Raw genomic sequence first — 72,089 nt, forward strand, 5'->3', positions numbered from 1 at the left:
TTTCATTATGCTATTACACCTCTATTCCATTCAACCAAACACAAGATTACTATTACGCCTCTATTCCATTACATTCAACCAAACAGTTGATTTGCTATTACACCTCTATTCCATTACGCCTCTATTCCAATACAGCGAACCAAACGTGCTGTTAGTAAAATTTAATGCTCAATTAAAATCTATAACCATTGCTACAATTAATACGTATATAGTCGTGGAGCAAATTTATTACCCTATAAGTATTTAATTTTTCATTCCCTTCCAATAAATTATATTTTATCATATATATACTAATGCACAGTTTAATAGTAAAATTGGCAACAAGCTTTGTTGGCATAATTTTACAAAATCCTGACAATCTCCGTCTTTCTTTTTTATTGTGCCTCCCTTCCAAGGTAAAATGTATCCTCTTTGTTTCTTTTTTGTTTTTATTGATGTTGTTGAAACCTAGCCACCTAAGGGATGTACGATTATTGTCGCTGCCTTCTCTAGCACAAAGAATGGCATCGAAATGTAGCTCTCTCATTCCTCTTTCACGTTATCGAGTCAAGGTTCGCTAAAAGAATCCTAAAATATAGAGATCTTCAAACGAGATGCAAAGAAATGTTGTTCCAATCAACTGTCTTTGCCATCCAATGGAATTGGTTTCGAACTATCTTTATTTTCTTTTTTTATTGATTTTTAAATCTCATTTTTCTTCTTATAGATTCAATTTTGTTTGGGGGTTAAGGTACGGGTCTTGAATGATTTTATTTTCGGGTACTATTTTAGATTAGATGGGGGTTGCTATTGGCTATGGGTGAAGGGTTCAGTTGGGTTTGGTGATTGGCATTTAAGGGTAGGTTTATTGCTAAATAGTTAGAAGTTAAAATGGTGGGATTGATTCAGCGATGCAAATTTTACTAAAGAAGTTATTTGGTTGACGTTATAGTGAAGAAAAGATGTTGCAAACGGGAGATGGGTAATAAAGGTGGATGTATTGACTAGGTAGTGTGTAATACCTTATACCTAATCTGGTTTACCGAACCCGGATGTAGGATGCCACAATACTTAACAAAAATTTTACAATTGACGAAAACATACTGAACATACTTATTATTTATTTATTTTCTTATCTAAGTCAAAAGATTTTGAAAGAGACGTTATTAATTACAACGAGTTCTCAAAAGCAATATAAGACATTACAGCTTAAATATTTGTTAAAGCACACTTAATCATGGTGTAGAATACTACTTGCCATATATCCAAAAATGCCCTTCTGTATGCATAATATCACTCTTCAAACAACCACCCTGACGCATTCCTAGTTTGGTCCCTTCTGGTGTACTGGTTCAATTCCAATAACCTGCATTACAAATAGACGCATGTAAGTTCAACCGAACTTAGTGAGTCTCAACCAATATTACCTTTAAACATTGTTGTTTAATTCCTCGACTTGAAGATTTTGAACTTCTTTTTAGACTTTGGCGAATACTTTTTTGGTTCCTGGTGGATAACTTTACGCCAGTCTCTACACTTGACCCACTTATGCACATTCTGCTTGATTAGCAGATCCCAGACTTCACACCTTATTGAGGATCCTAATTCACAATCTCCTTGAAGATAGAAGTTGGATACATTCCTCATAATGATATACATATGAATACTACTCTTGGCAGATTCTTATACTAGTTTTGGTGGGCTGTCAGTTCTCTAATCACACCGCATCTTTAAATCGGTCCAGATAACGAACTTGGTTTGATGAATGCACTATTTTAGATCATCCAACAGGAACTTAGATGACTTTGATACGTAATGTGAAAACTTCCAGGTTTGGTGAGCACTTACACCACCCATAATTATAGATATGCCAACTCTCTGTCCTAACGAGTTACTATGGCAGATTCATCAGTCAAGTACCATTGCCGAGAACTCTTTCAAATAATTCCTCAAAAACATACCCAGATCTCGCCACAAAGGCAGACTAACAACTCGCCACTTAGGCATTACAGAATTCGCCATACAGGTTTTTTAGATGACTTGCCGCAAAGGCTTTCCAGAAAACTTCACCACTAAGGCTTCCCAAATAATATGTCACCATAGGCCTTTCAAATAACTCGCCACAAAGCCTTTCCAGATAATATGCCACATATGCCTTTCAGATAACTCACCACAAAGGCTTTCTAGATAATATGCCACATAGGCCTCTTAGATAACTCACTACAAAGGCTTTCCAAATAATATGTCACATAGGTCTCTCAAATAACTTGCCCACAAATGCTTTCTAAATAATATGCCACATAGGCCTATTTGAAAACTCGCCATAAAGGCTTTGTTTGGTTTGCCACCAAGGCATCACATAAATTATTGTGTTTGACGATATGGATTTTCCTAAACTCAACATCGTATTGATTTGCCTAAACTCAACATTATTTGAGGTTTGCCCATCATTGCCCCCGGGATATGTAGAAATCCTAGTACATAAATGCGGCTCATCCGCGATTTCTAGAATGTGCCATAGCCATGGTTTTTCCACTTATCAAGCAAATTGGCATTTTTTTGTGTTTATTGTCCCGTCGGACGTCATCAAAGCACCACCGTGGGGTCTATTTGTTAGAGTATGCCCAAAGACCAATCATGAGATTATTGTAATTACATACTCGTTTTACCTTGTTTGTTAATATAAGACATTACCATTATTATTTTAGTTTCTTTTTCTGTGTGTATAAATAAATTAATTAATAACACAGTTTTGAGAATGATATGATTATTCTTAAAAGGTCCATAGTCAAGTATTATTGTGGGTTTGGACAACAATAATGCATTAAGACTAATGTGTAGTTGATTGATGAAAAAGTGTTTTCATTGACATAAGGATGTCAAAATCAATACATGAGTATGTGTTAGATAACAACATATTGTATTGATCTGCCATGAGTATGTTTCTTAAATTATTATGCAATAGTCACAAACATTACTCATAGTGATAACTATGTATATGATCCTCAGACTTGAGACCATCATTGTCTAAACATCGTGAGTTGTATATTTTGATATAGTCAAACGTTTACCATAACAGGTTGTACTATAAAGACTAATGTTATGTATGCCACAATCTATGTAGTGGGATATGATTGATCAAGATAGGATTTATTCCTCCTACATAATGGGAGTAATATATTGCGCCACTTGATGGAGTGAGACTAGAAATGCATAGTCATGCTCAAATAAGTTAATATGAGATATCAAACTTATTTGTTTATTGTAGTATACTCAGAATATCAAGAAATATGAGATTGGACTATACAAGTGTGACTATACCATCACTTGTGTATAAAAGGATATAATACATGAAAAATTTATCATAGAAAGGTTATATCGAATCATGACTTCTTCTAACTTGGGTAGCAATGATGCATGGCTAGATGCCACTAATTGCTTGTAACATTAGAAATGTTCTAACATTACTACTAACATTACAAGAACCTACATGGTCACACCCTATGGTTAAAGCGAACTAACTTTAGGCAAAAATGTTGGGCGTATACCCTTTTACATATATCTTTGGCAGACGGTATCGTCTGGAGGACAGTATCACCCGGCAGATAACATTACTTGGAGAACAATATTACCTGGCTGACACTATTGCCTGGTGGACACGGTTTGCAATTACTTTCCAGAGTTAATATTTATGGAAGTTAAGATTATTTTAGAAAGAATATAATCTTTAATATCTTCCATGATTTTCTCTAAAAATTAAAAAGGGAATTATTTCATTTTAACATATGATATTAATAAAATGAATAAAATCCCTGATTATGTAAAAAAAATGGGTAAGAAAATCAAACTAGGTTTAGCAGCCAAAAGTTTTGTATTCTCTCTGAAAAAGTTCAAAGAGTTTTGTTGTTCATGCTTAACTGGGTGACTACGTAGAGGCCGAGATAGTTTTTTTGCAGCTAGGATTGAGATCGCCCAAAGGAATCCAACCAACATCTTTATTCATCATTCTCTAGTGTTTGAAAAGGTATACCTTCAACCTTATTTCAACATGACTTGTTCCTCATACATGGATCCATGGTTGATGATCGCCGAAGTAATTTTTCCATTGCGCCACAAGGCGTACCGACGATCCAACACCATTATCATGTCACATATTTTTCCCAACACTCCACTCGATCCCCCATTTCTCTAACCATACTTTGTCATACATCATTCATTTAACATAATGGACATATTTACATAGATTTCACTAATATCCATAACAGAGTCATACTTTCCAACACATAATTTATTATGCATGCTTACCACACATCGTCATATTTATGCAACACATTGTACACTTCATTTACATACTTGCAGATGCTTCACAAAAATAAACACACACATACATACAACTCCTCAAGCACAACTACAGGAACATCAACCATACAAAGAACCATCATAAAATAACACACAAGAGTCAGGTCTAGAGACTCACCAGAGACCCACTTTTACCTCGGCCCGAAGCTTCTGCTTCGATCGTCCCTCTCGATCCAGCAGCAACAACTGCTTTCAAGATCATGGAATTTCTATTAAAATCCCTATTTACAGATTTTTACTAACATTTCAACTACATGCGACCCCCATTCAGGGCCTTCCTCTCACACCTTACTGTTCTTACATCTTTTAACATCCTTACTCTTCAACAATTGTAACATACAGAGCCACAAGACTTACCAGAAGGTTGACCCATCCATTGATTAAACGAAATCTTAGCTCTAGCTTAACGAAAAAGAAGAGAAGATTTAGGTTAGAAAGAATGACCATAACGTCGAGTAGAAAGAAAAACCATCTCGAATGTCTCCCTCCCCCTCACCCGGTCTGATCGTCGAACCTGTGTTTCAGGATGCTACTACAGTTATCAAAACATTAACATACAAATCATAACATTTAACTCAATTTAAAGATCAAGTTGTTCTAAATACATGCATAGTAGGAGTTATCAACCAAACAGAGACTAAATTGAGCTTACAAACATAATTTAAAAAATTCAAGCATGATTAAAGACCAATTTGAAAATTTTCAAAACTTGAAACTAGGTATCGATACAAAAGAAACAAGTATTGATAGCTTTATCAAAAGTATCGATACCAAAAAGCAGTATCGATAAAGTTTTAGGATTCTGCCATTTTCGAAACATTGTTCATTTGGTCAAGTATCGATACTTGGGTCCTAGGTATCGATACTTTTACCTAGATGGACAAAATCACAAGTTTGAAAACATTTTCATAGCTGTAAGTACACATTATACACCTAGATGTAATTTCCATAGCTTATTCATAGCATTTCTCTCCCAGTGAAAGGCATTGTTCAAATGTCTGTAAGTACACATTATACACCCAGAGGTAAGTTGGTTGGGTAATGTTACTAAATAAGATGTAATTGTTGAAAGTTGTATGTTTTGGTTAAGTATAAGTCTATGATAGAGTGGTAACACCCAAGATTTGAATCTGACAAATCAGGTCGGGTTAAGAGCTTTAAATTTTAGACATATCTTTTCTCAAATTTCTTGTAGGGTGAAGAATTAACATTTGAAATCTCTCGTCTGCTTAGACAAAGAGTCAGAAAATGTCTGGCCACGCTTTGTTTTTTAGTGTCTCAATTGTTTGACTTGCCTCAATCTTTTTCATTTCATTTCATATCATAACCATTTCTGAGCTCACCCAGTCAATACAAAAAAATCTTTTAGCTCTAATGTCCCCACAAGCATTCTGATGCCCTTGTTCAAGTCTCATTCAACATGGATGCATATCCCGGTTTCTTAGTGTCACTAATGTTAGGGTTACCCACCACTGATACTTTTCTTCCTTCCATAACAATACTACACATTTCAACTCGGAGTTCTTCTATTCTTGAATTAAATTTTTTTCCAGTCAAGGTCAGTTAATGTTTATCAAATTTGGGTTTTGAGGACAACGGGTGCTATAGTAGGTACAATCGAGGGTAGAGGTTGTTTTAGCGGTTGTGGAGCTAAAAGGGTAGCTCTCAGGTATTAACTGAATCACTAGTTTAACAACTAGGAGTAGACATATCTCACCTCATTCCTTAACAATTTCGAAACAAGCACTCTATAAAAATTCCTTGATCGGAATTAGGAACATCACTATTTACTTACCAGATACAACATGATTTAATTCCACCATCATAATATATAAAAATAGAGTCAATCCGGATCTGAAGGCATAACACTATCATATTTCTAGACTCAACACACGCTACGTTCAGTCCTAAAACCGACTAAACCTATAGCTTTGATACCACTAAATGTAACACCCCTCACCTGGTCTGATCACCGGACCTAAATTTCAGGATGCTACTACAGTTATCAAAACATTCACATGCAAATCATAACATTTAATTCAATTTAAAGCATCAAGTTGTTCTAAATACATACATAATAGGAGTTATGAACCAAACAGAAACTAAATCGAGCATACAAACATAATTTAATAGATTTGAGCATGATTAAGGACCAATCTAAAATTTTTCAAAACTTGAAACTAGGTATCGATACAAAAGGAACAAGTACCGATAGCTTTATCAAAAGTATCAGTACCAAAAATCAATAACGATATTGTTTTGGGATTCTGCCATTTTCGAAACATTGTTCATTTGGTCAAGTATCGATACTTTTACCTAGATGGTCAAAATCACAAGTTTGAAAATATTTTCATGTTCAAAATCAAGACACCATTCATTAAAGAAAACAAATATCAATAGATCTGCATAATACCATTCAAATTCATTTCTAACAATCCCAATCCAAGCATACTCAATAAACAACTAACAACCTCATATTATACTACCTTTCACATACAAGTCATATTCCAATCATTTTAACTTTAAGTGTGCCACATTTGGTACTCAAATAACATTATCATCAACGAGACTATAATTCACCTTGCACTTATCAATACTTATCCTTCGCATAATGACCTATAATGCATTCAATAACTAATCTAAATACATCCTAAAACTTAACCTATTCATGAAAATTCATAACATAAACTCATTTCTAAGCATACAACTTATATGCCCTCATAGGCACCATCATAAATATTAGACACAAGCAATTATAATTCGTACTTAACCCATGATTCAATTCATAATATAAATAGACCATATGCATGTCACATTCCAAACTTTACCATAGACCAAACATCATTTTATTAAGTTAACATATAGAGATACACGTTAATAAACAATATCAACCTAAACCAAAACATATATATATATGTCATTACTTAAGTTTGTCATTCTCATTTGCAAATATCATTCAACCTTTACCTAAGTGACCATATGCACATGTTTACATTTATCCAAGCTCAACAATGCCAAAACCCAAACACATTCATTACATTACAATTATTTGACCATTCTATATGCAAAACATATATTCATTCAAAATTCAAACCACAATCAAGAACCAAAGTACCAATATTCAATATTAAATAAAAATGAATCACCTATATACATGCCACAAAACCAAGTTTTAAGTGATAGAAAGACTACTAAATCAATATCAGGATAGTGTGGGCTTCTCAACGATCCATCTGACACGTTTCGCAAGTTGACACTACAGGGAAAAAAACGAGTAAGCATTACATTTACTTAGTAAGTTCACATGTATTAAAACCAAATAACTTACCTCAGGTTATAATCATACACTACATGCCACTTAGCTTACTAAAGTTTGCCTATCATGGTAAATCACATATAAAAAAGGTGAGTTCAGCATTTATCATACTATATAATAACTCAATCATTTAACATTTCAATTCACTTAATTCAACATTTTATTATCATTCATAAAACAAGCAATCATTTAATCAATTCACTATCTTAATCATATCATACAATTTATTTACCCGTAATACATCCCATTTCAAATTAATGCCAAACAATATTTTTTATTTCATAGTTTGAATTCTTAATCAAATTCATATTCAATCATATAAACTTTATTTCATAATACGAATTACAAATCACATTCCATCTCAACTTCCAAATTCATGGATTCATTGAACATATTCAATCAATGTTCCCAACTCATTCCACAATTTCATATTCCATTTCACATTTCACTTCCATTTCACACCATTTATGATTTCAAATATCAGATATTTTATTTTATTTCCATTTATTTCCCTATTAACACGACTCTAACTCAGACAGATACATAGATCCAACCAACACACCAGTTTGACACCTAGTGTCTCATTGGATAAATTCAAAGCAAATAGTTGCACCCAGCGATATCAATAAGTTTGACACCCGGTGTCTCATCGGTATAACCGAAGCAAATTGGCACCCTGTGCCTAATGAATAAATCCATAATAATGAATTGCACCCTACGCTGGTCGATAAAATCGACAAATAAATGTGCCCAGCACTAGCCGGTACAATCAAAAAAGAGGGTGCCAGCACTCTCCGAGGCGTAGTCGTATAGCCTTGAACTCTTCCTATCCTATGGCATACCGATTATATTTGACTCTACCCGAACAGTTAATAAGGTAGCAATTTCTCAGTTTCATTACATAATTTCATCAGCTAAACAACTAATTTTTTTTAAATATAGTAGCACATCACATAATCATATTGATTCAATTTCACATTTATAACATTATATCATATTTTCACATATATTCAATTTAGTCCTTATCACTATCAATCGGTCTAAATCAAATCAAATCAACTCATTTCATCAAATTAACACTTCATCACACATAACATATCCTATTCTCGTTCATTTAAGGTCAATTCCATAATTATTTCAATTTCATATTCATTGTATTCAATTTAATCCTCTATCTCACATTTTTGTACCGAATTGTAAACCATTAAAATTTCAATTAAACATAGTTACAATTATAATTCTAAATGCATAAAAATTTAATAAGAACATACCATACGAACTTACCTGGTCAAGACAGCAAACAAACAACTCTCTAAGGACTAATAAGTAATTTTTATCATTTCTTTCAATTTGGTCAAATTTTCGATCTATTCACTAATTCAATTCAATTTATTAATTCCAAACATCTTAGATAATTCTATTATAAGTATATATCAGTTTAATTTTTTATTTGAATTTCCCTAAACTTTTTCATTTTATTCAATTTAGTCATTAAAACATAAACTATTATAACTTTCACAATTGGATTTCGTTTTTATTCCAGTTTCAATTATGTCCTTCAACAACCCTCTAAAACTTGAATTTACAAAAATCTCATGGAAATTTCATCAAAATTTTATTTTAGTCCCTATATGCAAATTTAACAAAATTTAGTTAACAAATTAATCCTTGTTCATTTCTAAGATTCAAAATCTATCATTTTCTATCAAAAAAATCTCAAATTCATCAATGGAAAGTTTTGAAATCTTTAACACTTTTGAAAATAGAGATACGATTTAGCTGGACCTAATTGCAACGATCTCAAAAACATAAAAATTACAAAAAGCGGACCTGAATTGCACTTACATGCAAATGAAATAATTCGACCGAATGCTCCCAAGCTATCTTCAATAGTGTTTCGATTTCAAGAAGAAGAAATGAGGGTGGTGATGGTTTATTTCATATTTTAAGTTTTATTAATTTTTAGGTTTTATTTATTTACCAAATTAACATTGATTGGTTTTATAATGATAATAATAATAATAATAATAATATGCCTATAATTCATCCAGTAGTATTAAAATGGCCAATTTGCTTAATTAATACTTAAAATTTTAATATCCAGACCTTTAACCTATTAAAATTTATTACCGATTAACTTTTACGATTTTTATGATTTAGTCCTTATACCTTAATTAGTCATCTCTTCACTAAATTTTTTGGATCAAACTTTAATTCACTTATATAAAAGCTCCCTAAATATTTAATAAAAATATTCACGAGCTTGGTTTATAGAAATGAGGTCTTGATACCTCATTTTTCAAAACCACTTGACTTTCGGTACGCACCACTTGTACCTTGACTAGTCGACCAATTAATAAAATCTTTTAAATCACGACTCACTATTATACTATATTTAACTCATAAATATTAATTTAATATATCTATGAACTCTCTCATCGGAATTGTGGTCTTGAAACCACAATTTCTGTCACCACTGAAAAACGGGTTGTTACATTATATATACTCTTGGTCCCCCTAATTTCCCTACCAAATTCGTGGGTATGTAAAAGAAAATCTTATAAAGATTTACGTTACTATTTGACCAGTCATGGGGAGGGTCAAATCAATCCAATTGACTCCTAACTAATCCCGTTACAAGAACCAACTTAAACAATGCTCATGCAAACCAAGCGTACTATACCTTGGCGGTGACTCGTGTATGGCATTGTCTTAAAGATAGTTAAGTCTCCTACAACTTTCTCATACACTTGGTAGGCTCTTTGTGCTCAACCAAAACTCCAGGGAATATTCTTCCTTAGGCGTACTTTTTCTTAAGTGTACTCTTTCTTTCTTCACTTGAAGATGCCCTGTAATTAAATCTTTAGATACCAGCAAAGGGCAGATACTTTAAACCAACATGGGCCAATACTCTATTTGACAGCAAGCCAGTAGGGTGGCGGATTATGCTACCATAGTGTGCCAAAACAATTAACATTCATACCTCACTAGCCTTTTTGAATTCACCATTTTTGAGGTGTGACATAGTGAGTGGATCAAAGGGTAGATGGTAGCTCAGTGTAATGGATGAAATCATGGTGATTGGACTATTGAAAGGGGTTTGATGGTGCGCAATGGTGATCGTGTAGAAAGATATGATAATAGATTAGTTAAGAACAATCTACTGATTTTTTTTTCAAAAATTTCAATTACTAACCCTCCATTCTTTTTTGCAAGTTTTGTTTTATCCTTGAATTTGAAAGTAGCTAGCATGAGATGTGACATTCTTGTAATCATTGTGTAGCTGGCCAAAGAGTATGTACACACAAATTTTGAGTCAAATTTTAATTATGAACTTTAAAAAGAGATACAATCTTTGGATATTTCTTGATTACAAAAAAAAAATCCTTTGATTTTTCTCTTCAATTGGGATTCAATCTAAGGGAAGTCTAAACGTGATGTTGGAAAGACGCGGTTTGCTTCAAAGGTATTTGAGACTTAATCTTAAAGTTGAGTTTACCGAGGTTTTTGCTTGAGAATTTGATTTGATTTGGATTCAAGGGTCATCGAGACTTGATCTTGAATCATTTGCTTCAAGGTCACCAAGACATGATCTTGAAAATGGGTTTAAACCTCTTTTCTTCTGTTGAATTGGGTCAAAAAGGGGATTTCTCCATTAGTAGCTTTTGACTTCCTCTCCATGGTTAAATTGGATTGGAAGACAACTTTTTTCAGAACAGATATGGTGGTTGTCAAAATTTCTTCAAGCTCTTCAGTTTCTTCAAAACTTTCTACAGAGAATTCTTGAACTTCTGAACTTCTGAACTTCTGAATATTTGTTGAATAGCTTGGAGGTGACCCCTTTTTATAGTGTCAATTACTTGAATAAAACAGAGTTCTTGTAGAATTTTACTTTTCATTTGAGTTCTTGTAGAATTTTACTTTTTCATTTGAGTTTTCTCCAAGAAATAAATTCTTTTATTTAGTTTTTATCTCTTATTAAGTTAATGAATTAGAAAATGGGTTTAGACCTCCTTTCTTCAATTGAATTGGATCGAAAGGATGCTTTCTCCAGAAACGACTTTTGGCTTCCTCTCCATGGTTGAATTGGATTGAAAGATGACTTTTCTTCAGAATGAATATAGTGTTCGTCAAAATTTCTTCAAGTCCTTCAGTTTCTTTGTAACACCCGTTTTTCAGTGGTGTCAGAAATAATGGTTTCAGAACCACAAATTCGACGAATGAGTTCATAAATATTATCAATTAATATTTATGGTCAAGAATATTGTTATTGAAGTTTTGGTTTAATAAATTTTGCTAATTAATCATATGGTCAAGTTCAAGTGGTTCATTTCTGAAGTCAAGTGGTTTTAGAAAATAAGGTATCGGGACCTCATTTCTATAAAATGAGACCGTAAATATTTTATTAAATATTTACGAAGTTTTATTAGGGTCATATTAAAGTTTGGTTAAGAAATTTTAATGATTAGCTAGTTAATTAATTAAAAATGACTAATTTGAAAAAGGTGCAAAAGTTGATTTCTTTTGTTAAAGGGGTTAAATGGATGTGCAATCTTAAATGAAAAGGCTTAGATGGTAATAATACCATATATTAAGTTAGTGGATGTTGGTGGTTTGGTATTTGTGTAAAATTTGATGTTTTTAAAGGTTAAAATAGTAAATATGTAATTAGTAATTAAAGTAAAAGATGACAAAATGTATCATCTTCCTTTATGTTTCTTTTCCACCAAATTTGAAGACTAAAGAACACCATTTTTTCTTGGCTTTAAGGTTCGGCCAACATAGAGACTTTACATGTAAGCATTTTTTTTTTGTTTTTAATGACTTTTATGTTTTTGTTACTGTATTAGCTTAATCTAGGTAGCCCGAGGGTCAATTTGTAAAGTTATTAAAAGTTTAGGCACTTAAAGTGATAGATTTAGCATGTGTTTTGAATTTAGATGGTGGATTATTAAATTTAGTTGCTGAATAAACAAGTTTTGTTAAGTGATTTTTGATAATTCTAATGCTTAGGAATTAAATTGTGGAAATAGTAAAATTCAAGGTAAATATGTGAAATGATGATAAAAATGGGCTAATTATGAACCCTATGAAAATCATCTAGCATGATTTTTAATTAAAAATGGTTAAATTGTAAATTTTGGGATGTAGGACTAAATTGCATACAAGGTAAAATATTAGGGGTAATTTTGAAAATTTCCTATTAATAAGGGTTATACGTTAAATTAATTATTCTAAGTTATTTGAATGGTTTAACTGAGTGAAAAATTATTATTTGGATCACAAAACGAATCAAACAGATCTAAACTGAGGAAAAGCTATATGTTGGATTAGTTGTCGGCTTCGTTTTTACAACGGTATTTTTTGAGGTAAGTTCGTATAAGGATTGGAATCATTATTTTTTTTTGGACGAATGTAAATAGATATTTATGCTATGTTTAAATTAAATTGATACAAGTGTGATAAATTATTATTATGGATCAATTAGAGAAATTAATCAAATTAAAATATATGTGAACAATTATTAATGTGATTGATGAAATTGTATTTGGTGATCAGGAATTATAGAATTTCTTTTTAAATGTTTACTTTGATTAAGGTAAACTCATAGTGTTTTGATATGTAAATGTAGATATATTGTTATTATATCATTGCTTGTTTGTTAGTTGAATATATGTTTGAGAAATTTCATTTATTATTATTGGAAATCGATTATTACAAATGAGTAAATATGAGAATGAATAATTGATAATAGCATTTTTGTGATTTCACACTATTGATATGAATGTATTGGAGTTATTGTAAATTTACGAAAATGATGAAGTGCTTCTGAATGATGAATGAGTATAAAAGTAACGAATTTATGCTTAATGCCCAGTTAAACATAGTAAACACTTAGGATACGATTGGCATGCCAATAGGGTTAGTATGCTTGCTTGTACGGGATTGCACTTCAGTGCCTCTATTACACTCCGGTGCCTCTATTACACTTCGGTGCCTCTAATTGCACAAATCATGCCTCTGTCTGCACTTTGGTGCCTTTGTTACGCATCTACGATGCTTCTAATGTGGTGTAGTTACCCGAGTATCGGAGTCAAGTTACTAGTTCATCGGGATATGAAATGATTGAATTACAATCTATTATGTGATTTTATTTTATGGTATATTTATAGTTTTGGTAAGTGAAAGATATTATAATGAGTTTCTTAGTTACATGTATGGATTGTTACTTTGATAAATGTGATTTACAGTATGAAAAATTCCTTTGAACTGGAGGTTGTTATGATATATTTGGATTGAAAAGGTAACATTTGAATTATGTGGACGAATGACTTATATAGTGAAATTCTTTTCAGGATGTGAACGGGTAATTAAAGCTTTCAGAGTATGTGACTATATGAAATGATCTATGATTTAAAGTAAGGATATGGAATATATGATAAGTATAGTTAAAAGAAAATGAATTTTTATGGTAGCCATATGATAGATGAATGGTGAAATTGAAATACTTGATATGTTATATGCCTTGATTGGTTTGGATTTATAGTATAGCTGCTGTCTTTTTTGCAGCTTTTGTTGTTGCTGGAACTATGCGGTATGGTTCAAGCATCGGATTTCTAAATTCTCATAGGGACCACCCAGAATTCCTTCCAGGGCAATCTATCTATTTTATTTAGTTATTCAGTTAAACCAATAGAACAATCTTTATTATTTGAAGCGGTTCTTTCAGGCAGTTATCAAAAGAGGGCAATTGTATAGGAAAAGAAAATTTGGTCTATGACTAAATGGAATTACTCATGGTTGAATAATTTAATGCAATTGGTAATTTTAAGTTCCTTTAGACAAGCTTACTAAGCACTAGTTGCTTATATAGTTATTTTCTTTATTTTGTAGATCATTAGAAAACTCGAATGGTTGGAATCTTCATTGGAGCATGATCACACTATCCATTGATCCACTTTGGTAGGTTTTAAATATATTGAAATGGTTATAAATGGCATGTATAGGGTTATATGTCTATTTGATATGTATTAGATTGTGCCAGGCCGTGCTGTGTCTTAATGCTTATGTTAATGGTTGTGCATGGCCTTTCGAAATTAGAAAGGAAATGGTTGATTGATATGTTTTTTGATGTGGATATTAGGTATATTTGAAGTATGTTAAATGAGTGAACTTATGATGATAAATCGATTTAGGTTAGGTGTTTGAAATGTGGTGCCTTTGAATGGCATATTGATTAGAACATATAACATGGTTGACTTGGCATGTTTTGTATGTGTTTAAGGTGTATTTTGGTCATATGAATGTGTATGTGAAAAGTGTGTTTTAGTATGCAATTATAGGTGTCGAAACCATTTTTTTGAAAAAACAAAAAAATTTAGTTGTCGACTTAAAAATGAAAATTGGGGAGTCGCCACCGATCTTTTATTAAGGTGTGACCGGTTCACCATTAAAATGATTTTTGGTCTGCAAATTTTGAGAAAAAATAGGTTCGGGAGTCGGTTAAGCACGAGGAAGGCTTAGCACCCTCGTAACGCCCAAAATTGGTACCGAATCGATTGTTTAATGGCTTAATGTATAAATTTTGAAAAGATTTTAGAATACGATCATTTTGAGTAAAATGAATTGGACGATGAGATTTATTTATTTCAAAGAAATAAACCATCACACTTAATAAGTTAGAGTGCAACATTTTAAATCATCAAAATTAAATTTATCTCTTGACTTTTAAAACCCATGCGTTTTGAGAAGGTTATCCGATTATTTGAATTAAATGAGAAAATCAAGACCTAGTAAGTTAGGGCTCGATTTCACAATATCCCTAAATATCGAATATTGCCTTTGTTAGAAAAATCCTCGTTTAGAGAATACAATACGTCATATCCAATGCATTAGGACACAACATATTGAATTCTCGATAATGAGTTTTTATTTATGTTTTTTTATACAAAGAGTAATCTCGATTATTTAGATTCAACAAAGAAAATCGAAACCCAATACGTTAGGGCTCGATTCTCTTGAAGATCTCAAATACCGAGTGTTGCTTTTATTTTGAAATTTTCCGTTTTTGATAAATCCGAGTAAAAAAATGGATGCAAAATAATAATAACGATGACAATATAAATAAAATGAGACAAGCAAAACAATAAATAATAAAAACAATCATACGGGCAAAAATAACGAATAATTAGAAACTAAAGTAAGAAAACAAACAATAATAAACATGTAAATAAATTAACAAAATCAAAGAAATTATACAAATATAAAAGATATATAAACATAAATATGTATAAAATAATGAAAATATGAAAATCATATGTATGTGCATGTATTCATGAAAATAAAAAAAAATATGTATATATATATAAATACAATATAAAAATATACGCAAGTATACATCAAAGTTTAAGATATATAAACAAGTAAATGATTATAATTTATATATGTTTAAATTAAATTAAAAATATGGGTGTAAATATATATACATATTAGAAAGTATAAAAAATATATAAGTACGTACATATAAATATATACTTACAAAAATTTAGCAAATATGTATATAGGTATAAATATATGTATATATAAATTATAAAAAATGAGTATATATATATACGTATAAAGTTATAAAATATATAAAAATATGAAGGTAGGTATTTATGTACATAAAAATGTATGAACTAAATAATATTACAGCATTAATAACAAAACGAAGGACTAAATTGGCATTAAAGCAATAATTCAGGGGAGAAATTAAAATAAACAAAAGGAAATGACTAGATTACAAAGCATGAATAGCACGGGGGACTAAAACAGAAATTAAACACAAATGTTCGGATGCTCAAATCCGATTAGTGAAAACGGCGCCGTCCAACTGTGGATCTAAATGAATACAGGGTTAAATGTGCGATACAAATTTTAAAAAAATGAAAATCGAATTTGAAACAACACAATACGCAGAGGGGCTCAATGCGCAAATAGCCCATTTGGTTGGATGCGCGGATCCTCCCCGGGTCGGGTCACACACGCGGGTCGTTGAGGCTAAAACAGCACCGTTTTGGAGCCACTGATCAAACTCCAAACGGCGTCGTTTCACACGCCACATAAGGGCCAAAAAACCCTAACCTGATAGCCTCCACCATTTTTTAAACAAAAAGACAAAAGAAAAAAAAACGGAAAAGAAAACAGAGAGCCGAATGCTCTCCCCTCTGCGTCGCTCCAACTCGATGTCCGGGAGCCCTTGACCTCGCCTCAACTCTGATGAGTGCGGAGAGAGTTAGAGCTCGGCTACCAGGCGCCCTAAGAGTGTCGTTCCGGCACAAAAACCTTCACCCTTCCTCTCTGATTCAAACAGAGGTGATGAGGGCTCGACGGCGCGCCGATTCAGGTAAGGTTTTGAACCCTCCTCTTTTTACTACCAATCAATCAAAAAAAGAAAAAAAACAAAACAAAACGCAACCGAAGAAGAAAGAAAAAAGAAATCGAATCACCTTTTCTTTGAAATTTTTTTTTTGAGTTTTTGATTTCTTTAACTGTGTGTTTTTTGTTACAGTATTCGAATGTGTAAAAAAGGGGATCCCCCTTTACAAATTCCAAAACGGCTTTTATATAGCCGGGAATAAATCAAAATTTACAAGAATTTTTTTCTAAAAATCCTCTTTTTTCTCTGCTATTCTGCCTTTTTTGTTGCTTTCTATCTCTGCTTGTTTTGCAGGTATCGTACGAGGGCGTGGCGTGGCTCATGTGAGTGCTACTACGTGCGTGGGGAGTGGCTCGTGGGACGCTAGAGCTGGGTAGAGGCAGGAGCGTGTGGAGGCTCGTGGGGTCGAGGGAAAGCTGCGGCGCCCATGCTGAGTGCCTAGGGTTTCTGCAATTTAGGATTTGAGCTAAGTGATTTCGGCCTGGAGGGTATTGGGCCTACTTAGGTTTAGGCATGCTAATGTAAAAAAATTGACTGTATTATTATTTTTTGGACTTTAATTTTTAATTTGGTTTATTTATTATGGGCCGGGCAAAAATTGGGTCTTACAGCTGCCCTTCTTTGCTCATTGTCGTATAACCAGAATAGAGCAAAGACTAAAGAGGACCAATTTTTCCTGGTCGTGCTTGGACTTTGGTGCTCTTCTTCTTCAAGTGGCTCCATTCCATCCTACTGCATCTTCAGAGGTATAGGAATCAGTGCCTCGATCCACTCTACCGCAACGTCGGGGAGATCCGATTTGTAACTCATAACTGTGATGTTAGGGAAGCAAGATTCGCCGCTGTGGCTTTAATCTGTTCCACCGCACTATCTGGGAAGTAAGATTCGCTGTTGTAGCTTTATTCTTTTTAACTGCAATGTTAGGGAAATAAGATTCACCGATGTGGCTTTAATCTGTTCCACTGCATCGCCCGGGAAGTAAGATCTAAAATTCTTCGGTCTATTCCACTGTAATCTCAGGGAGATAAGACCTGATATGATCTACTCTACTGTAACTTCAGAGAGATAAGATCCTTTATTTTGATCCTCTCCACTGTAACCTCAGGAAGATAGGATTACTGGCTTCAATCTACTCCGCTGTAATCTCAGGGAGATAAGATTTCTGGCTTCAATCTGATGCGATCTACTCTACTGTAACTTCAGAGAGATAAGATCCATTACTTTAATCCGCTCCACTACAACTTCAGTGAGATAGGATTATCGAATTCAATCTACTCCACTGCAACCTCAGAGAGATAAGATTTGCTTCTTCAGTCTGCCCCACTGTGACTTCAGGGGGATAAGATTTGTTGTGATCTGTTCCATTATAACTTAGGGAGATAAGATATGTGGTTTTAATCTGCTCCACTGCAATTTCAGGGAGGTAGGATTGTTTTTTTTCTGTCTGCTCCACTACTGCTTAGGGAGATAAGACTTGTTTTCTCAGTCTGCTCTGCTGCAACTTCAGGGAGATAAGACCCGATGCAATTTGCTCCACTACTGCTTAGGGAGATAAGATCTATTGTTTTAATCCGCTCCACTGCAACTCTAGGGAGATAAAATTTACTTCTTCTGTCTGCTCCACTACTGCTTAGGGAGATAAGATCTATGGTTTTAATCCGCTCCACTGCAATTTTAGGGAGATAGGATTGATTTCTTCTGTCTGCTCCACTACTGCTTAGGGAGATAAGACTTAATGCGATCTGCTCCACTACTGCTTAGGGAGATAAGATCTGTTGTTTTAATTCGCTCCATTGCAACTTCAGGGAGATAGATTGATTTCTTCTGTCTGCTCCACTACTGCTTAGGGAGATAGGACTTGTAATTTCCAACCCATTCCACTGCTGGTTAGGGGTATAGGACTGGTGGCTTAAATCTGCTTCCCTACTCCTGGGGAAAATAAGATTCGTTGTCTTCGATCTGCTCCACTACTGCTTAGGGAGATAAGATCTGTCATCTTTAACCGGCTCCACTGCAATCGATGGAGGCAAGACTTTGTTTTCGATCTTCACTGATTTGTTCTCTGGGGAACATGACCTGTATAATGAACTTAATTATGCCTAATGATTAGGATGGCATGATCAAAATGAATCAAATGCTCCTAACTAGACATGTGTGAATGGTGTTTGCATGAATACAAAATTTTATTTTTCCGAGAATGATCCCGCTTAGGTTGTCATTACTCGAAGTTTATTAAGGCTTTGTGACTGACGTGCTGTAACACCTTCTCGCTTGACCAGCTTCTTCAAAGAATCACTTAGTCAGATTGCCCCACTGTAAACCTTAAAGGTTAATCCATTGCGACGCAAAATTTGTACCATCATTCTCCTACTGTAATCTAAGGGTAGAAATATGGCTTTTCCTCGATCCTCTCTTATCACAATTCAAGGATATAGGATCTGAATCATTCTGGTTCCCTACACCATTCCCAGGGTGCCGTACCAAAGACTTATGTGCAAATGAAGGCTCTCTTCTCCGAGGTAACCTCTTTCTATTGCATGATGATCATTGCTTGCTCGTTTATTTAAGCTTTGTCATTAACCCGTCATCTTATCATTTTGTTCAACCAATGCATTTGACAACGAAATCCAAAGAGAAAATCTAAATTTAGACTATTCCTTCTCAAATTTCCAACCTTTAAATTTGGTGTGTTCTAAACAATAGTCCTGTTTCAGGCTCCTATATTAATTAGAAACTTTTTAGAGTAATATGCAAAACTTCTTTTGTGAAAGTTTTATTAGTCCATTAATCATTATTCCAATGCAACATGCTTGCAAAAAGGGTCATAACAATGGATAAGAATAAAGTTGGTTCTGAGCATAGCTCAAGAATGATAATAAAGAAATTGATTGGGAATGTATATCTTGGAAAAGAAAAAAGTATTCCCAAAAACAACAAATTCAATGAGAATTGGGTGCCCCAGATATCGCAGCTTGAACTTCTCTGTACAAACTTTCTGAAGACCATTTTGAGTTGGACATGTGTTTAGGAGATCTACAGTGCTCTGTTGATGCCCCAAGATGTCACATATTCTTTCCTGTTGATTCAGGTATAGCAAGATCACCACATGCCCCAATATGATCAAAATTTGAGCAGCTTAAATCACCCCATGCCCCCTTCCGATCAGTATTTGAGTCGCCCTTTTCGGGTTTTCAACTCAAATCCCCTTTGGCCTAAGGTGCCCTTTGCGAGTTTTCCCATTAGCCTCTCTATTTTACTTTTCATTTTTCATTTTTTCATTCTCATTTTTCATTTTCTCTCTCTTTTTTCTTGAAATCCATTGTCTTGCAGTATGGTGACAAACCGTGGTGTCTGATTTTGAACTGATTACAGCCCTCAGTTATCGTGCTGTCATTCAAGTTTAATACGATTTCCAATACCATCCTCTCTAGAATTCTATATCGGCATATGATGACATTGACGCATGTAGTAGCCTCTATCCATTTGATGAAGTAATTGATGATCTTAATAGTGAAGCAATGCCCATTAGAAGTCTTCGATAATGGTGATGTCCATGCCCCATTTTGCTCGAAGTTTGAGTCGCCCTTTTTTGGGTTTTCAACTCAAAACCACATTTGGTCACAAAGCGCCCTTTGCGGGTTTTCGCCTTGGCCTCTCCTTTTTTTTCTTTTTTCTCTTTTTCATATTTATTTTAACTTTAATTAATTTCTCTTTTTTGCTTTTGACTTTGATTTTTCTTTTTCATTTTTGTTTTTTACTTTGATTTTGATTTTGATTTTTTTGAATCTGAACCCTTAGGATTGGGCCAGTCCATGATATCCCTTTCGATAAGATCTTCCACTTTCAACTTGTATGTGAAAAATCTTCTTTGGTATCAGATTTCTTTCATAGAGCCTTCTGGGGCGAAACTACGATAGAAAACTTTGGATCATCCTCTTCAATCAGGATAAAATCCAACAAAACTTGAAGAGATAGAAACGGGCAAAGCTATGCTGACTCAACGAGAAAGGCATTGCCCCAGCAAAGAATTGCATCGTTCATACTGCAAATTTTTGACATCGAGCTGTTGTGCAGGTTTCAATATCGGCGCTTAACCCAGACATATCCTGGTATGATCATACGAAGACATCTTTGAACCCTAAAAGTCACTCAACAAGCTCTTGCTTCGTCTTTGCGGTCAATTCTAATCTTCACCGAGTCCCCAATTCCTTGTGAGGTAGGATCTGTCTATCCTCTCGTGCTACCATCTTCGACAAGTTCGGAGATAAGCTACGATCCATGTCATTTCCAAAGCCATTGGATCCGTCTAAACACTATGCCTCGCTCAAGAGGAAAATCTGAGTCTGTAGCAGCATCATTCATGTAATTGATATCTGAGAACCCATAGCAAGTACCAAAGAATGTACAAAAGAATGTATAAATTCATGAATAATTATTTGTATCATATAATTATGAATGAATGAATGATGGTTGGTAGAAAATCCAAAAGAATGAAAGAATATAGAATTATTCGCAAAGAATGAAAATATTGGCTCAGAAATAATTACAAAGATGCATTTCATTAAAATAACAACGTTCAGACATAAGCCTATTTCACAAAGGAATTTCTATCATTTCTAGGCTAAAAACGACAAAAATGTTTTAAACATTACACTAGAAGAGCTCTAAAAACTATAGGGATTTCTTCCGCAGTCTAATTGTTTAGAACACTCCAGAATTCATAAGGGCGGACATCTAACAAGGTCATTTTCCAATTGTGTCTTCAGACACGTCGTTGATGTGAACATTTCCCAACACCTCTTCGTACACCTTATTCACCTCGTCATTAATATGATTGGGCAGTGTATTTTCGGCACTAGAGGAATCATCAAATTTAATGACGCCCATACTGATAAGTCTTTCAATCAGTTTTTTTAAAGGCAATGCAGTTTTCTATGGAATGCCCCATATTTCCCGCATGATATTCGCATTGTGCATTTGCGTCATGCCATCTAGGGTACGGAGGCTGTGGAGGTTTCGTGTAGAGAGGGGCAACAATGCAAGTGTTGAATAAGCTTTGATAAAGCTCCTTATACGACATCAAAATTTGTGTGAACTGGAGGTTCTCAGTGCCTTGTTTCACATAAGGTTCTTGCTTTAAAGGGCTCTGATGGCTGGTGGTTGCCGTCTTTTGTTGGCCCGCAGTGCTTGGTTTTGAGTGGCCCTTGTTATACCTACCTGCATTATCCCATTTATTCCCCTTCTTCCTCGGGGCCTTTGTAGTACCTAGGTACTCCACCCTCACCTGCTTTGTTTCAGCCGGGTTATCGAGAGTAACAGGAAAATCGTTCCTCACATTGGACCTTGGGTCTGTCAAGCAATTCACTGGTGTCGATGTACCAGTCTGATAACATTGGGATCTGATAGTAAAGAGTGCCCCTTGTGAGCGCCCATCTGGCTGGACCTAGACACTTGTCGGAGTACAAACTAAGGAATAGACAAGATCCTCATTATCAACCTCAAAGTAAACCACCGGGTCCTTCACTTCTTTTGACTTTCCAGATAGCAATCTATTGAACTGGTTTATCATAGTTCTCTGTAATTCTAGCATCTGATTTCTCATCTCCTGTTGAAATTCAGTCAATTGCTCTTGCATCTGAATCTGCATTCGCTCTATTTTTCCAACCTTCATTCCATTTCTCTAGTCTTTGCTTGGATTCCGTAAGGGTGTTTGGTTGGTTGGTTTTCTAGATTAGTTGAAATAAATTTACTCGTTTAGACTCTTTCAAAGGATTTTAATGCATGTAATGCAATATAATGCAAATGCATGAAATGAATGCCTAAAGAGACGTTGATTCTAATTCAATTACATTTAGGAAACTTTTCTAGAAAGCAAATTCCCTTACATAAAACAGATACATGTACGGCCTCACCCTCATATTCCAAGAAACAACATCGGTCTTTTTCCTTATCCGCATGTTTGAGGTAATCTCACCAATTTCCAATAGACGCCACTACTAGCTCCTTTTCTCGATCTTGGTCGCGATCCATCACTGCCCATCTTCATGAGGCTCATCAGCTTCTTTAAGGGGGTGGAACATTGAAGGCTCTCAGACGATCGCCTTGAATCCTCAGGCCACGAAGCAAGGTCACGAACTCTTCGATCGCCCTTCTTGTGTTTCTAAAAATATATTCGGGAAGTCATATTGTTTTCCACTTTATCAAGGAATTCGTATTCCATGACAAACTTTCTAATTTAGTAATCGAACTTTGAATCAATATCTCCTTCCTAAGATGCAAATGCAATGCAATCACAATCAAAACAAAACAAGAGGGGTTAGTACAAAATAGAAACAAACAAGGAAAACAGAAAGTACCTAATTAGGTAACCACTAGGGATTTGGAGTGGCTCTACCTAGGTTAAGTTCCGAAGTCCACTATATGAGGGTTGGTTCTAAAGTCAAGGTACCCAAACCAGTAGATTCCTCAGTCTTCACCCATTATAGGCTCATACAGACCAAGTTCGGTTCAGGGGAATACATTTCCCTATGGCTGCACGGAGATGAAAATCTCATGAAGCCATAGGTACGGATGTACTCCAAAAGTGATTCACTATCCTGCACGGAGGTGAAAACCTCACGAAGGAGTAGCTTCTCACTCCCACTTAAAAGGACAAGACTAAATAGTCTTTATGCAATATGATGACAAGTTATAAAACACAATAATCATACTAACATATGCAAAGAGAAAATAATAAAATCAAATTTTTAAATTTCGACAATAAGACAAAAATAATCAATTTTACGACCTGACTCTCTTGGTACTCCCCAGCGGAGTCGCCAAGCTGTCGAAACCATTTATTTGAAAAACAAAAAAATTTAGTTGTCAACTTAAAAATGAAAATTGGGGAGTCGCCATCGATCTTTTATTAAGGTGTGACTGGTTCACCATTAAAATGATTTTTGGTCTGCGAATTTTGAGAAAAAATAGGTTCGGGAGTCGGTTACGCACGAGGAAGGGTTAGCACCCTCGTAACGCCCAAAATTGGTACCGAATCGATTGTTTAATGTCTTAATGTCGAAATTTTGAAAAGATTTTAGAATACGATCATTTTGAGTAAAATGAATTGGACGATGAGATTTATTTATTTCAAAGAAATAAACCGTCACACTCAGTAAGTTAAAGTGCAACATTTTAAATCATCAAAATTAAATTTATCTCTTGACTTTTAAAACCCATGCGTTTTGAAAAGGTTATCCGATTATTTGAATTAAATGAGAAAATCAAGACCTAGTAAGTTAGGGCTCGATTTCACAATATCCCTAAATATCGAATATTTCCTTTGTTAGAAAAATCCTCGTTTCGAGAATACAATACGTCATATCCAATGCATTAGGACACAACATATTGAATTCTCGATAATGAGTTTTTATTTATGTTTTTTATACAAAGAGTAATCTCGATTATTTAGATTCAACAAAGAAAATCGAAACCCAATACGTTAGGGCTCGATTCTCTTAAAGATCCCAAATACCGAATGTTGCTTTTATTTTGAAATTTTCCATTTTTGATAAATCCGGGTAAAAAAATGGATGCAAAATAATAATAACGATGACAATATAAATAAAATGAGACAAGCAAAACAATAAATAATAAAAACAATCATACGGGCAAAAATAACGAATAATTAGAAACTAAAGTAAGAAAACAAACAATAATAAACATGTAAATAAATTAACAAAATCAAAGAAATTATACAAATATAAAAGATATATAAACATAAATATGTATAAAATAATGAAAATATGAAAAACATATGTATGTGCATGTATTCATGAAAATAAAAAAATATGTATATATATAAAAAATACAATATAAAAATATACGCAAGTATACATCAAAGTTTAAGATATATAAACAAGTAAATGATTATAATTTATATATGTTTAAATTAAATTAAAAATATGGGTGTAAATATATATACAAATTAGAAAGTATAAAAAATATATAAGTACATACATATAAATATATACTTACAAAAATTTAGCAAATATGTATATAGGTATAAATATATGTATATATAAATTATAAAAAAATGAGTATATATGTATACATATATATACGTATAAAGTTATAAAATATATAAAAATATGAAGGTAGGTATTTATGTACATAAAAATGTATGAACTAAATAATATTATAGCATTAATAACAAAACGAAGGACTAAATTGGCATTAGAGTAGTAATTCAGGGGAGAAATTAAAATAAACAAAAGGAAAGGACCAGATTAGAAAGCATGAATAGCACGGAGGACTAAAACAGAAATTAAACACAAATGTTCAGATGCTCAAATCCAATTAGTGAAAACGGCACCGTCCAACCGCAGATCTAAATGAATACAGGGTTAAATGTGCGATACAAATTTTAAAAACATGAAAATCGAATTTGAAACAACACAAAACGCAGAAGGGCTCAATGCGCAAATAGCCCATTTGGTTGGATGCGCGGATCCTCCCCGAGTCGGGTCACACACGTGGGTCGCTGAGGCTAAAAGGGTGCCGTTTTGGAGCCACAAATCAGACTCCAAACGGCGTCGTTTCACACGCCACATAAGGGCCAAAAAACCCTAACCTGATAGCCTCCACCATTTTTTAAACAAAAAGACAAAAGAAAAAAACAGAAAAGAAAACAGAGAACCGAATGCTCTCCCCTCTGCACCACTCCAACTCGATGTCCCGGAGCCCTTGAACCTCGCCTCAACTCCGATGACTACGGAGAGAGCGAGAGCTCGGCTACCCGGCGCCCTAAGAGTGTCGTTCCGGCGCAAAAACCTTCACCCTTCCTCTTCGATTCAAACAGAGGTGATGAGGGCTCGACGGTGCGCCGGTTCAGGTAAGGTTCTGAACCCTCCTCTTTTTACTACCAATCAATTAAAAAAGGAAAAAAAACAAAACAAAACGCAACCGAAGAAGAAAGAAAAAAGAAATCGAATCACCTTTTCTTTGAATTTTTTTTTGAGTTTTTTATTTCTTTAACTGTGTGTTTTTTGTTACAGTATTCGAATGCGTAAAAAAGGGGATCCCCCTTTACAAATTCCAAAACAGCTTTTATATAGCAGGGAATAAATCAAAATTTATAAGAATTTTTTTCTAAAAATCCTATTTTTTCTCTACTATTCTGCCTTTTTTTTTTGTTGCATTCTTTCTCTGCTTGTTTTGCAGGTATCGTACGAGGGCGTGGCGTGGCTCATGTGAGTGCTGCTACGTGCGTGGGGAGTGGCTCGTGCGGCGCTGGAGCTGGGCAGAGGCAGGAGCGTGTGGAGGCTCGTGAGGCCTAGGGAAAGCTGCGGCTCCCATACTGAGTGCCTAGGGTTTCTGCAATTTAGGATTTGGGCCTGGAAGGTATTGGGCCTACTTAGGTTTAGTCCTGCTAATGTAAAAAAATTGGACTGTATTATTATTTTTTGGACTTTAATTTTTAATTTGGTTTATTTATTACGGGCCAGGCAAAAATTGGGCCTTACAATAGGTTTAGAAATGGCTTATTTTTTAGGCTAAATTTGGAGCACACAGCCTAGGACAAGGGCTGTCACACGATCGTGTGCCACACACGGCCATATGTCATTTATATTTTAAATGCAGGTTTCACACGGCCTACGATACGGCTGTGTGTCTCAAAACAGTTGGTCACATGGTTTAGCACATGACCTGCGACATGGCCATGTGACCCTATTTCGAATACACACACGAGCTGGGACAAGGCCATGTGTCCCTGCTTTGAATGTTCACACGGTCTGGGCAAAGTCACACGGCCGTGTGACCCCTATTTTGCAAATTTTCAAGTTTTCCTAAAATTTTCTATTTTATTTCGTTTTGACCTCGGATTGCTCTTAAAATATTTTTAGGGCCCCGCAAGCTAGATTTAAGGCCCGATTGTGTATGCTTGCTATAATTGGAATGAGTTATAGAAAATTAATACTTAAGTTGAATATTTTTTTGAAGTTTAAGGTTCTATTTTGTACATTAATACTCTGTAACCCTAATCTGACGACGGAGACGGATTAGAGTTGTTACATTCTTCAAAAATTTCTACAAAAAATTTCTGAACTTCTAAACTTATGAATACTTGTTGAATTGCTTGGAGGTGACCCCCTTTTATAGTGTCAGGTACCTGAATAAAAGAGAATTTTTATAGAATTTTACTTTTCCATTTGAGTTTTCTCCAAGAACTAAACTTTTATTTAGTATTTATCTCTTATTAACTTAATTAATTAGAGATAAAATAAACATTTAATATTATCACTTAATTATTTTATTTTAATTAGTGATAATATAAATTTTTATAATTTATCTCTTAATTAATTTAAATTAATTAGAGAAAAATAATTATAACACATATATGATGTCAAAATTTTCACCCATGGTAACTTCGACTTTACTACGATAATTTTGACTTGACACATGACATTTTGTAATTGGTCCAAAAAATTTTCTTTGTCTATAGAGGACATTGGTGTCAGTAGAAGTGACTGGTGAGGTCACCACTTACCTCAAACAATTAAAGGGGTCAAATTGTAAAACATAGAAATTTAGGGTTTTTTGCAATTTTCCTAATTAATTTATTTTTGGAATATTAAATTTTTTAAAATTTTTTTGTAAAATATAGTAACATGTTTATACATTTAAATGTAGAAATTCAACATATTATATATGAAATCCAAAATTTTATTCAACGATGAAATAAAATGAAGATGATCTATAAAAATGATCCACTAGCCTAAATTTCAATCAAGTTTTACATTTTCAATCCATTAAATTTATTAAAATCTTATCTATAATATATATATAAACATAAGTTTGGAAAAAAAATTTGAAATGATGAAAATATCATTTATTTTCCATCAAATTACTAATTTAAGTTTACAAATAATTATATTTAATTTAGAATTATTAATTAAAAAAGTTGTGCTAATTTTAAGACAGAGTTGTTACTTTAAAAAACTCTAAACTTAAATTATAGAAAAAAAATTTGATAATAATTATTATAATTTAATTTACGATTATTAGTTAAAAATTTTGACATAAAAAATTTGTGTTAATTTTATTTTTAAAAAATTATTTATTGATGTAAAACAAAATTACTACTTGAATAAAATTCTAAGCATCTTAATTATTCCTTAATTAATAATAGAGTTATATACCAATTAAAATTTAAGTTTAGCTTTATATATAGCATTCATAATTAGACATATTCAATCAAGTAATGTCTATGAAATATTACCAATAAAAATGAATATTTTTCGCATTAATAAGTGTTAGCTCAAATAATCAAATCGAAATTGCCAAGAAGAGGGTGAATTGGCTTTTAAAAATTTTGTGAAAGTTGGAAAGAAATGATAGAAAATTGAACACAAGAATTTAGAGTAGTTCGATTCCAATTGCCTACTCCACTACTTCAGCTTTCCACAACTAAGGAATTTCTCAAATTCACTAATTTGATTACCTTTGAGGACAAGGTTTAACCTTACAAACTCCTTTAAGGTTTTTACCCAAACCTTAAGACACAAACCCTCTGAAAGAGATACAAAGAAGCAAATAAAAAAAGAATCCTTACAAGATCAAAGTGTTTGCTAATTTAGGTCAATTACAAAGAAAAACACTTGAGCTAATAAAATAGTAATGAAGCTCACAAGTGTATAAAAGAAAAGTATGGAAATATTTGGCACAAAGGTTGTTTGATTGATCTTTTTGCTTGAATATGTTTTCTTGTTGTTGTAAGACCTTTGGAAGATGGTATTTATACCATCTAATTCATTTCCAACTGTCGGGGTTGTTGTGGAAGTTAATAGAGTTGTTGGGATGAAAATACCAGTGCATTTAATTCACATGCAACAAACGGTATCAAGACTTTTTCTACGAGTATTGATACCAATAGCATTTAATGCCTAATTTGGTGACCATTAAAGTTAGTTTACAACGACACCAGAGATGATTTATTGAAACCTAATAAAAGGTATCGATACTTTTTTGTCATTGTTTGAGAAATAATAGAAAACATAATGCAAACGTGGTATCGATGTAAAAAGATGGTATTTTCATCAAGTATCGATACTTATTTCTTTGTTTCAATCAAGTTCAAGAGTTTAAAATTATTTTGAACTTTGTCCAAAATATTCTAAGTGTTCAACACATTTTCTAACATGTTTTGAAGTTTTGAAATAATTTTTATGCTTTGAACTTAATAAATTCTTTGTTCAAAAACATTTTTGTTTGTTATATCAAAACAATTTATCAAATAAAGCTAATTTAACAATCTCCCTTTTTTGATATAACAAAACATTTTGGTAAATTTGTTTTTAAATTTGTTGCTCCCCTTGTTAAAGTTTAATTTGAATCAATATCTTGATTTTTATGAATTTTAAAAATAAAGACTTGAGAGAGAAAAACCGGTCACTAAAATGTTGGCATTAAAAAATTAATCATAACAAACCAAATACCAATTTAATTTACCTTACTCTTCTCTTCTCCCCCTTAAAAGAGAAATGTTGTGAGTCCAAAACTAGAAATTGAAAGATATGAAAACAAAGAACTAACATCAAGAAACCAAAATAAACCGTCAAGTATCTACAAACAAGATACCATGATAAACATTAATGTTCTAACATAAGGCACTACAACAAAAAAAGGTTTTTAGCGGCACTTTTAGCGGCGTTTGGATAAAAAACGACGCTATAGATTGAGCATTAGCGGCGCTTTTCGAAAAACGCCTCTATAGATCGAGCATTAACAGCGCTTTTTGAAAAATACCGCTATAGATCGAGCATTAGCGGCGCGTTTTGAAAAACGCCGCTATAGATCGAGCACTAGTGGCGCTTTTTGAAAATTGCCGCAAAAAATTAAGCACATTTATGTTGAGCTTTAGTGGCATTAGCAGCTCTTTTTGAAAAACGCCACTATAGATCGAGCATTAGCAGCGCTTTTTGAAAAACGTTGCTATAGATCGAGCATTAGCGACGCTTTTTAAAAAACGCCGCTATAGATCGATCTTTAACGGCGCTTTTTGAAAAGCGCCGCAAAAAAATTAAGCACAACGTCATCTTTTATGTTGAGCTTTAGTGGCATTAGCGGTGCTTTTTGAAAAACAACGCTATAGATCGAGCATTAGCGGCGCTTTTTGAAAAATGCCGCTATAGATCGAGCATTAGCGACGTTTTTTCAAAAACAGCGTTATAGATCGAGCTTTAGCGGCGTTTTTTGAAAATCGCCGCAAAAAAATTAAACACAATGTGGTTTTATGTTGAGCTTTAGTGGCATTAGCGGCGCTTATAGATCGAGCGTTAGCGGTACTTTTTGAAAAACGCTGCAAAAAGCATTTTATCTGTTTTAACTGGTTATTTATATTAATTAAAATACAATTTATTTTTAATTGAATATTTAAATTCTTCAGAAAAAATAATGACAAGTAGAAAAAAATTGAAAGTAAAAACATAGAAAAATATTTGTTAAAAATGAAAAAAATTAAAATACTATTATTTAAAATAATTTTAAAGTTTTTTGGGTACATGAGTGATTGATTTTTAATTTATATATTAAATAATTTCTTATATAATCGTAAAAGAGATAGTATTGATTTTAAAATATTAAATCAATTATCATTATAGTTTACGGTTTATGGTTTAGGGTATATGGTTTAAGGTTTAAGGTTTAAGGTTTAAGAGTTACTATTTTAAGGTTTATGGATTATGGGTTTAGAGATTATGGCTTATAGTTTATAGTTTAAGGATTGGGGTTTAATGTTTAAGGGTTGGTGGTTAAGGGTCAGGGGTTAAGGGTTTAGGGTTTATGTTTTATGATTCAGGGTTTAGGGGATAGGGGATAGGGGATAGGGTTTAGATTAATTAGTTTTTTTAAATTTATATATTAAATAATTTCTTATATAATTGTAAAAGAGATCATATTAATTTTAATATATTAAAATTATGATTATAGTTTAAATTATTTAAGAGATAATAGATAAACTTTATATATATTAAATAGTTTAGGATTTAAGGTTTACTTGAGATTTGTTAAATGATGAAATTTTATACAATCAATTAATGCTTTTATATTTAAAAATATTTAAAAATATTTAATCTAAACCGTTTGATATATTTAAATATTAGATTAAAAAATTGATAAAAAAAGTAACAGATTGATATGGATAGGTAACTATCTATTTTGGATAGGACCAAATTATAACAAATAAAAATGAAATATAAAAACTAAAATCATTCCACACTGAACATCTAGTAAAATAGTTATATTTAGTTTGGAAGAAATATCTCTAATAAAATGGAGATTAGATCGGAAAAGAATAATATAAAATCATGATTAACGTCTCAATCTTGAATAGAAATTTGATATGTGAGAGATTGATTACTTACATATTAGATAATTCTAATTTAATAATTAATTACAGTCATTTGATCATTTGTTTTATTATTAAAATATACTATATTTATTTTGAGAGTATTTGATTTTTTTATTTTATAAAAATTCAATTTATAAAAAATAGTAATAAAAAATATTTTATAAAATCACTTAACTAACAATTTTTAGTAGACAAAATAAAAAATTTTTAGCAAAGTAAAACGGCATCCTTTTATTCAAAATAAAATGATTTTTTGCGATTTTTTTATAAAAAACGCTGCGTAAGCAATAGCAGCGCCGCAAAATTTTCCCCTTGAAACCCCTGACTTTGCAAACACGCACAAAAAATCCCAAAAAGAAAAATTTAACTATTCAACACCAAAGACGATTCAGCACGAAATTGAAGGAGTCCAGAACGACGCGCTGCGATTCGGTCTCCACGGCGTTAAGAGCGACCTCGTCGGATCTCACTCTCTCCAATCTGCTTACGAATCAATAATCCCTACTACCGGTTGTTTTACGGGACTTAATATTATTATTTTGTTTGTTTATTTGTGTGTGTTTCATCTTGTTCTGTTCATTACTCAGATCTCAAACGCACACCTGAGCATAGTTGATCCACCGTATTATATTTTTGAAAAAAAAAAAGTGGTTTAGGGTTTGTTGCCAGATGGTTCTTATGAAGTTAAAATAGTTACTTATTTTTTTAAAAGATTTTTAATTAGGTTTTGAGATAGTATTGGGAATGGAATACTATTTATTTATGTGTGTGTTTTTTGTAGGCAAAGAAAACGCAGGAACAGATGAAGAGGAAAGTCTTGGCCAATACTTATGGGACAGCAATGCCACTCAAAATGGATCTCGATAGGCAAATTTTGTTAGCTATGGCAGTGAGGTTTTAAAAGCTCCAGAGGGATTTTTCAGCAAGTACACACCTGCATATATAGCTCGTGTCAGTGCCATGGTTCGTGGTGCTTCCAGGGGTATTGCTCAAAAGGAGTGTGTTGATTCTTTCTTCTCACAGGTCTATTTCCTTACTCTTTGGATTTATTTGTAATTTTATTTGATATTTAGATGCATATACAGAGGTATTGCATGCATCTCATATGGTGTGTCTCCTAAGGCTGTCTGTTGATGTGCTTTTGTGACGGTTCTGGTTCTTCATATTAATTCTACCCCTCTTCCCCTGAAGCCTGTTATTTTTGTGATGTATGGTTCTACAGCTGTATCCAAGAAGGTTGTAGCCTGTAGTCAAACGAATGTTTAGTCCTTGGTAGTTCACTAGACTTTTGCATCCTAGGTCATTTAAATAAAAAATAAATTTATCAATGTTACATCACATGCATTTCATTTGAAGTTTCATTTACAGTTCCAGTTTATCAAGTGTAACTGTACATAATCTGGGGTCTATCATATTTGAAAGTGTCACTGAGTTTTATCACTAATTATGTTCTCTTTGCATGTTAGATAAACATTGATGTGTTATGTTCCTCATTGTTCCCTTTTTCTTACAGAACTCTTTTATCAGCTATGACACTCTGCATAAACTTGGAATTTCCCAACCTATTCAGTACTTGCTGGTAATGTATTGCATACACGATAAACAGATTGTGTAGTGATTATGCCACATTTGTTGATTTACTATGGTTTTTATTTAATTAAAACTTAGTTGTATGCTCCAATTTAGCCCAGATTTCCTGAAGGCATACCACTAGTTGCAGCATTTGTTCACCCTTCAATGATTGAGATGTTGGATGCTGCTATTGAGGATGCAATTGAACGTGGTAGCTGGTAAGACCTACAAATAAGTGTTCATAATTAAAAAATGGAGAATGTTTTGGATGCTGCTATTGAGGATGCGCTTTTACTTGGTTAAAAAATGTTTTGGGACACTTTTAGATAGTTTCTCATCCATTTAGTGCTCCTTTATTTTTATGGTTAGAGTCTGGACCTTTCCATGGAAAATGGAACTCACGCTTATGTCCACACCCCAGACTGTTTGATAGATTGTGTCTTAAAAATTTTGCTTAAAAATCTAAAACATATGGTTCTTAATCTTTGTTGTCACGGAGCAGCTACAGGGAGTACCTAAAACTGAAAGCTAGATATGAGGAACTGCAACGAACTCAGAGGTGTTTAGTCTTACAACCACACCATAGCTTTGGACTTCCATATTAATTTGATAGGCTATTAGTCCGTTTAGAAGTGTAGATTAATTTGATTGTAATTACTAAAAGTATTTGAATAAGAACAATGTTATGTGCAATCTGGTTTGGTCCTTTGATTCAGCAGGAATCTCCTTGGTGAAGACTTGGGTCCATTGAACTCAAAGGAGCTTGAGCAGCTTGAGCATCAACTAGCTTATAGGTTTTATCTTGTTTGGAGGGTAAGTTTTGATTACTGCTTACATATATCTTTGATATGTTTTGAGTTTATACAAGTGAGAATTTCATACAATTGTTCAGCATAGTATATTTATTTTTTATCATTTGTTGCACATCTGTTATATTCTCAATTTTTAAGATAGCTAGGAATAAATATGAAACTATAATGTTATGGTAAATAAACTTTTTTTTTTAATCCCATCCAATTTAACGAGACCCAACTTGTCAGCAAATCTATCTTTTACAAAAATTGTGTTCTTTTTAGAAGAGTTTTTCTTCATCAGTAATTTATTTAAATCTAATGGAGGGGGTTAAAAACTGTCTATTAAAGCTCATTAACCACAAATAATATTAGAAGTGGCTAGAGGAATTAGGGAAACAGTACTATATAATAACATCTTTATTAGAATAATTTCATTTCTACTTTAGTAATACTGAAAAATTAGTCTTTTTTTTCTAATTTATCAAAATTTGATTTAGTTGGTAAACATATAAATTTAAACTATTAACCGTTACTAATTTATTGCCTATAAATTATTAGACAGTTGATATAAATTGAAAATTACTAATTTTCATATTAGCTATTTAACAATGTTATCCAATTGGACTAATTTTTCAATTTTTATAAAATATGATGATCAAATTTTGACAAATTATAGGGATCTACTTTTAAATTTTATTAAAATAGAGGGATAAAATTCAAAATTAAACCAGGATAAAAAAAATGTGAAAGTAGGCTATACTGTTTTGGTCAGTTTAATACCTTTTCTTGTCGGTGGGTTTCCTCTTCCCATTTCAACTATTAAGAAAAACCCTAAAGCTTGCAGCCTCAAGCTTTTTACTGGTCATAGCATTCATGTACTAATTCAGATGATAAGTACACATGGATTAAGGATTTAGATTGTGGTTGTAGATGAGTTTTTGGTTGAATTCGCCATTTAAATCCTTATGGATTAGAGGTTTCCAGGAGAAGATGAAACTTAACAGCAAGTTATATCAACTAGTGGAAGCAAAATCATAATCCATTTTGTTAGGCTTTAAGAGATATCATAGAGCAGTAATAGTGGGGTTTTTTTTTCCATGAAAAGATTAATCCTACCTGTAGTAATTTTATGGTATAACTAACTTGTCAATCCATCTCTTTCTTGATTTCCCTTTTAGCTCCTAATATTTTCAACTTTCACAAATTCTAGCACTTTGTTTTATTTCAATCTTCTTTTGCAGACCCAATATATGCTTGACCAGCTTTCTGAACTTCAGAATAAGGTAAAAAAATACTGCTAAAGTTTTTCTATGTTCTAAAATACTAACCGGCTTTAAATGCAAGAACAAATGCTAATGGAAACTAACAGGGCTTTGTCAATAAAGGTAAAGTCAATATCTTAAGTTGTAAAAGTAATAGCCTTTTGTTCATCAACTTTTTGACTGTATATGATATGTGAGTTTGAAAGGACAAAACTCAAGCTGCAGTGACGTAGCTTATCTAATCAAGTAACAAATTACGGTATATAAAAGTTACAAGCTGAAGTTGACATGGTGGTGATGGGATATCCATCTTAATTTAATTTGAATGAGTTCTACAAATTAAATCTGCCCTAGCTGAACTTAGTAATATAGTATGAGTAACCAACCCTAAGCAAGCATTTCTAGAGGAGTCAGCCACAAGCTGATATCAAGTTGCTTGGAGGTTGGTTTGGGTCATTTTAGTTACTTGCCTCTCTATAGGGCCACAAATCTTAAGTATAGCATTTTATTGAAGGTTTGATACCTAAATTCCCATAATCGGCTGAATACTTTTTCTTGTGTTTTATAGCTTGAAGAAATTAGTGCCAGAAACCAGTTTCGAGTATCATGGGAAGGTGGTGAGCAAAGTGTAGCATTCACTAACCAGCAGGCTCAATATATGGGGTTGTTTCAGCCATTGGAATGCAATCCAACTTTGCAGATAGGGTAGGATAAAATCCCCTTAATTCTTCTTTTTTTCCCTTTCCCCATTCTATCATATCATTGTCCATCCCAATGTTATTTAGACTCTTCATTTAGTATCCATGTCTAATACTCAAATGTAGTACCTATTTGGATATAAATGTCTATGCCAGAGGTGCCCTTTGCTTTATCTTGTTGATTTTTTGAACCTACATGACCAGAACTTCTAAACCTACATGTTGAGGTTGCTACACACAAGTCCCTTCCTCTTTTTAGTTTATGTTCCATGTGATGATTGTGTTTTAAAATTTAACTTGTTTTTGTTCCTTACATTCTTATAGGATTCACATTCAAGGAGCAAGAAAAATCGTAGCAACTCATTGGGATCGAGCAGTCAGAATTCAGAATCAAGTGACACACAAGAGCTAGATTTAGAGCTTAGACTGTCACTGTAATCAGTAAATTTTTTTTGCCACTTTAAATGCATGCTCATGGAACTACATTTTATGCTTTCCTAGAATTGTAAGTTCAAATAAGGTGTTGATTTGCAATTCATGCATACAACTTCAGCAAGTTGATATGAACTAGTTTGAATTTTTTTTATTTAAAAATTTCAAAGGAATCTTATGTAATCAAAGGCAATTTGACTTGCTGCATGAGATATAGTGAAAAACATTGATCTTCTTATTCCTGAATTTCCATTTTAATACGTCTTCAAATTAAATTATACATTTCTAAATTGGTGGAATGCCACTTCTGCTGCATTCTCTAACCAAAGAATGGAGTGATGTATGTACTGATAACAACATTTCTAAAGGATTTTCTTAAAATAGGTAAAGGGATAGGAATGGATTAGTGGCGTTTTTATAATATTTTATTTTTTTTATTTTTCATGACATTTAGCAGCGTTTTTGGGAAAAGTGTCGCTAAAAGTCATGTTCTTCAGCTGCATTTTAGGGGAAAGCGCCGCCTAAGGTTATGTTTTTTAATGGCATTTTTGGGGAAAGTGCCGTTAAAGGTTATGTTCTTTAATGGCGTTTTTGGGGAAAGCGTCGCTAAATGTCATGTTCTTTAGCGGCATTTTTTGGAAAAGCGCCGCTAAATGTCATGTTCTATAGCGGCGTTTGTCCACATAAACGCTGCAAAATTTAGCAACGTTATGAAAATGATTAAAATGTATGAAAAAAAAATGCACTCTAGTCTTCTTATTCTGGTGGAAGAGGAGGGAATTGAGACATAAGATATGCAATGTTTTCCTCCAACCTAGACATCCTAGTGTCTAGACTACTAACATTAGTATTGACTCGACCAAATGCATCATTTATTCGAATGCGGAAACCTCTAAACTCCTCATTCAAAGAGGTAGCAACACTAAATATGGCAGCAACCAAGTCGTTGGAGTGAGCCAAAGCAAATGGTTGAGCGGATGAAGAAGTCGGAGGAGGGGCTTGCTCAGCAGGAGGAATATCATCATTCTCTTATTCAATATCTTCATCATCAACACCTTGAGGATTAGGATGGTCATCCTTAACTTAATTTCTGGTAGGAGGATCCATTTTAAAACCAATTCGATGAAGGGCAGCAAAGCTAATAGGTTTATGCTTAATGGACAAGGGAGGATTGACATTGGTAGGGATGTTTAGGTGTGTAAAAATATATGACAAGTATGTGTCAAAATGCAAGGTGAGAGTGCTATTGTAACATCTCGTTTTTAGTGGTGTCGAAAATAGTGGTTTTGGGACCACAATTCTAACGAGTGAGTAAACATTTTAATGTTTATTTATTGTTTATAGGGTTAAATTAGAGTTGTATTAAATTTTCGTTAAGAAATTTTAAAGTTTAAATGAGGTAAAAAAAAACTAAATTGAAAAAGGTGTAAAAGTTAAATTCTACTAATTAAATGGGTTGAATGGCCTTGGAAATGTTAGTTGGTAGATCTATAAGGTAATTATGCCATTTATATTGGTGGTGGACAATGATGGACATGGGTTGGTTATATTAAAAGTGTTAATTAAAGGGCAAAGTAGTAAAACAATAAATAAAAGCATGTACAAGTAAAATAATGCTATCATCTTTTTCCATTTTCTTGTGTTTGCTGAAAATCATCTTTGTTGAGCTTTAAAAAATTCAGCCAAGTTTCCTTTGGTGTATGGTAAGGTTTTTAAACCTCATTTTTAATGATTTTTATGTTTTTGAACTCGTTTTAGCTTAATCTACTTAGCTCGGGGGTTGAATTGTAAAGTTATAAAAATTTTAGGGTTTTACCATGAATGATTTAATAATATTTGTGAATTTTTTGATAGATTGTTAAGTTTAATTGTTAGATACACATGTTTTGTTAAGTAATTTTTGATAATTTTAAAGTTTAAGGACTTAATGGTGAAAATAGTAAAATTCATGGTTAATGTTATGAATTAGAGAAAGTTAGGGGTTATTTGGAACCTTAAGAATATTTGGGTATTATGATACTTTATTTTATTGGTTAAATTATAAGATTTAGATTTAAGGGCTAAATGATAAAAAGTTAAAATGTTAGGGGTAATTTTGTAATTTCATGTTAATATGGATTATAGGTTTGAATTGTATAATTGTAGTTAATTGAAATATTTAATTGAGTTAAATTATTATTTAGATCAAGAAAAGAATCAACCGGACTTGAATCGAGGAAAAGCGAAAGTCTCGGATTAATTCTCGACTTTTGTTGATATAACCATTATGGTCAAGGTAAGTTCGTATGAATTTTATATTTATTAAATGTTATTTTGGTTGATTGTTTGTTAATGTTATATTATTTACAATTGATTCGATAATAATTCGATAATTGAATACTTGACGACAAAAGTCCTGTTTGAACCTAGAGAATGCTTAAGATACAAATGACATGTCATTAAAGGTTATATGTTCGGGCGCTGGTCCTAAATGTCCTACAGATGGCTGAGGTCCTATATTTGTTACAGATTCTCCACAGCTCATGTGAGCAGCATCGTGTAGCTAACATCCCGACCTACAGCTTGTGTGAGTAGGCCCATTTCACAGCTCATCTGATGTTATTCTATACAGTTCAACGGGTAAGTAAAGTAATATAAAGGTTTAGATATGAAATTACAGATATCTATGATTTTATGAAATGGTAAGATGAGCTATGAAAATAAATGAATAAGGGCATTAATCGCATATGTTAAGTAATGTGAGTAAATGTAACCCATTTCATGTTGTATCCTATGTTTCATAGATGATGAATTGTTAAGTTATTTACTAATAATGTGAATTGTGGTGTTTAGGAAATAAGTGCTATAAGATTTAATGAACATGATTGAATGATTAAATATTAAGGAACGTTAAGTTTAAGTTTCTCTTATACGAACTTACTAAGTATTAAATGCTTACGTAGTTGTTTTCCTCTGTTTTATAGACCATCGGAAAGCTCAATCGGTTGGAATCTTGTCAAAGCCTATCACACTATCTTCCGATAATTTTGGTAGTTTTTGAACATTTTGGTTACGGTTATAAATGACATGTATAAGGCTCATATACAATAGGTGTATTTGTCTATGCTTGGATACTTATTACAAATGTTATGTATTAAGCTTGGTATAAGCTTACTTGTGTATGTGTCTTTAATGTTGTTGTGAATATGTTTATATAATGTTTTTTTGGTCTTTTGATATAAACCTTATTTAAGTGTTTGAATCATGGTAGGAATGAATGTGAATGAATAAGAAGAAATGATAAGTTTGGTATGAGTTTTATATATGAACTTATAAATTTGAATGCAAATTAGTTTGTGTCATGTGAATTGAGGTTGATAATTAAATTGTGATGTAAATGAGGAAACATTGATTAGGCACTTAGGTTGATTGTTTTGGCATGTTTTAGGCTTGTTTAAATGTGTTTTTAAAGTGTGGAAATGGTTGATTTTGATTTGGCTTGGTACCTAAGTTTTGGATGAAAGTATGTCTTGTTTTTGAAGCTTTTTAGGGTGCACATGGCCTGGGCTTATCCACACGGCCATTTGCCTTATTAAATTTAAGTGCAAGATTTTTCACACGATCATGGTGAGTTACACGGTCTGAGCACACGGGCATGTAGGATAGCCACATGGGTGTGTTTGAAGCCAAACGGCCTGACCACTTTCATATAGCCTGGCCACACGGCCGAGTGACCCTTGTATCCAAAATTTTCAAATTTTTGCATATTTTTCTATTTTGATTCAAATTTGTCCCTTATTGTTCCCAAACTATTTTTAGAGCCCTGTAAGCTTGTTTTAAGGCTTGTAAATTTTATTTTTCTATGAATGAAATGCATATTTGAATGTTATTATTTAAATTAATAAATGAATATATTAATGATGTAAATTGTTTTGATATGTGTCATAATATTCCGTAACCATAATTTGGCGATAGAGATGGGTTATGGGTGTTACAGCTATTAAGATTCTTTCCAATTCACTTGGTAATGTCATTAAATAAAATGAGAGCAAGATCAGGACGTCTATTACTATGAAAACAATCAATCCACCAATAGTTGGTAGACAAAAAATGGTGCGTTTTGAAATAGGAGGCAATATCCATGTGATAATAAGATGCAAACCATGATCTTGGACATTGAGCTCGAATGCAAACGAGCATCGAACATTCAAGGCCAGATTGTAAGGGCCTTTTTCATTCGACACACCGTCGGGAGGAAGTTTTAAAAATTCACCAAAGTTTTCCACAATAAGACAAATAGGAGTTTCCATAAGGAGTTAATAGCAACAATGGTCTCACCAGTTTCGTCATGTTCAAGTCTATCATTGGAATAAAATGCCCGAACAAGATTAGCAAAAGTTGGTGAACAAATTTTTAAAATTCGACCCAATACCAATTGGCCAAAGTGTCAAGAAATTGGAAATTGATTTTGGCTAGGAATTCAAGATTAAGAATCCGTGAAATGTTAACTTTGCATTTAGAAAAATAATTGTCAAAAAGGTAAGAGTCATGATCATCCCTAAAATAATCATTGAAAGAAATGGGTTGACCACTAGACGAAGATGTAGGACCGGAACGAGGATGTTTCTTAATAGACATTCTAACAAATTAGACTAGAGAGACACAATTTCACTTAAAATTTTGGTTGGGGAATTTTATCAAACACCTTGTAGGCAAAGGATTTAAAGAAAGATTTTAAGATTTTGACTAGGTTTAGCCTACCTCCTGCAAGAAAATACAATGTATATGTTCCAAATCAACCAAAACACAATTTGCAACCAAGAATTTGACAAAAAATTCAACAAAATTCGAAATAACAAAAAAGAAATTTTTACCTCGAAATTGCTTGAAAATGGTGAAAATTGAGAGCAAATTTTTTGAATATTTGTAGAAAAAAGGCAATGTAGGTTGATTTGTGTTAAGATTTTAAGGAAAAGTTGAAAGATTTGAAGATTTTGAAAATAAGGGTTTGAGAGATTCTTCAAAACGGAAAAAGAATTTGGGGTTGTTCTTAAATCTACTAAAACACACTGCAGAAGTCTTTAAAGCCCAACAAGTATCGATACTTTTTGAATGAGTATCGATATTTTTTTAAAATATATCGATAAAACTATACTAGTATTGATACCAAATGTTGAAACTGTTTTTCAAAATGCAGAAAATTTTCCCAACTTGACTTTTAAGTTCTCAAGTGTTCTAAACTAACTTAGAATGACTTTTAGGAAATTCTAATGATTTCATATGCTTAAAAATGTCAAATTTGAGTATGAGACATATGAAACATAGAGTATTATAAAACATACAAAAAAAATTAAATATTAATCATTCAACAAAGTCTAATTTAGCACAATTAAAGGCATTCAACAATAATGTAATAGGCCAAATGAATCAAAAATAGAATAATCATACAAAATCAACTCCCCCTAACTAATTGCATATGAGAGCCATTTAAATAAATTTTTCATGCTTTTTCAAACAATTTAGAGTCATAAAATATTCTGAAAAACAACTAAATGCATAAAATTATTTGAACACAAAATTAAGGCAAGGTAGTAATACTTAGTTCTCTCCTAAGTGTCCAAATCTTTCTTTGTCCAATGTTTTTGTAAAAATGTCAACTAATTGATGCAAAGAATCTACATACTCTAGAAAAATATCACTTCTTTGGACATGATCCCTAATGAAATGATGTCTAATTTCAATGTGCTTATTCCTATAATGTTGGATGAGATTTTTAGTGAGAGAAATAACACTAGTACTATCACACTTGATAGGAATAGTATCTATATCAATTCCATAGTCCTTAGTTTTTGTTTCATCCATAAAACTTGAGCACAACAACTACCGGTGGAAATATATTTCGTTTCGATGGTGGACAACATAACACTATTTTGTTTCTTTGAAAACCATGAAATTAGCATGTTGCCTAGGAATTGACAAGTACTGGAGGTGCTCTTCCTATCTAGTTTGCAACCTCCAAAATCTGCATCCAAGAAAGTATGCAAGCTAAGTGAAGAGTCTTTAGGATACGAAAGGCCTAAATTAGGAGTGTCTCTAAGTTACCTAAAGATTCTCTTAATAGCTTGTAAATGTGATTCCTTAGGGCATGATTGATATCAAGAACACAAGCAAACACTAAACATAATTTTCGGTCTAGTTGCGGTAAGATTAAGAAAAGAACCAATCATAGACCTATATAATTTAATGTCTACACATTTACCTTCTTCATCTTTGTCAAGCTTTGTAGAGTAGCTCATAGGTGTAGCTTGTGGTTTGAGATTGTCCATCCCAAACTTCTTGAGCATTTCCCTTGTGTACTTAGCTTGATTAATGAATATGCTATCCTTCCTTTGCTTGATTTGGAGTCCCAAAAAAAATTTTAGTTCTATCATCATGCTCATCTCAAATTCACCTTACATTAGCTTATATAATTCTTGACAAAGAAGATCATTAGTAGCACCAAAAATAATATCATTAACATATATTTGAACTATTAATAAATCTTTGTCTTTTCTTTTGATAAAAAGTTTTGTATCAACCTTCCCTTTAGAAAAATACTTTTTCAATAAGAAAATTTGAAAGTCTTTCATACCAAGCTCTAGGAAATTGTTTCAAACCATATAAAGCTTTTGATAATTTAAAAACTTGGTTTGAAAATTTTGGATCTTCAAAACCGGGTGGTTGTTCAACATACACTTCCTCATTTATAAAATCATTTAAAAAACAATTTTTACATCCATTTCATATAATTTAAAATCATTAAAGTGTGTAACAGCTAAGAGTATTCTAATGACTTCTATTCTAGTTACGGGAGCATAAGTTTCATCATAGTCTATTCCTACCTCTTGAGTGTAACATTGAGCAATAAGCCTTGCCTTGTTCCTTACTATGTTACCACTCTCATCTAACTTATTCCTAAAAACCAACTTAGTACCTATAGTAGATTTATCACATGCTCTTTCTGCAGGGGTCCATACATTGCTTCTCTCAAATTGATTTAATTCATCTTGCATAGCAAATATTCAATATTCATCATTTAATGTTTCTTTGATATTTTTAGGCTCAATGCATGAAATAAATGCAACATAATTACAAGTATTTTTAAGAGAAGATCTAGTAGTTACCCCTTTGGATGGATCTCCTAAAATCTTTCCATCTTTCACATAATTGAACTCTCTTAGATGAGTGCTTCTCTTTCCTCTATTGTAAGCTCCTTTAAAGCATCTTGTGTTTGTCCTTGAATCTTGTCATTTGATGAGTGATCAACTTTATCATCATTGTGAACATTTTTTGCATCATCACCATCAATACAAGAATCTTTTTTTAGGAGGAAGGTTAGAGTCATCAAAAACAACATATAGACTCTTTTACTACTAAAGTTTTTTTTGTTAAACACTCAAAAGGCTTTAGAATTTAAAGAATAACCAAGAAAAAAGTTCCTTCATCACTTTTTGCATCAAATTTACCAAGATTGTCTTTTCCATTATTTAAAACAAAACACTTGCATCCAAAAGGATGAAAATAGCTAATGTTAGGCTTTTTGTTTTTGAAAAGTTCATATGGAGTTTTATTTAAAATAGGCCTAATCATTATTTTATTAACAATATGGCAAGCGGTGTTTGTAGCTTCTGCCCAAAAAATATTTTGGTAAATTATTTTCACAAATCATGGTTCTGGCCATTTCTTCAAAAGTTCTGTTTTTCCTCTCAACAACTCTATTTTGTTGAGGGGTTCTAGGTGCTGAAAAATTATGGCTAATTCCATTTGAGTTGAAAAAATTTTCAAAACCAAGATTTTGAATTTCGATTCCATGGTCACTTCTAATACTAGTAATAAAGTAATCTTTTTTATTTTGATTAGTTTTTGAAAATGTGATTAATTTTTCTAAATTTTCATTTTTAGTACTTAAGAAAAGATCTCAAGTAAATTTAGAATAATCATCTACAAGCACAAAATTATATTGTTTTCCACCCAAGCTAGTAGTCCTAATTGGTCTAAAAAGATCAATATGAATTAATTGAAGAACTCTACTAGTAGATACATCATTGATAGGTTTAAAAAATACCATCTTATGTTTGCCTTTAACACATGCATCACAAACTTTATCTAAGTCAAAATCAATTTTAGGTCATCCTCTTACTAAGTCATTTCTGGTTAGTTTATGTAATGTGCTCAAGCTAGCATGTCCTAGTTTTTTATTCCACAATAAAGAATTATTTTCATTTTTAGCAACAAGACATATGAATGAATCATGCAAATCGTCTAAATACACCATATAAGTATTTCCTATCCTATGTCCTACAAGTATAATCTTATTAGATACAACCAATTACTTTACATCCATTAGACTCAAAAATGACATTGAGACCTTTATCACACAATTTGTAACACCCCTAACTCGTATTAGTCTCTGGAATAGGGTTACAGAGCATTACCATACAAACGGAACATTAAATCATTCAATTTATACATCAATGCAAACATAATCTAAATACGTTAAATTACACGTATAACATCCCTTAATCAAGCCCTCGAAGCCCTAAAAATACTTTAGAAACAATCTGAGACTAAATTGGAAACATTTGGAAAGTTTAAGAAAAAGTCAAAAAATTTGGACTGCAGGGGTCACATGGCTGTGTGGTTAGGCCGTGTGACTCATACGGCGGAGACACATGCCCGTGTCTTAGGCCGTGTAATAATCGAAATAATGACACACGGCCTTGTCCTAGCTCGTGTCCTTACCCGTGTAACTCTCTGAGTTGGGTCACATGGCTAAGCCACACACCCGTGTGCCAGGCCGTGTAACACTCGAAATAGCCACACAGGCCCCTATGCCAAGCCATATTCTAGGCCGTGTAACAACCTGACTTGCATGCAATGAAACCTACAGGGAACACACGATCATGTTGCCAGGCCATGTGTCACACATAGTTGAGTCACACGCCCATGTCTCAGGCCGTGTGGACCCAAAATGAACCTTAAACAACAAGTTTACCATTTCAAACTTACTTTGTAATGCCCCAAATTCCAGCTTAGAAGTTTAGATCGAATCTCGGAAGTTACATTGATAACTGAAATGATCTGAAAACAATTTTACAAAACGAGTTGTTAAAATTTCATACTAACACAGCTTGCTAAAAACGAACGAAACCGTTAAGGATTCAAAACAGAAATTTTAAGTTGCGTCAAAACATTCAGAATAAAGGTATTCAATTTCAATAATCCAAGTCCAAGTAGCAAATTACGAAAGCCCAAAATAGAATTTGTACCACAGTTTCTCAAAAAAAAATTACAATCTAACTAGTTTACAAATTTATGTGTTTAAAAAATCAGTTTATTAGTCTGACTTAAAACGCATTACTCCGAGACCTCTGATATGCCGAATCCAGCTTCAAATTACGAGAGTACCTGAAAAGAGAAAAAAACTAAGGGGTGAGCTACACGAGCTCAGTGTGAGTCTGAAACAGATGAAAATAAAATATAGTAGTGCAACGGATGGTTCAGAAAACGAATCATATATTTTACAAATCACATACGGATAACTCAAACGACAATCTGATAAACTGAGAGTTAACATTAACAAACCTAACTCATATACGTTGTCATTACAAGCACACATGTACTCCAAACAGATATGGGTTAATCAGAGCATTTCATTAAAATGCTAATTAATCAAACAAACAGACATAGACTCAAAATTATGACTTATGCAAAAATTAGAAAACCCGCCTAACCAACCAAACACCACTTCGACCACCCAACACACCACATATGAGCTATAATAAGCCCAACCAACCGAACACACCACATAAGACCTTGAAAGGCCCATCCAACCTTACACACCACATATGTGGAACTAAGCCACTGAAGTAACAATATGCAACTGAGCTAGCATATGTACAGTACATTACAATAATCCGTTGTACAAACATGTTGCAGTTAAAACTACCAAATCAGATCAAACTTCCTTCCCTTCGCAACCAAACCCAAAATTTTATGCAAATGTATATATGCGAATAGACCAATAACAAACTTACAGAAATAATGTACACTATTTACAAACAATCGTACATCAGTCAAATATGATTAGAGGTACACATATTCAATTGACAGATTCAAAATCAGTTATAACAGAACTTAATTACTGGGTAACATCATTTTACATTTAATCAAAGCATTAAATTAGTGCAATGACTACAAATAACTCATAAGTTCGAGCCAAAATAGAGTCCTAACCACCCTTACTAAGGCCTAACCGAGAGTCGGGACACATAGGAACACAAACAAGTCAAAATCTGACACAGAATGAAGTTTTGCAAAATAGGGCCACACGGTCGTGTGCCCTGACCGTGTGGAAGTGCCTAGGCCGTGTGGGGGTCTACATGCCCATGTGAAGGCTACACATACCCGTGTGGAGGGGACACACACCCGTGTGAGCAGCCCGTATAACTCACTGTCCAAAAGTTCTAAAATTAAATGCAGAGTAGACACGACAGTGTGGAAATCTCACACGCCTTTGTGGCTAGGGAACACAGCCGTATGGCCAAGGCACATGCCCATGTGAAAATTGACAAAATCCCCAAATCGCAGCCACACGACCATGTGGCACAAAAAATCGTTCAAAAACCCTAATTCCCAATTTCACAAGGTCGTGTGAACCACCCGTGTACGACACACGCCCGTGTGGCGACCAGTGTGGTCACGAAACCACACCAAAACAAGCTGCAAAACGTGTCTTCGATGTCGAAATAATACCCAACCCTCAAAAACTTAGAAATACACCAACAACACTAAGAAGTTCAAGCAATTCCACAACAATCAACACTTCGATTAGTCAATTTCAAAAACACACGAAATATGTCAAATTTCACGAAAACAAATCAAAAATTTGATAACAAAAAGGGAGAGTTTTCGAACACACACCTTAGGTGTGATAGCAAACACTAGAATTGTTTGATTCGCTCCACCAAATCGATTCAAAAGCCTCAATTAACATACAACTTAATGAAAACTTCAATTCAATAAAAAAAATAGAAAATGAAAGAGATATTATCAAAATCCCAAAAGCAAAACCTACATATTTCTCTTCTGATTTACCGAACACCTGAGAACAAAACTCCCTTGACAACCAACAACAACGGTAAAATGGATTTTTCTAGTCTCCAAAATAAAAATAAATTAAAATAGCTAAAACAAATAAATATTTTAGCAACTAAAAAAACAAATCTAAAATAAAATTACTCCCTTAAACACACACGAAGATTCGAACCTAGAACCCAGAGGCAAACTAACACACATCTAACCACTGAACCAGCAAGCTCATTCTAACACTATAACGTGAAGATAAACACAATAGACCAACCTACTCACTGGCCCTAACAATAAAGCTTAGAATAAAATTTAGGGTGTTAATACTTAGACCCTAAGTAAACCATTTACCAACCAAAATACCTATTCAAAGTGACATTAAACAAGCCAAAATACATACCAAATCAACACCCTAAGTGTCTAACCAATGTATCCTCATTGATACCACAAATATATACAATTGTACATCAAAATAAAACCTCAAATACAACTTATCAATTCATCAAATCAACACCTAACCAGTGTACCTATCATAGGTACCTCAAATACACATATTATTAACACATACCATTTCTATTTGCATTGAAACATCTACCTCATTCACATATATCTTATATAACAATATGTACATAAGTCATACTTAACATTATACACATCCAAAACATTTATAATGATATACACACCTATTACATGCCATATAAACCAAAAAGAGCGTTCTAAAAACTACCGAAATTTATGGATAGTGTGACTTGAGTGCCGGTCCAATCGTCCAACCTTCTGAGTATCTACAAAATCAAAGATTAACACAAGTAAGCTCAATAAAGCTTAGTAAGTTCGACGTATTAAAACAAAATATCTTACCGAAATAAATATAACAATTCAAGTAGTAATAATACAACCATGAGTGTTCTCCTTCATCACAATCTCAACCGATAAATCATAAATGTTCAATTCAATACTCAAATATATGACAAATCCATCGAAATTATTCAACAGGTTACCTTACCTAGATTTTCAATCTGATGAATGACATACGGATAAGAGTACATTAACAATCCACCTAAAATACACCAGATGCTCATACGAGCCAATCCCACCGTACACACCATTGCTCATAAGAGTTAATCCCTCCGAAACACACCAATGTTCATAAGAGCTAATCCCTCCAGAACACACCAAACAGAGAGTATAACACGAGAGTTCGCAACAAATGTTAAACCTCGATTTACTTAAGAAACATATATACATCACTCCATAACCATCTCCACTCCAATCCCCCATAAGAAACCATATCACAACAGTACTCTATCCCGCGTTCAATCCAATCCGAACATCAAATTCAATAACATTTCTCAAATAATCATTCATTATTAACAATTGAATATATCTATTGTACCATCTTAGACTATTCAAAAATTCATATAGATGTTCAATTTTAAATTGTACGAACTTACCTGGACTAATTGTAATAGTTGCAAAAGTTCATAAATTATTCCGTAATTTTTCCTTTTTAGCAAGTATCTACGGGATCTTGATCTAAGATATAAAATTTCTTAATTATCAGCATACATTTTACATTCCAATCCATTTTACAATTAATATCCTTTTATTTTTCAAATTTACACAATTACCCTAAACTTTTATAATTTTTGCAATTTAGTCCCTTAACCCGAAATTCATCAATTAACCATTTTTCTCAAGCCAGTATTCCATCCAAATATACTAGGCCCTTAAACAATCCTTAATGAACACACTACAACAAAATAGACTTTTAGCGGCGCTTTTTTAGGCTTTTAGCGGCGTTTTTAAGCGCCCCAAAAAGTGCCGCTATAAACATCGCCGCTAATTTTAGCGGCGTTTATTTGAAAAAACGCTGCTAAAGATCATAACCTTTAGCGGCGCTTTTATCACAAACGCCGCTAAAGATCATAACTTTTAGCGACGCTTCTACAACAAACGCCACAATAAAGATGACTTTTAGCGGCGCTTTTTGACAAACGCCGCTAAAAACATAACTTTTAAAAAAATATTTTAACTAAATAATATTTATTTGTATGATAAATATTATATTATGTTTTGCTTTTCAAATTTAAACTTTAAACTATATACTTTTAAGGATAAAAATATTAATTAAATTAAAATTTCTATTAAAATTTTAACTTTAAAGCTAAATATATATTTCCATGTAACAGGGATATAAATTCGTACCCATTTCAAATATATCCTATAAAAACTTGTCACGACAGTGATATATATTGCATGCTTGATAATATATCAACCATCTCAACCGCATATATTTCAAGACAATTCATAGTTCTTAAACACCCATTCTCACAGAAAAATTTGCTAAGTATGACAAGCTTCAGATTGTTGAGAAAAATCAATGCAAAGATTTATAACCTCAATCTATCAAACAATTCCATTCATCTAAAGACATCCTTAAAACATTTATGAGCACTATGTCATACTCATTTATCAGCTCTTAAAAAATTAACAGCATGTATGACCTTGCAAGTCAATTAATCACCATATTCCGTCCAGCAAGTACTTTATTGGCTTTCTATAAAATTTAAGATTCTTAGACTATCCCCAGAAATTATTTTTCAATCCAAAAAGAATCCAACAGAAAATTATTAATAGCAATTGACTTGCATATTTAAAATGACAAGCAAGTTAGTTACTAACATCAAGGGGAGGATTTAGATATTCTATTCCATTGCTTATCTGACCATATGGCTCCATTAAATCAACCACGTTTTGCAGATCATCTTTGGTCAAATTTAGTCCAAGGTGATTCACCAGCATTTGGCTAATTTGCTTGACAATTTTGGTTTTCCGCAGCCATTTTGGGATCATGCTGCTGAAAGTCTGCAAGCAGTACAAATTACAGTTAGATAATTTGGTTAAAATTGATTAGTGCCTAAAACATGAATTTACCACCAATTAAGATGGATTAGTTAAATATGAAACTCAGAGAAACAGAGGTAAACATGTAAACTGAATGAAAACACTTAAATAACTTATCCTTCAAATTTCAGGAAGAATAAAACAAGACATTAATGAGATTGGTAAGGTACTAACACCCACAACATAAGATCCAAGGGCAATAGAAATATTATAGACGATGAAGTATTAAACCATTCCAGATACCATAAAATAGAAATAGGAGTCATTTCTTACCGCAAACCAGCTACAGTAGCTCATAAGTTCATCCGTATCAAGAAACTTGCTTCTAAATGCACTGCCTTCCAGGGCCACAGGAACAAGTTTAAGTTCTATAGGCCGCAGAAGAGCAGTCTTCTCAGCAACCTAAAGAAATAGAAGGAGCATGATTTAAGAGTATATTGGCAGACACAACTTAAGTTTAAAATAAACACCATTAACAACAACATAAATTCCGCAAGCAAATACATGCAGACAGGAACACTAAAACCAAATATATGCAGGCAGTAAAAGCTAAAATGCACAGCGGCAGTCAATAAATGTTTGCATCATATGCCCCTAGACCTCCAGTTTCTTATCCAGCTATGCAATCACTAGAGTTGATAAGTATCACCATTATTTCATACTTGGCAATAATTCAGTTATTATTTGTGGATCCTTTTCAGAAATTCTCAAATTAGACTTGTGTGGTGTTGAGTCGAGTTTGAGCTATTGAGCAGATCAAATCCGAGTACCTTAATGCTTGATTAGAGTATCACACGAGTTTGATTGAGGTCTTTTTACCTTTTAACTATACTGAAAAATCTCATTTCAAACTGGAGCTTAAGCTCAGGAATAAATAATAAAATTTGAAGTTGAGCATGAAAATTGAAGGCATTAAGTAAAAGAGCCTAATTGAACAAACTCAAGTAGTTCAAATTTCTATCTCGAATTGAGATCTAATTTTAGAAGTGAAACTTGATTAAACTCAAATCAAGTTTCAAAGCTTTGAATTTCAAGTCAAGCTCAGATCAGCTCAATTAATCGCCTGGCCTTAGCATAACATTCCAACTAGGAGCACAAGTAGAAGTAGGAAGAAAGTTCTTAAAAGACTGCAAAATTACTTTGGAATTTACAGATCACAAGGAAAATCTGGTAAGGCTGAAAGCAAACATTGTGTAGAAATATTTGCCAGACTTTCCTTCTTCATACCACTTTATAGGTTTCGCCCCAGCTTGTATACAAGATAATTTTATAAAAATAAGTCAAAAATATATAAAAAAAGAGTTAATATGCAAAAACCGAGAATCGAACCGAATTATGATGGACAGTTCAAAAAATCTAAAAAACCCGACCGAACCAAACAGATATCACCTAGTTGCCTACTCATTGAAAAGTAATACAAATGAATCAAATGCATGATAATGGTAACATATGTAAAAAGAAACAGCCAACATATAAGCAAATCAACTAAATCTTGCATTGCAATAAAGCATGTTTTCTATTTAACAAAGGAGATTAAGTTAATATGTCACAGAAACCTACTTCAAGATGTAAGATTACTACTAGAAGCTTACATGGCAATTTGCTAACTAGAATGCGAGCTTTCTCAGCACGTTTCAGATTTTTGTGCACTCCTCTTCCTGCACTATATCGGTTCTCATCCTGTATAAAAGAAAATTAATAAAAATAAAATTGCATATAAGAAAAATGAAATTATAGCTCCAAAGTCCAAAATAGACATCAATAATTTCCACCACAAAGATAGCAAACTACGGAAGCATTTCACTGGTTAAAGCAATTTCAAAGAGGAAAACTGGTTCGGTACTATCTCAAGGATAATTTATTTAAATTATATACTCCATTGACTCGGTGAATATTTGATTTTCTAATATAGTATAAGTAGCTAGTTATTAATATTAGAAGAAATGAAAAAACAAAATTATTATTAATTTTTCTTCAAAAAATAGTAAATATGAATTTGAATTAGAAAAAAATTTTAAGAAATGTAGGGCCAGCCAAATGTTGCCAAGAGCACAAGGTATTCTAGGCACTAGAACCCTTTATATTACTCAAAAGGCAAGGTGTGGAAAAAGCACTTGCCGCAAACGAGGCAATATATATAAATTTGTGTTTTTATGTGTGACCGTGTACATATAAATTAGCTTAAGATATGATAGCAAGCACTAACAACTGGTCCCTTTTATCTAAAAATCATGCAAAATTTTTTTAATCTTTCATTGGCCAATACACATGATTTCCTAATGGTCCTTGTTATTGAATACACATGCACTTGATCATATTCATTTACACCTCGCTAGAGACGTATATGCTTTTGTTGTCTAATGTTCAGGTGCAATGATTAGTCCGGTCTAGGCCCATGCCTTGGCAATGCTGGGCTACCCGTTCTAGAACATGACAACAGTCATGTTTGCAAAAGAAAATATGAAACTAAGGCATGCATATTTAAAAACCATTGTTGTCATGAGGACAAAGGTGCAATCTAGGCACTAGATCCCACATATTGCCAAGGTTGAATACACAGAAATACTTACCAAAGTGAAGAGCAGTTCAATACAAAATTTTATTTTTCTTTCATTAGTCAATATACATGGTTTCCTTATGGTTCCATGTCCATATGTTAAATGCTCAGATATTGAGAAGTGGTGGGTTTGATATATCTCCTTTCTTACTAGTAAAGTTATAGTTAATGATTTTTAAAAAGAAAGAAACTAAAGGGATTTTATGCAAGTTTTTTGCACTCATAGCCTCACAAAAAAGTGCGCTTGATCAAATGTGTCTCATCCAAAAGTGTCAAAACTCTGCAGATGCTTTTGTTGTCTAATGCAAGGAAGTTAATTTTGTATAGGTACCGCCCGTACCAGCAGGAACATCCCATTCTAGTAGTAAATGGAACAACAAAAATACCAATAAATCCAAAACAGTAAATTGAAATACATTCGTACCAATATGTACCAAAACAAAAATGGTACTTCCACCAGTATAACACCAACTACCTTGGTCTAATGCACCTAGGCACACACCTAAGAACACTGTTAAAAAGCATCATTGATGCAGGCAAAGTAAGCATCTCAAAATAAAAATTCTTTTGAAAACTTAATGCTACAGAAAACATTTATCCTCATGATAAAATCACATACTCCAATGCATACAAAATAAAAACTTAATGCTACAGAAAACTTAATGCTACAAAATAAAAACTTAAGCTTCCAATACATACACCAATGCATCAGCGTCAGCCGCTTTTAAGAATTCAAATCACATGATAAAATCACATTTATCCTCATTTAAAAGGGAAAATGGCATCACCTCCTGGAACAAACCTGTTTTGTTGTAGTTATCTGTCTCATTTATCCTCTTCTCCACTCTCACAGTCCAAACCATAAAGAAGACAACAGCACCAGTGTTTGATGGCTCCAAACCTAAAAAGATTAAACTGATCATTGAAGAAACCAAAATTTTCAATCGCCAAACTTTTAGAAACCCAAATTTTCGTAAATTTTAGGAACAACAATAATAGAGACTAACCTGAAAATAAAGTGATTTTTTTATTACAAAGATTGACAACTCTACTTCCGACTTCGCCAATGCTAAACCCTAATCTGGAAACACCTGATACTTCAATGATTCTTTTACTCGTAAGCAGATTGGAGAGGGTAAGATCCGACTCTTAACGCCGTGGAGACCGAATCGTAGCGCGACGTTCTGGACTCCTCCAATTTCATGCCGAATGGTCTTTGGTGCCTCCATTTTCCTCTTCTTTTTTTCTTTTTGAATATAATCGATTCTTGTTAAATTTTTCTTTTGGGATTTTTTTTATAATGTCGCAGGGAGGGGGGGAGGGAGAGAAAGCAAGAGAGACCGCGTGTTTGCAAAATGAAGAGTTTTAGGGGGGAAATTAGGGGTTTCACGGGGGAAATTTGGGGATAAAATGGCGGGATTTTTTTAAGTAAAATTATTCTTTGCGGCGTTTATTATAAAAATGCCACCATTGCTTAACTTTTGATGTGTTTTTAAAAAAATATCGCAAAAAATTATTTCATTTTAAATAAAACGACGTCATTTTGCTCTGCTAAAAATCTCTTATTTTTTCTGTTAAAAATTATTAGTTAAGTGATTTTATAAAACATTTATTATTACTATTTTTTTATAAATTAGATTTTTATAAAAAAACCAAGTTATTAAGTTAGAAAACAAATATCGTATATTTTAATAAGAAAATAAATGATTAAATGGCTATAATTAATTGTTAAGCTAGAATTATCCAATATAAGCAATCAATCTCTCACATATCAAATTTCCATTAAAGATTAAAACGTTAATCATGATTTTATACTATTCTTTTTCCGATCTAATCTCCATTTTATTAGAGATATTTTTTCTTAACTAAAATATAACTATTTTGCTAGATCTAATTAAATTTAAATATAAAATAATTTTTATTATTTTTAAACAATGAAATGGGTGATTCGGGTAAAACGAGCTTGAAGTTGGAAAAGTTTTTAAAATATGTATTAATTTGTCTATGTTTAAAATTTTAATAAATGAAAAATATATATAATTAATATATATTAAATTAATAATAATACGAGTGGTCTAAAATGGATTTGAGTTAGCTGTATAAAATAAAGACAAATTTAGATAAAAATTAAGACTCGTATTTCAAGTTAAGCTAGGCTTGAACAAATATAATGCATGTTAATAGAATACATAGGTCCGACAAAACGCAACTTATGATCTCTTCAAGTTAGGTTTTAGTTAAAATTAATTTTTAATAGAGTTAATTACACCATACATCAATAAACTATAATTTTCATTTTAAATTTGTTCCCAAGTCTTTAAAATATTCTAATTACATCTTTAAACTAACGAGGTTATATCAATATGGTCCCTCCATTACTAAAATCATTAATTTAATAGTTAAATGAGACGTCAAGCCTTAAGTGGCATAGTTTAAAATGAAAATTTTTAAAAAATATTGTAAAAATCTTATTAAAAAAAGGGATATCCCTGGAGCAGAATAAGAATGAAAATTAACCCCTGTACTTATTAAAAAGTTGTGAAACTATTTAATGTCAAATTCTTTGAAAATATTTAAAAACTCAGTATTACTGTTTTATTATTCCCTCAACAAATATAATGCAGCTTTAACGGTTTTAAATACACCGAAACGATTTTGAAGAACCAAATCTTCACACGATTTTGAAGAACCAAATTAATATTATCCATTTTACAATTATATAAGAAATTAATTAATATATAAATTAGAAAACACTAGTTAATCTAAACCCTGGACCATAAACCTAAACCTTAAAATCCTAAACCCTTAACACATAACCTCTAAACCTTAAACCCCAACCTTTAAACCATAAATCATAAATCATAACCCCTAAACGCATAATCCTTAAACCTTAAACTCTAAACCATATACCCTAAACCAAAAACCTTAAACTATAGTGATAATTAATTCAATATTTTAAAATTAATACTATCTCTTTTACGATTATATAAGAAATTATTTAATATGTAAATTAAAAACACTCAGTAATGTACCCAAAAAATTTTAAAATTATTTTAAATAATAGTATTTTAATTTTTCCATTTTTAACAAATATTTTTCTATGTTTTTTATTTCAAATTATTTCTACGTGTCATTATTTTTTTCTGAAGATTTTGATTATTCAATTAAAAATAATTTCAATTTTAATTAATATAAATAAATCAATTAAATAATAAATAGATAGATAAAATATTTTTTGCGGCGCTTTTTCAAAATCGCCGCTAAAATAGAGCATTAGCGGTGCTTCTTCAAAAACACCGCTAAAGCCCTAAGCATTAACGACACTTCTTTAAAAACGCCGCTAAAGCCCTGAGCATTAGCGGCGCTTTTTCAAAAACGCTGCTAAAGACCCGAGCATTAGCGACGCTTTTTAAAAAGCGCGGCTAAAACCCTGAGCATTAGTACCGCTAAAAATAGAGCACTAGCGCGCTTCTTCAAAAACGCCGCTAAAGCCCTGAGCATTAGCGGCACTTTTCAAAAACGCCGTTAAAGCCCAAAGCATTAGTAGCTCTTTTTAAAAAACGCCACTAAAACCCTGAGCATTAGCGGCGCTTTTTCAAAAATGCCGCTAAAGCCCCATGAATTAGCAACGCTTTTTAAAAAAGCCACTAAAGCCCTGAAAACTCAGAAAACGACGTCGTTGGGCTTAGGTTTTTTGCGGCGCTTTTTGGAAAATGCCGCTAATGCTCATTTTTAACGGCGTTTTCCGGATAGTGACACTAATACTCGATCTTTAGCGGCATTTTTTAAAAGCGCCGCTAATGATTGATTTTTAGCGGCGTTTTTATCCAAACGCCACTAAAAACGCCGCTAAAAGTCTGTTTTGGTGTAGTGACATTAAATTCACTGTCAAAATTTTAAAAAAAATGCCGCTAATGATTGATTTTTAGCGGCGTTTTTATCCAAACGCCACTAAAAATGCCGCTAAAAGTCTGTTTTGGTGTAGTGCCATTAAATTCACTATCAAAACCTAAAATTTTGACATTTTCACAATTTAATCCTAAAATCAAAATCTAACAAAAATTACTTTACAAAATCATCAAACAACACAATCAAAGCTCCAAATACATGGTATTTATAAAAAAAAACATTCAAGATTCATCAATGGAAACTTCAAAAATTTCTAACAGAATAAAAAATGAAAGTACGGGCTAGTTGGACCTAGTTGTAACGATCTCAAAAAGATAAAAATTACAAGAAACGGGTGAAGAAATCACTCACATGCAAGATGTTATGTTTGGCTGATTCTCTAAGCTAATTTCTATGGTGTTTCAGCAATGTATAAAGATGAAATGAAGAAGAAAAGTTTATTTCTTCTAATTTGTTTTATCTAATTTCCATTTATTTAAAATTTTCCCATTAAGCTTATAATATTTTTATCATTTTCAACACTAATGTCGTCCAAAATTAGTGACTAAGGTTTATTTTCCACCTAAGTCCTCCCTCTCGTGATATTTAAACTATTAAATCACCTAAATGCATTAATTTACAAGTTTTGCACCTTTTACAATTTAGTCCTTTTTTCCTTAATTAACGACCACAACGATAAAATTTCCTAACCAAATTTTAATACAACTCAAATGACTCCATAAATATTCTAAAAATAATATTTACGAGTTAATACGACATAAATTTGTGGTCCCAAAACCACTATTCCGTCACCATTGAAAATCGGGCTATTACACAATTAACTAATACTTAATAGATTATGCTTAAGACCGTTAACATGCAAAACATTTTCAATAAGAATTGAAGAGTTTTTACCAATAAATCCAACTCCTTCTATTTGTCCTTTAGATTTGTCGCCAAATGTAACTACTCCTCTACTTTTTGGCTTCAATTTGATAAAGTCACTCTTGTCACTAGTCATGTGCCTTGAGCATCCATTATCAAGGTACTATGATTTTTTTACTTTAATTGGTCACCTTAAAGCAGTGCTCCTCTTCCTACAAACATGAAATTAAATATTTGTTTTTGGTACCCAAATTCTTTTTTGTCCATAAGTTTTAGTTCTTAAAGTTTTTGTCCTTTAGGAATCCATTTTCAAAGCATCTCTTTGTCTTGAGTAATACTAAGTCCTTTAGGGACCCATATACTTTTAACAATTTTTCATTTATAAAAACTTGGAGGATATCTATATTTATAGAAATTAAATTTATTTTTAACAAAGTTTTGTTTGGAATTTTCTCATTTTCCAAACCTTTTTGGAAAAATTTTGTTAGAGTGAGCTTTTTCACTTTTAAGCAACTCAAGTTGCTTTTGATGATCACCATGAACTTTTGAAAGCAAATTATGCAAGCCTTGATTCTTTTTCTCAAACTCATTTATAATGGCTTGCATATTATGAATTTTATTTTTAAGTTCATGATTGGTTTTGGAGAGTGAACTATTTTCATCCTTTAATTTTGAAATGTTTTTCTTATATTTTGAAACCATAGTTTCAAACTCCAAACCCAACTCATCATAGGCATCTTATAACTTATCAAATGAATAAAAAATGAATTAGATGAGTTAGAAGTTACCTTAGGATCATCAGTGGCCATAAGGCAAAGGTTGGCTACTTCTTAATCCTCATCGTCAAATGAATTCTCATCACTCCAAGTAGCAACATAAACCTTGAGCTTTTGTTTACTTGATCCATTTTTCTTCCATTGAGGACAGTTGAACTTGATATGTCCTAGCTTCTTACATTTATAACATATGATAGGATACTTCTCATTGTTAGATTTAAGCTTGAGTCATTCATTCTTTTGGAATTTTCTCCCTTTATTGGACCTCATAAACTTCTTGAATCTCCTAGCAAACATGTCATCTCTTTGTCTTCATCCGTCTCTTCTCTTAATTCACTATCTTCCTTTGTGATGGATTTAAGTGAAACACCAACCTTTGTATTCTTAATTTTAGCTTCTTCAACCCCTTAATTGAACCTTAACTCGTGTGTAAGCAAAGAACCGATGAGCTCATCCAAAGTCAATGTTTTTAAATTCTTTACTTCTTCAATTGTAGTCACCTTGGCTTCCCACAATTTAGGCAAGCTTTAAAGCATCTTCCTTACCTCCTCTTTATTTAGATATATCTTCTCATAAGACTTCAATCCATTGATGATGGTAGTAAATCGATCAAATATTGCCTTGATATCTTCCCAGGCTTCATTTTAAAGGTTTCATAATTTAAAGTAAGAATGCCAACCTTAGACTTCTTTACTTGGATGGTACCTTAATGTGTGACTTTGAGCTTATCCCATATCTCATTGGCATTGAAACAAGATGAAACTCTATTCTATTCTTTTGGCCAAGTGCACAAAATAGAGTGTGCGTAGCCTTGGCATTCAACTGAATACTTCTTTTATATTCATTATTCCAATCTTTCTTGCTATTTGCAATGAGGAGCTCTCCTTCTTGCTTAAGAGGTATGAATGGATTGTCCATGATGATGTCTCATACGAAAAGATCATTCACTAAAAACATCATTCTTGTCTTCCAATAGGAATAGTTGACACCGTTGAAGTAAGAAGGCTTGGAGATGGATTGTGATTTTCCAAGAAAAACTGAATTGGATGTAAATGTCATCTTTTGTGCATTGATTGGCTGAATGTTGAGCTACCTCAAGGATCTACTCTTTGGTTGTTAAATCGTCTAAAAGAGACTAGCTCTGATACCAATTGTTAGCTCAAATAATAAAACCAAAATTGCCAAGAGGGGGTGAATTGGCTTTTAAAAATTTTGTGAAAGCTAGAGAGAAATGATAGAAAAATTGAATAGAAGAATTTATAATGGTTCGACCCAAATTGCCTGCTCCACTACCTTAACTTTTTGCAACTAAAAATTTTCCCAAATTTACTAATTTGATAGCCTTTGAGGATAAGGTTTAACATTACAAACTACCTTAAGGTTTCTACCTAAACCTTAAGGCACAAACCCTCTCAAAGAGATACAAAGAAACAAACAAAGAAAGAATCTTTACTAGATTAAAGTGTTAGAAAATATAGCTGAATTACAAAGAAAAACACTTGAGCTAATAAAATAACAATGAAGCTCACAAATGTATGAAAGAAAAGTATGGAAATATTTGGCACAAATGTTGTTTGATTGATCTTTTTGCTTGAATATGATTTCTTGTTGTTGTAGGACCTTTGGAAGATGGTATTTATACCCTCTAATTCAGCTTCAACCGTTGGGGTTGTTGTGGAAGTTAATAGAGTCATTGGGATGAAAACACCAATGCATTTAATTCACCTGCAACAAATGGTATCAATACTTTTTCTACGAGAATCGATACTAATAACATTTAATGCATGATTCAGTGACCGTTAAAGTTAGTTTACAACGATACCAATGATGATTTATCGATACTTGATAAAATGTATCAATATATTTTAATGGGTATCGATACTTTTTGTCATTGTTTGAAAAATCATAGAAAACATAATGCAAAAGTGGTATCCATATAAAAAGATGGTATCAATAAAATTCAATAGGTATCGATATATTTTTTAAAAGTATCAATACTTATTATTTTGTTTAATTTTTGATTCAAGTCAATGAGCAATTTTGGTATCGATAAAAAATAAGGTATCGATAAAAATCATATAGGTATTGGTACTTTCTGGAAAATATCAATACTTTTGGTAGGGAGCAGTTTTTCAATTGATTTAAAATTTTTTAGTCAAGTTCAAGAGTTTAAAATCATTTTTTAACTTTGTCCAAAATATTCTAAGTGTTCAAAACATTTTCTAAAATGTTTGGAAATCTTAAAATAATTTTTATGCTTTGAACTTTAAAAATTCTTTATTCAAAAACAAATTTTTATTCAAAAACATTTTTTTATTATATCAAAACAATTTATCAAATAAAGCTAGTTTAACAATAACTTAAAATTTCCTCATAAATTGATCCATTCCATCATAAGTATTATTTGGGGCTTTGAAACTTGAAAATTGATAGATGGGAACACTCAAGATCACTGATTTGATCAAGGTTAACTTACCTTTCTGACCCTATAATTTTGATTTCCACAACGATAATTTGGACTCCATTTTATCAATTTCTAGTTGAAAGATTTTACATTTTTTATTCATGAGCCCAATATCCCCATTCCCAAGTATTTCCCATGTTTTCCCATGCCTTTACTTGTAATAAGCCTCTGAATATTCTTTTGAACTTCAGGTGATAGTTCTTGTTGATTTTGAGCTTTGATTTGTCATAACTAATTCTCAAACCTAATAGGTTATAATATTTCTCCACAATTCCTTTTATTGCATGACATGACTCTTTATTCATTTTGAAAAATTAGAAATTATCATTTGCTAATAGGAGATGAGAAATCAATATACTTCCCTTGCTTACTTTGAGGCCTTGAAGTTGGCCTTCTCTTTTTGCTTTGTTGATCACTCACAAATAGGAGATGAAATACTCCCCTTGCTCATTTTGAGAAATCGATATGCTTCCTTGCTTACTTTGTTGATCAAAATTTGATCTATTCTATCATATTTATTTTTGGGTAAATTACACCAACAGTCACTCAACTTTGGGGTAGCTAATAAAACAATCACCTAGGTTTCATTTCAGTCACTCAACTTTAAAAAAATAACAAAACAGTCACTAATGTTATAAAAAGTGACAAAACAATCACTGATTAACAATTTCTGTTAGTTTCTTAACGAGACCGCTGATATGGCAAGTTAACTAGCTGATGTGGCCAGTTAACTTGCCACGTTGGATGTCCACAGTGGAAACCCATCAAATTTAAGAAGAAATTGAAAAAAACCCCTTAATAACAGAGAAGAAGAAGAAGAAGAAGAAGAAGAAGAAGAAGAATATTCTGTGAGTAAACAATATTCCTTTGTGAAAGCCATTCAAACAGTGATTTAGCATCCGCTAGCACCTCACACTTGCAATACATTGTCAAAAGTGCATTACTCACAATTTTTTCTGATAAATACATCTTCACAACTTGAGCATGAAGTTGTTTTCCTTCTTCGATAGCCGAAAGGATTCCACAAATTGCTAGCATAAATGAGTATGTATAAGAATTAAGCTTGTTACCCCAACTTTCATAATTCATGAACAACCTAAAAGCTTCTTGAAATATTCTACAATTAGTATAACCAGAAATCAAACAATTACATAAAGCAACATCTAGACGAGGCATCTGATTAAATACCATAACTGCACTATTTGTCTCCACATTTAGCATACATATCAATAAGGTTGGTATTTACAAACTCATCCCCATCAAGTCCAGTCTTTGCAATCAAACCATGGTAAGTCCTTCCAAATTCTAAACATCCTTCACCACCGTAAAGCTTTAGAATGCTAATCAAATGACTAATGTCCAAATCATTTCTAGCATAATCACCATTTTCCCTAGTTCCAATTTCGCAAAGATATGTTGACACACTGGTACTAGTTCTTTCTGGCATTCAAGCTAATACCTTGCATTCATTCTTTAACGAAACTTGTTCTCTTAATACGCATGTTGTTGGAAAGTTAAATCTTTGAAGCAAGGTTTGATCTTTAACAGAACCAACAAAAAACAAAGAAGACTTTTTTTTACAGTGTCTTCTTATTCTCTGTTATTAAGGGGTTTTTTTAGGGTTTTTTTCAATTTCTTCTTAAATTGGGTGGGTTTCCATTGTGGACATCCAACGTGGCAAGTTAATTGGCCACATCAGCTAGTTAGCTTACCACATCAGCGGACTGTTTTGTCACTTTTTTATAACGTTAGTGACTGTTTTGGTATTTTTTTAAAAGTTGAGTGATTGAAATGAAACCTAGGTGACTGTTTTGTTAGCTACCTCAAAGTTGAGTGACTGTTGATGTAATTTACCCTTTATTTTTTTTTCTTTCAAATTAACATTATAGCTTACTTTCTCATATAGTTTCAAATTTGTATATTATTTAAAAATTAAGAGAAATTATCATTACCAATGATAAATAACATTAATTAAAAATGAGTTATTTAAAAACTAATTAAAAATTAAACGCATTAAATTACATGCAATGTATGTAACATTAGAATCTAATTTAAGAAAAACCTTAATACAATGTCATTTTGTTTCTAAAAAATGGTAATTCTTTTTTTTTACAACTCTATACACCTTTTGTTACTATTCTACAAAATATTATTTTCCATATTAAAAATTAATTTAAAAAATTGTAATACAATATTTCTTTACAAAATTATAAATAACTTTCATTATTTTATAAAATAATATTTTAATTAATACACGCAGATAAACTCTTGCAATGTAAATTAGATAATCTTATAAAATGCGGTGTAAAAACAATATTAGCAAAATTCATGGTGCATGAAGTAATGTGACAAAAATATTGACTACTACTAGTACTGGCAGACCAGAAATGTGCAGGACACGCGCGACCAGAAAGCGTGATGGGATCCTATTGTGGACGAAGTTGCGCTATAAATGGCGGGAGCCTTTCCTGGGTCGAAATTTCACACGCCCAATCATCTCTCTCGCTCTCCATTGCGTTAAAATCTCACTATTATTTATCGGACTAAACTAAAAATTTTCTCCAAAAACCCTCCAAATTCCAATCTTTAAATTAAAACCCAACTTCCCCCATTGTTCTCCATCTCTTTCTCTTTTATCATTTGCGATCTTTTCTTTTAATTTTATTCAGTTCTAGGGTTTGGTTTATTTATTTAATTGAAAATTGAAAAACCCTAGGTTTTTTTTTTCTTTTCCTTTTTTCTTTTTGGGTCTGCTTTTTGCAGATAGAGAAAGTGAGAGAGTTGGTGTAGTGTCGGGCATTCTGATTCAATGGAGGCAGCGGCCGCTGTTGCCGCCGCACGGGGCGGTGCGCTCCCAATGTCGTCATCGTCGCGTAAGGAGTGGCGTGCCGTTTCGGACCATCACCTGGTTCGTAACCATGGGGATGAAGTGGTAATTTCATTTTTGATGAATATCTTCGCTTTTTGGTATTATTTGAGTTCTGAGAGAATGTTGGATTCAGAACGAAAATTCCTCTTGTTTGGCTCCTATGAACAAGTAAAAAACAGTTACCGGGTTTGATTTGGTTTTAACTACTAGTGTTTGGGATTCTTCACACGTGTTAACCAAAAAAATTAGGGTTTATCTTTTTCTATTCTCATTCTTTTCTTGCTCTCTTGATTGTGTACACTTCGAGTTTTCATTATTAAGTAACGCTATTATTTTGCACTTCGTGAGTTTATTAGTAATAGCATTTGGCTCATTAATTAAAAAAAGGGGGTTACATTGATGAAAAGCTTGTCCCATTGTTGGTTGAAATAATTAGGAATGTTAATTGGGTTTAATTCAAATTGTATAAGTGTGTATATGATCCCAAGAGTCAAGTGTTTTGTGTTTACTGCTGTGAGGAAATGCCCAGCTCTGAAGGGCAGAATTGAGCATCAAGTTATTTGGTTAAGTGGCGAAAGATTATTATTGCTATGTTCGATAGACCATTGATGTTTATTGTATGTTTTCTTTTATTGTGACATGCAGGAAATGGACAGATCAAAGTTGGGACAATCAGACGAGAGAACCATATATGAGGTAAGGTATTTTAATCTTAAAATTAAATTCTATTATGAGAATGGTGAGTAGTGAACATTGTTGAATGTCTATCAAGGTGCAGCATGGAAGAGAGCCTGCTGATGTTGACTTCTGCTCAATCACGGCTGATGAAAGTTTAGATGATGAATTATTACAACAGAGGATCCACAATATTACTAGACAAAGAGAGGAGCTATTGCAGATGGAGGTTGAACTCCGAGCACAGGCAATTGCAAGATCAAGGGTCCTGGAAATTCAGAGCAGCTGTGATTCAAAAATAACAGCCCACGTCAATGCTGTTGCCAAGCTTGAGGTTTGAATTTAGAATATGATTCATAGTATGATTGTTCTGCAATTCAACTTTCAGAGAAAAAGAAGTTTTAGTTGCTTCTATGAATTCAAAATTGATCTTGATTTATGAACAAGACATGAAAACAGAATTTCAGATTATAAACTTTAAGAAATAATGTCATCATGTTTCGACTGTTGAAGTCAATGAGTAAAGACATATTCCTTTTTTCTTCCGGAGTTGTATCCTGGGCATAGTGTTAATTATTTTGAAATTACATATTGAATGTCTTATGTTTGACAGTTTGAGTGGTCTATAAAAAACCAATCGGATCCATTGGCACTTGAAATTATTCCAATAATGCTACAAGTAGGTTCTACAATATTGCTGTCCTGTGACCTTCAATCTGTATTTTGGCTTTATGCTTGATTAGGAGCAACTCGATGAAAGAGAACAGACCATACATGAATTCGAAAGGAAAATGGAAGAGAAAGACAGAGAGTTGCATGCCATCAAAGTTGATAAAGAAGAGGTCCATCAATATGTTTATCCTGCTTTTGGATAAGCTTTATTTTTCTTTTAAAATAAAACATGATATTTAGAAAGTCATGTATAAATTAGCCCTACTTGGTTATCTTGGCAGGTCTGGGCAAAGGAAGATCTTCTCAGAGAGCAAAACAAGGAACTGGCTACTTTCAGGTCCATGTTTTATGGTTAAGGCCTTTTTATTTGTTGTAAACATAAACCTCTAAGGATTACCACTGATATGAATGCTTTGTTTATTTTTCCCTGAAATTTTTCTAAACCTATCTAAGGGTTGAGTTAATATATTAGCTTAGCATCTGAATGGCATTCTCAAATAGTTTTCTGCTTCTTCTGTTGGTTACTGCTTTTAATACATTAGCCTTGCAGCTGTGTTTAAACCTTCTGAAACTTTTATGGGTTTCCTATTCTTTGTCTTTTGGCAGAAGAGAACGTGATCATTCAGAAGCTGAGAGAGCTCAACACATAAAACAGATACATGATCTTCAAGAGCATGTTCAAGATAAAGAAAGGCAGCTTATTGACTTGCAGGAACAGGTCACTACTTTTACTTGATTTTAACCTTTTTCTATTTTTAATTCCCGAGATTAAGGTTTAATATTCTGTTAAACTATCCGTGGTGTGCATCTGTAGGTTTTTGAAAATGGCATTACTTTCAGATGAACTAAATTTATAATAACAGAATTGTTTGTGTTGGAAATTTAAGCCAAGTAACAGTTTCAATTTACTATACTGCCGATTGATAGAAGACAGCAAGCTACATGTTCTAATAGTAGTCTTATTCTTCAGTATAGGGCTGCTCAAGAAGCCATTCTTTATAAGGATGAACAGTTGAGAGATGCCCAAACTTGGATTTCACGTGTCCAGGAGATGGATGCTTTGCAGTCAAGTACAAACCACTCCTTACAGGCTGAGTTGAGAGAACGTACAGAGCAATATAACCAGCTCTGGCATGGATGTCAGAGACAGGTAGACAAGCCTTTAGTTTCTTGTTTACACTTCTCACTTAATAGATTGGATGTCATTTTTAGCAATTACATTGATCTTATTCCTGGTTGTTAATGTTAGTTTGCAGAGATGGAGAGACTTCATTTGCATACAATACATCAACTTCAACTTGAGCTGGCTGATGTGAGAGAGAGGAATGGTTCTTATACTGATGGATCACATATGTCCCAAACAAAATCAAAAGATCTTTCTCAATTTGGTCAAACTAATGGAAAACAGGTGGATTCTAATGGAAGTGGTGCAACAAATGCTAATACTGGGATTATTTCAAATGGGGCTTCAGACAATGTGCAAACTTTTGTTTCACCTGGAAATGCACCAAATCCGGTAAAATTGCTGGCTTTTCTGATCTTTTGCTTAGATTGTGTCATAAATATATTTATAGCCATCTATGTTATAGGTGCATGCCTTTTTTCATATAGTAATTTATTTCATTGCCAAAATATGATACAACTCTCTTGGTTTTTGTTGATCACTCCAACCCTCCCTCCCTCTTTCTACATTTTATCTAATGTCTGGTTTCTGATGGTGCTTGTAAAGTTATATTAGAATTTGTTTAGTTGTAGAACTTGGGCTTTTATTTAATAATGGTCAAATTCTGATCCTTTCTATCTTGTTTATAACTTGTTTTATTACTTCAGCTTTGTTCCCTTTAAATGACTTTGTTTACTCTTAGAATCAGAATGACCATGTTCCAAGTGTTCCAATTGCTCCACTTGGGTTGCCTACATACCTCCCACCTGGGCAGGTGTCTGCTCTGCATCCATTTATCATGCATCAACAGGGAGCTCCCCATTCTGTGACATCTCATGTTGGGCACTACTCAATGCCAGATACAGCATCCATCCAACAGTGGCAGAACCAGCTGGTATGGTCAAACCTGTGCATTTTCAATTTTCCCAAGGTTTTCTTTGTTGTATGTAATGGTTTTTCTTCATGTTTCTCAGACTTCCCCAGAGGGTTTACAGCTGTCTGCACAGAATCATATTCCACCACCCCAAACTGATCAAAAGCTTGGGGGCTCAGATGTAAAGTATGAATATGACTTGTCTGTCAATGGACAAGCCATTCGTTCAGACTATCTGGATCATATAAACCAAGGGGCAGAGCCCAATTCTGTGATATCATCATCTTCTGGGAAAGCTCAGGTACTAAAAAAATCTAGATCATTCTACTCACTGTGTGTTGTTTTTATCTGTTACTGGAACTTATTGAGACTATCTCTTTTCAGGTTGATGAGTCAATTAATGCAAGTTACCTTGTGGACTCCCAACCTGAGCCAACCATGCCGCAGGTCTCTTCACAATTTCATGATGCTTTAAGATTGAGCTCTGAACCCAAGGTTTGTCAGTTTGGCTAGTCTTCAAGCAGTTCAGAATCTTTGAGTTCTAACATCTCCTTAAATTTGAATTGGACAGGAACAAAATATTCTGAATATGAATAATGATGTGCAAGAGGATCAAATCCCAACAGCAGAGGAAACAAGTACTGCAGCTGCTGCTGCTAGTCCATCTCATGATACTTCAGTGCATTCTGTTAATTTCTGTGAAACGACAATAAAAAATGGAACTGGTGCTATTTTTCCCGAAAAGCTGGTCTCAACTGGCCAGACTAATAACCTGATATCAGCTAAGACTTCAGAGACAGCTCTGCTTGATGAGAGGTCTTTGTTGGCTTGCATTGTTCGCACGATTCCAACTGGTGGCAAAATTCGGATCAGTTCCACGGTTGGTCTGCTAATAAATTTTCATTGGTCAACTTACTAAGATACCAGGTCCTGCAAGAATGGGGTTTGACTTGTATCTTTCAATTGCAGCTACCAAATAGGTTGGGGAAAATGCTTGCACCTTTACACTGGCATGATTACAAGAAGTATGGAAAGCTGGATGACTTTGTAGCCAGTCACCCTGCGGTTTGTTTCTTGCAACTTTCTACTCTTCTTTTTACAGGCGTTTGGACTATAATTTCTGAAGATTTGAAATTGTGATTTCAGTTGTTTCTGATTGAGGGCGATTATATTCAGCTTCGAGAGGGAGCACAAGAAATGATAGCAGCCACTGCTGCTGTTGCTAAAGTTGCTGCAGCAGCTGCAGCCTCATCTCCTTACTCCTCGATTTTGCCTTCTGTTGCTGTTACTCCAATGGCACAACCTAACCGACTAAAGAAGGGTCTCCCAACAGCTGACTCCAACCATGCGAAGAATGAGAATGCTGCTTTCAAGGGGTATGCAGTTATCTCCAAAACTGCAGCTGGTGATCATTCACAGCTGTCAGGAATGCAGAATCAACATCCCAATGGTGTTTCTTTTGGAGTGGCTGGAAATCTCTCAAATGTAAAAATATTGAGCAAATCTAATGGAGCAAATTCTGAGATATCAAGTCTGACAAATGTTGAAAGCAAGGCCTCTGGTCAGGGAAGTTCTAATTCTAATTTTGCTGGAAAACAGCAGGGCAGGTATGTGGCTTAATCTTTCAGCGGATAGCTGATGGTTATTTATAAGTGTTTGTATGCCTCAACTTGTTAAAGCTTTAACTGTCTTGTACAATGGCAGGGCAACTGGGGCAGCTTTGTCTTCTAGAAGATAGTGAATGCATTGGCCTTACTCGGAGTTGTTTGACTGTGTGAGATATGGATAATATGTTAATGCACTAAGCAGTTCCAGAATTGTAGTAGTTTATGGCAGTTATCTCAACGTTGAAGATTTACCAACTTGATTTTGTTTGTGGCAGGATTCACTGAATTGCAATGCTAAGTTGTGGGATACGCATGATGTGGTTTGGAAGCGTCTTGGGATATGATTTGTAGTGAAATGTATCTCTTGATTATGGTCATCAGTAATCTTTTGCATCTGAGAAAATTCTGTGATTGGATGGATAACATAAGTTGACTATTTAAATTGTTTTGTGCCATATGGCCTGTCTGTTTTCCCTAAAACACAGCATTTTATTTCCTGCTTTAGTATCCTACTAGACTTGCACCCATTTGCAACTTTTCATCTGGGAGTTCATTCTCGTTCCAGTTTTTGAGACTTTCAAAAGCAAACTAAAGCAATGGTGATGTGGGTCAATGTCAGCTAACTAGGTTTGCCTTTTGGTGGTATTTAGCGATATGCCAACAGCCAACTACTTGGTGTTGTCATTTCAATGTAAAATAAATAATAAAATACTTGCACGCTGAAGAGTAGCGAACAGATCATTGCTCTGGTGGTACATGTACTTTCCTTGGGGGTGTTACCAATATGGTTGTGTACTAGTCGTAAAAGACTTTAACTTGGATCTGTTACTCGGTAGCTTTGAGTAAAGTTGGATAGGTTTTTACTTTTTAGAATTCGAATTTAATCAAAGATTGAATTATTCAAACTCAATCAATTAGGATTATTCAATAAATAATAATGAGCTTGCTTCATTTTAGGTTTGATTATTTGTGCCGAGGTCAAATAAAAAAACTCGCAATATTGATTAAAATTGAAAACAAATTTGATTAGATTTACGAGTTGAATTAAAATTGAAAACAAATTTGATTAGATTTACGAGTTGAACATTAAGATGTTAAAATTCAACCCATTGTCCTTAGTTACAATGAGTTAAAATCAAAATCTTTTTTTGAGTGGAATCTATATTTTTAAAAAATATCTTATTAAATTGGTGTTACTCTTCAATTTGATACTAATTCGATAAAAAAATTATTCAAATGTCCTTTTTTAATAAACATTAATATTAATAGAATGGTGTAGAGGTGCTCATGGGCTGGGTTCGAGCTGGGCCCAGAAAAAATTTTGGCCCGCATCCTAGGCCCGGACCCGGCTTGGTCCGAAATATGGGCCTAAAATTTTGTCCAGGCCGGCCCGAGAAAAAATTCCTAAGCCCGAGCCCGGCCCGGCTAGGCCCTTTTTTTAAAAAACACCAAAAAATTATTTTAAAAATAAAAAAAAGTATTTTAAAAATATTTTAAAATTAAAAAAATTAAAAAAAATATTTATTATATTCGGGCCGGGCCGAGCCGGGCTGGGCCCGGCCCGAGCCAAAAAAGTGGTGCATGAGGCCTGGCCCATTTTCTAAATGGGCCTCGTTTTTTGCCCAAATACATATTTCAGGCCTATATTTTTACTCGAATCCTCTCATATTTCGGACGGGCCGTTGGACCGGGCCGAGCCGCCCGGCCCATGACCACCTCTAGAATGGTGTTTTAGTTTTTTTTTATTACAGTTTTTATATGAAATATTTAAATGAAACAACAAAAAAACACAATGTCTAAGGGAGAAACCCAAGCATAAACGATGTTTAACTATAAACATGTTATCATTTCAACTATAATTTAATCATTTTTTTATAAATGCAATTTTAAGGGTTTTTTACCCAAATAAATTTTAAAATTTTTTTTAAATACTTAAATAGTTTGTCAGCTAGATTAATTACCGAAATGGTATATTTTCTTTAATCGCGCCTATCTGACAGGCGCGAATCAATTTTTTATATTAAATTTTTTTGTTTAATAAAATATTATTAATTTTTTTCCCGGATTAGTATATAACCCGGGTATAGATACGAAATATAGGTTGCGGCTATTTGATCGGCACGACTAGTTGAGCCTATCTGACAGATGCAACTAGTTGAGCCTATCTGACAGGCGCGACTAGTTGTACCTAACTTAGAGGCGCAAATGGTGGGGTCCACTACTGCTTATTTTTTCCCCTATATATACCCCGAAAATCAAATGAGCACAGACACAAAATTTAGCCAAGGAACAGACACAAAATTTAGCAGAATGGAAATAAAAAGATAGGGAGAAAAAAAAAGAAATGAAAACAAGAAGAAGGATAAGATATTTTGGTTTATTTCTTTTTAAATAGAATGTAGAGTCTTGTTAGTAATTTTATTATTTGAAAGTTATTTTGCTAGGTTATTAATTTTGTTAGCTTCTGAATAAAAAATTTTGCATTAAAAATTTTATGTAATTTTTTTACATTTCGAAACTGTTTTAAGAATTTTGAAATTTTTTTAACAGATCTAGTATTGAAGATGGAGAATCAGGTTTTTATATGCGTTTATTTCGATGGAGAAATTTTGACAACAGTCGTGGGATGTATATTTGAATGTCCCAAACAAGTAGCAATGAGATTTAATAGAAATATCTCGTTTGATTATATGAAGGAAAAAATTAGTGAAAAAATTTATAGACGTTGTAGGAGAAGGATATCAAAACTTTTCTACAAGTTTCCAATTTCGATGGATCCAATAAAATTTACCGAAATGGAACTTGTAGACGATGAAAACGTGGAGACAATGGTCGCTCTTTATTGTGAGACTCGGAGCAACCAAAATGCATCGATTCAGTTATTTGCCGAGTTAGTTGGTGTGGAAGCAACTGAAGATCCCACTCCATTAGGTGAAGAAGATGGAGTTCAAGAGCCGTGTATGGTGGTTCCGATATCGTATGTTGATAGTCAATCAACTATACACGGGATCGATATTGATCTTAATGCTGCACTCGAGACTGATGTGGTTGGTGATGATGTATACTATAGTAGTGATCCTGCTGATCACGAAGTCGATAGTGAGAGTGATCCCGATGTGGACGAGGTCCCGGATGATATTGACGACGAAGGTGTGAATGAGGATGGATACATTAACGCGTCTTCAGTTGGAAACCAGATTCGTCGTATTGTGATACACAATAATCCTGGGGCACACATGTCTTAGATAGACCCCAATGCTATGTGGGCAGCCGAGTTTTTGGAGTACCCTAAAATACTACCTGCTCACTAGATGGTCTTATATTCTGATCCTGAGGAGTTGTTCGTGAGCCAGATATTCGAAAGTAAGGAAGAATGCGTATTTGCCATTAAGCGGTATAACATGAATATATCAGTAGACTACAAAGTC

The 72,089-nt window shown here is 33.1% G+C and overlaps 2 protein-coding genes and 1 long non-coding RNA gene across 21 annotated transcripts; 2 read left to right on the forward strand and 1 right to left on the reverse strand.

The window, feature by feature from the left end:
• Positions 1-31,654: 31,654 nt before the first annotated feature.
• On the forward strand, positions 31,655-36,457 carry LOC107909691 (agamous-like MADS-box protein MADS2). 13 transcript variants are annotated; one of them, XM_041099100.1, is made up of 9 exons: positions 31,655-31,971; positions 32,243-32,484; positions 32,975-33,040; positions 33,148-33,251; positions 33,750-33,846; positions 35,069-35,110; positions 35,171-35,212; positions 35,658-35,794; positions 36,112-36,457. In XM_041099100.1, exons 2-9 carry the CDS (start codon positions 32,422-32,424, stop codon positions 36,197-36,199), a joined length of 639 nt encoding a protein of 212 aa, XP_040955034.1. In that variant the 5' UTR covers positions 31,655-31,971; positions 32,243-32,421; the 3' UTR covers positions 36,200-36,457. The 13 variants fall into 13 exon arrangements, with proteins under 13 accessions (XP_040955034.1, XP_040955037.1, XP_016692842.2 ...); XM_041099098.1 differs by adding an exon at positions 33,536-33,592 and having other exon boundaries at positions 31,733-32,484; positions 33,753-33,846; XM_041099099.1 differs by lacking the exon at positions 35,171-35,212 and adding an exon at positions 33,536-33,592 and having other exon boundaries at positions 31,733-31,971; positions 33,753-33,846.
• Positions 36,458-45,430: 8,973 nt separating this feature from the next.
• Positions 45,431-54,139, reverse strand: LOC107909735 (uncharacterized). 4 transcript variants are annotated; one of them, XR_001687346.2, is made up of 7 exons: positions 53,797-54,139; positions 53,592-53,690; positions 51,825-51,912; positions 50,506-50,634; positions 50,011-50,193; positions 48,053-48,110; positions 45,431-45,645 (listed from the first exon to the last, which is right to left on the reverse strand). It is a non-coding gene; the product is annotated as an uncharacterized lncRNA (long non-coding RNA). The 4 variants fall into 4 exon arrangements; XR_005917122.1 differs by having other exon boundaries at positions 53,578-53,690; XR_001687348.2 differs by having other exon boundaries at positions 53,592-53,704; positions 53,797-54,133.
• A 9,138-nt stretch (positions 54,140-63,277) lies between these two features.
• On the forward strand, positions 63,278-69,116 carry LOC107909542 (uncharacterized). Of its 4 annotated transcripts, none has more exons than XM_016837121.2 (16): positions 63,278-63,734; positions 64,317-64,367; positions 64,444-64,680; positions 65,090-65,188; positions 65,300-65,355; positions 65,625-65,736; positions 65,989-66,168; positions 66,268-66,534; positions 66,884-67,075; positions 67,155-67,355; positions 67,439-67,549; positions 67,626-67,934; positions 68,024-68,119; positions 68,201-68,661; positions 68,759-68,828; positions 68,937-69,116. In XM_016837121.2, exons 1-15 carry the CDS (start codon positions 63,612-63,614, stop codon positions 68,790-68,792), a joined length of 2,529 nt encoding a protein of 842 aa, XP_016692610.2. In that variant the 5' UTR covers positions 63,278-63,611; the 3' UTR covers positions 68,793-68,828; positions 68,937-69,116. The 4 variants fall into 4 exon arrangements, with proteins under 4 accessions (XP_016692610.2, XP_016692625.2, XP_016692618.2 ...); XM_016837136.2 differs by having other exon boundaries at positions 66,890-67,075; XM_016837129.2 differs by having other exon boundaries at positions 64,450-64,680.
• Positions 69,117-72,089: the final 2,973 nt, after the last annotated feature.

This window comes from Gossypium hirsutum, chromosome D08 (genome assembly GCF_007990345.1).
Source record: "Gossypium hirsutum isolate 1008001.06 chromosome D08, Gossypium_hirsutum_v2.1, whole genome shotgun sequence".
NCBI lineage: Eukaryota > Viridiplantae > Streptophyta > Magnoliopsida > Malvales > Malvaceae > Gossypium > Gossypium hirsutum.

Excerpts from the sequence above, each read along its gene's own strand:
- LOC107909542 (XM_016837121.2), top strand. The coding sequence starts at position 63,612 with ATGGAGGCAGCGGCCGCTGTTGCCGCCGCACGGGGCGGTGCGCTCCCA. Across the intron at positions 64,368-64,443 it reads ACGAGAGAACCATATATGAG|GTGCAGCATGGAAGAGAGCC; the intron begins GTAAGGTATTTT and ends ATGTCTATCAAG. Across the intron at positions 68,662-68,758 it reads GCTGGAAAACAGCAGGGCAG|GGCAACTGGGGCAGCTTTGT; the intron begins GTATGTGGCTTA and ends GTACAATGGCAG.
- LOC107909691 (XM_041099098.1), top strand. The coding sequence starts at position 32,422 with ATGGTTCGTGGTGCTTCCAGGGGTATTGCTCAAAAGGAGTGTGTTGAT. Across the intron at positions 32,485-32,974 it reads TTGATTCTTTCTTCTCACAG|AACTCTTTTATCAGCTATGA; the intron begins GTCTATTTCCTT and ends TTTTTCTTACAG. Across the intron at positions 33,252-33,535 it reads GCAATTGAACGTGGTAGCTG|CTACAGGGAGTACCTAAAAC; the intron begins GTAAGACCTACA and ends GTCACGGAGCAG.